The 72,089-nt window shown below is 44.3% G+C and overlaps 2 protein-coding genes across 2 annotated transcripts; both read right to left on the reverse strand.

The window, feature by feature from the left end:
• Positions 1-21,773: 21,773 nt before the first annotated feature.
• tmem102 (transmembrane protein 102) lies at positions 21,774-48,321 on the reverse strand. The gene is made up of 6 exons (XM_079757953.1): positions 48,196-48,321; positions 46,962-47,174; positions 33,876-34,217; positions 28,625-28,818; positions 26,608-26,820; positions 21,774-25,804 (listed from the first exon to the last, which is right to left on the reverse strand). Exons 2-6 carry the CDS (start codon positions 47,161-47,163, stop codon positions 25,190-25,192), a joined length of 1,566 nt encoding a protein of 521 aa, XP_079614079.1. The 5' UTR covers positions 47,164-47,174; positions 48,196-48,321; the 3' UTR covers positions 21,774-25,189.
• A 5,968-nt stretch (positions 48,322-54,289) lies between these two features.
• Positions 54,290-56,803, reverse strand: tmem256 (transmembrane protein 256). The gene is made up of 4 exons (XM_079757762.1): positions 56,690-56,803; positions 56,454-56,491; positions 56,044-56,124; positions 54,290-54,748 (listed from the first exon to the last, which is right to left on the reverse strand). Exons 1-4 carry the CDS (start codon positions 56,769-56,771, stop codon positions 54,605-54,607), a joined length of 345 nt encoding a protein of 114 aa, XP_079613888.1. The 5' UTR covers positions 56,772-56,803; the 3' UTR covers positions 54,290-54,604.
• Positions 56,804-72,089: the final 15,286 nt, after the last annotated feature.

Raw genomic sequence — 72,089 nt, forward strand, 5'->3', positions numbered from 1 at the left:
AGGGTCTGATTTATCTCAGACCCGTAAACCTTGAGAATTGGTGTTGTCTTGACCACTCTATGTGTAGAGGAAGAAACTAGTCAGACCTGGTGTGTGGTCCATTGAGGTATATGCTGTTTAACTTCAATATTGCGTGGTCTAATGAGGTAATAGAGGAAATTAATTCACATAAGTAGACCCTGAAACGTCGGTTGAAATCTGTGTGTAAAGTCGGCATTACTGAGCACATACATAGAATTACTGTAGTGCACATACATACACATGCATGACACACTCACACCGAAATGTTTTAAACCCTTCATTGTCAGAAAAGGGTAATAAGGCGGATATACACAACCAATCACAAGAGTCTCAGTCAAATGTAAATGGACTACATTTATATAGCACTTCTCTAACTATTGGCCACCCACTCAAAGCGCTGTACAATATTGCCTTACATTCATGCACGCATTCACACACCGACGGCAGTTAGCCATGCAAGGCGACAGCCAGTTCATCGGGAGCAGTTAGGGTTAGGTGCCTTGCTCAAGGACACCTCGACACTCAGATAGGAGGAGCCGTAGATCGAACCAGCAACCTTTAGGTTACCAGCCAACCCGCTCTACCTCCTGAGCTACTGCCTCCCCGTCAACACTTCTGTGTCTGGCCTTGGACAGATGTCTTAACTCCTTAAGACATCATTAATCACTAATGCAAACCCTTGAGGTTTTTACACCCACCTGGTTCGCTCACGTGCAGTGCGAGAAGTTTGGTGTGCACACACACACACACACACATACCTACACACACACACACACACACACTGGTTAGGAAGCCGTTTGTCCTGCACGTGTGACGGGTTTCCCCAAGGTCAGACTGGCTTATGACAGCAGATAACTGTGTGTGTGTGTGTTTGTGTGCATGTGTGTGTGTGACCCAACACCCATCTGGTGGGGGCATCGAATACACTGGTGGGATAAGGGTGTTGGGGGGGGGGGATAAAAAATAACAACAATGACAGTGTGAAACAAAAAGCAGCAGAGAAAAGCCAAAGGCAGAGTGGAAGCAGCAAGCGAGAGGAGTGAGAGGTAAACACACGCATACACACTCAAATACACAAGAGTATGGCATTATGAGTGTATTGAGAGAATATTGAATGAAGGTATACAATGCAGGGTTCAGAAACTGAAAAACACACCCACAACACAAACACACACACACACACACACACACACACACACACATACACACACACACACACACACACACACACACACACACAGAAACACAAATGCACACACACACACACACACATAATTCACATAAAAGCTGAAGTCAACTGGGGACACAATATACACCTTAGGGGCCCATTTGAACGGTCTGAAACTGAAGTATGAAACGCAAAACGCAAGTAGCTTTGTGGGCAGATATCTAGCGCTGTTGCTATTATAACGGCGGATAAATGACTCTTGCGCCCGATTGCAAATCTGAAATGGGTTGGTATGATTACCCGTAGGGGTGTTTTGGGCGTAACATGCAATAAACCAATGACAGAGCCATCTTCCATCTCCTTTAAGAGCCAGCGCATTTGAACTTGACAAGTTGATATTTTGACAGCGCGTTTGCAGTCTCCGCTATGACAGATGCTTGACCACATGAATTTCAAACTTCAAATGGCTCAGTTTATGGCCAAATAATAGGCCTAATTCACACATGGAAAAGCGTTTTCTTCCACAACTTCAGAAACACTGAGTCGTCAATGAACATTTTGGCAAAGAGACCTTAACACATATATGATATGTGGCCATGTGGCCGCAACTGTGGGTCTATTTAATGATATGCGGCAATACATAAACAAATATTATTTGTTACCAGTATTGTATAGATCAACGTTATCGACTTGTGTTCATAATATGCATGTGTTCCCCCGTTAATATACATTGACATGGACTGTATTATGCGTTACGTGTTTAGTTTACGTGTGTTTTAACAGATGGATGCACATATATTGTTGAACTGTGCACCAAACATCACCCACATGCATTAATTATTTTAAACACTCACTCGCGGTAAAACTAGGTTTACTCACAATAAAAGTACTCTAAAAGTTATTGGCTTGTACACGATGTCTGTGTCAAGTAAATATGTGTTTGATAATTTAACCAATGTTAACATTTACCGTAAAACGAGATTGTGTTTTTGAATTCTGGGATATAGTTTGCTCGAGTTTATTATTGTTATTATTAACGCATGGCATTAGCCTACTACAGAGTTCATTCATGCAGCCCCTATGAATTTTTTTCGACAATTCACATGCTATTTCTATGCAGCTTCACTTATATGAACAATCTTTGACATCATAATATTTAAATGAGGCTAATCGTTTTCTTGTTTGTGCTTTGCATAGCCTACGTGTGTGTAAGCCTATGTTGCAGTTCCGTCCTGCCATGGCACGTCAAATAGCAATACCAACTGTGCTCTCCGCTAGTGCAATTAGAGTGCTGCGGGGGAAAATGCTGCTTTGCGCCTGTTCAATCTAGCAACGATACATGCGTCGGTGTACAAAGTAAATTGCGCTGGGTGCAAGATAGGGCCCTAGGACACACATCCGCACACGCACTGATCCACACACTGTCTGCGCAAATATCTGTGACACATGTTGACAGAACATGCTAGATAAAAACAAAAGTAGATCTGGAAACTTCCCCGGTGTCGGGACAGAGGGGGGAGGGGCATTTTAGGGCTTATCATCAGTCATCCTCGGCCAGGGGGAAATCAAACGTGCTGATTGGTGCACAGCGACCGCGGCTGATGGATTGATTCGTCCTGTAATGATATGGTGGGACGTAAAGATTAAAGCTCTTTGATGTATATTGATGTGATGTATATTCCAAAGCCCAACCTGGTTTTAGATACATAGGGATACATGAGGTGAACATTGGTGTTCACTGGCATCGTGGTTGTCCCGGTAACTCTGGTCCCAGTAAATAGTAAATGGACTGCATTTATAATAATAATAATAATAATAATAATAATAATAATAATAATAATAATAATAATAAATAATAACAATTGATCAGTTTTTTATAGCGCTTTTCTAAATGCTCAAAGACACTTTACAAATAAGAAATGAATACATACAGACAGTACAGACAATCAAACAAAAGGGAAAAAATAAACAACACCACAACAATAGGCAACACATTAAGAGAGTGGGAGAGAGTGGAAGATGGCAGAGGATGATTTGTCAAATGTTGTAGGTGGTCCTGAAGAGATAGGTTTTAAGTTGACTTTTGAATGAACAGAGTGTATCAGAGTTTCGGATGGCCAAAGGGAGGGAGTTCCAGAGGGTAGGACCGGCGATGGCGAAGGCTCTGTTCTCCAGGGTGCGATACTTGGTCTTGGTGATGGAGGTGATACTTTATACAGCGCTTTTCTAACCAGTGGCCACTCAAAGTACTTTCAATATCGCCTAACATTCACCCATTCATAAACACACTCACACACCGACGGCGGTGTCAGCCATGTAGGGCGACACCCAGCTCATCAGGAGCAGTCCGGGTGGGGCGTCTTGCTCAGGGACACCTCGACACTCAGTGAGGAGGAGCCAGGGATCGAACTAGCAACCTTCCAGTTACCAGCCAACCCGCTCTACCTTCTGAGGCTACCCGGTCACTCTGGCCCCCTCCCTCACTCACTCACTCCCCCCAGGCGGTATTGGCATCGAATGAGTCTGCAAGCCTCTGATAGACGGCCCGATGTATTGGCAAGTGGCTTGATTGATGTGGTAAATTGGCCCCTCATTAAAAAACACAGCCGACACACCCTGGAAGTTGAGGAACAACGTAAGAAAATAAAAGACTCAAAACTTCCACACAGGAGTAATAAACTAAATAAGATATATGCTGTACAAAAAGTTACAAACAGTATACAATATGGTGTTTACAGAGTATGCGTGTATTGCAAGGCCTAATATATGATGTATGATGTATAATATATTATGTGTACAGAGTATGAATGCATTTCTTGGCTTCATTCTCTTAAAACGAGATACAGCCCAAAAGCTACAACTACAGAACACCAGCAGTGGGAGAGACCAACGACAGAATCACCAGTCCATCTGTCAATGTTGCTTTTATACAACGGTTTGACTGTCCTGTTTTGTGAGTATATCTGAGAGGAGGAGTCCAACTCCCGAACCTCCCTGATTCAAAGAGACCGCATTTCAGAGAGGGGGCGACAGTAGCTCAGGAGGCAGAGCAGGTTGACTGGTAGCTGGAAGGTTGCTATTCGATGCCCGGCTCCTCCTAACGAGTGTCGAGGTGTCCCTGAGAAACGCCTTACCCTAACGGCTCCTGAAGAGCTGGCTGTCCCCCTGCGTGGTTGACTCCGCTGTCGGTGTGTGTATGTGTGAATGAATGGTTGTAAGTCGCTTCGGATAAAAGCGTCAGCAAAATCCCCTAAATGTAATGTAAAGAAGATCCTACCACTCTGCAGCGGCGTTTTCAGCCGGGCCAACCGTATTGACAGGATAAAACATCCCCCCGCCCTCTGCAGGTGCCCCCCACCCCACCTCTCCCCGTTTGCTTGTTACACTCACAAACCGCATGCAGGCTGAGATGACTCATCCCACCGGAGGAGGAGGAGAGGGCCGTCGACAATACGCCCCTCCGTCCAAGGACTCCCCTCCGTTTCTCCTTTCCCCCAGTGGTGCCTTCACAGGCATGCTTACAACGCGCAGATGTATACACACACACACACGCAGACGCACACACACTCAGACACACACACACACACACACACACACGCATACACACACAGACGCACACACGCGCATGCAAGCGGCTTCCTTCTCCTCAATACATCCTTTCTCCGATGCATTAATGTACACATTTTTCTATAATTCTTCTTCGTCTTTGTTTCCTTGAGTCCTATTACGGTCATTCACTTCCTGCGGTGACACGCGTCATCTCACCTCTGAGTCCTTGAGGTACCAAACTCGATGGGCAGGAGGGGTATGCAGCCATGACAATAAAGCCCAATATATAGACATATATACATATAACTATTCATACACACACACACACACACACACACACACACACACACACACACACACACACACACACACACACACACACACACACACACACACACACAGATAATATTGCAGCTGTAATATTATTTGCCAATCGACGCTCAACGCTCGACGATCGACTGAGGCATAAAAACAATCAACAACATTTCTGTCAGTTTCTTCATTATTAACTTTTAGGGAGGAAAGGAAAAAAAATCATAAAAACAGTTAGGCCTAAAAGGAGGATTTACCGTATGAAAACTCCCGTTTTGAGTGGATGGTGGAGAGATAAAAACAACAGTGGTCGTACATTCTGGGGAAATTAAGATCCGTTTATAAGTTTAGAACATATTTTCTGGTTATCAATGCAAATAAACAAAGGAATGCTTAGTAAGGCGTTTGTGCAGGTTTCAACGATTCTCAGTTGAGTAAAAAGCCATAAATTGGTATCGACCTCTATACCATAGTTTGGTTCATAATATATAGCCTAACCAGGGTAATGAAATAACTCATTTTTTGAAACTCAAAGAAATTGCTTCATTGGTTTGGAAATAACCGTAAAATAAATAAAGAAAGTTGGGTACGAATCGATAATGGAACTTTAATTTTAGCTAAATTTCCTCTTCCTTTCAATCTAAAGGCTGTACAATTGCCAACTGCAAACAAACACACTCTCTATGAATACATAGTACCATGTCTTTAGATACCATTGCATGTATGTACACACCATGTTCTGTCTGTTCAGAAGTGAATTTTTATTTAATGTGAATGAACGCAGTAGGCTATTGATGCATAGCCTAGCACCATCAGCCTCAATCAATGCACCCTCTTTAGCAAACTTTGTTTTCAACTGATTTGGGCTTTTTCACACTTAACATGCCAGTGAAATGGATGAGGAAGTCTGTCGACTACAGTCGCTCGATGAAAATTTAGGATTTTGGACTTTAAGGGTTTAGGTTGTCATTCGCAGCAGGATGAGTGACACTGAGAATGATCAGAGAAACACTTTGCTAGTTTAAAAAATAACAAATATGTCAGGCTTTCTTGCAGAGACTTGACCTCAGTGCCAATCCATCAATCACCCGGTGACTTGACAATGTCACATGTGAGAATATATATCTGTCTTTATCCTGATGAACTAAAAATGTGGATCCCCTCCTTAGTAAACAGTGTGCAGGCCCAAGCCTCGGCGGTCTGATCAGACGCAACAGGGAAGCGAAATTTGCACAACCGACATTGAATCCAACCAGGGGCGCTGCCTGGCGGGGAAAAGTGGTACTGATTCTAAGGGCCCAGCCCAACGCAGCACGGCCCACGGCCCGCGGATGGCAATTAATAATATAACATATTATTGCCTTTTTTTTTTTTTTTTGAAATGTCTTGAAATGTTTTTTGTTTTGAAAAAACAGTCGATAGATGTTGGGGGGCCCAAAATTAGAATCTTTCATAGGGCCCAAAATTCCTGGCAGCGCCCCTGAATCCAACTACAAACCACAGCGACATTTATGCAAGTGAACGCAATATTAAAGTGGAAGTAAGAGGGACTGCAGTGGGTAAAGTTACTGATCCTACATGTTAAAGCTCACATATGACACTGGTGGCTGTCATACGTCCAGGCACAGCTGGTGAGAACACCACTAGGCACCCCCCCCACCCCCCCTGCGCCACACACACACACACACACACACACACACACACACACACACACACACACACACACACACACACGTGCGTGTCCATACTGGAACTTCTGTAAACTTTCATGTGCATGGGCACATATCTGAACATTTGTGTGTTTGTTTGTTTGTGTGTGGGTATGTGTGTCCAACCACGTGCTTCTGTTGGGGAGAATTTCTGTTTGTTTCTTTCATAGAATCTGGTGTGTGTTTCCCTAGGCATATGTGTCTGTGTGTACTTGGGTTAGCCAAGCATGTGCCAGGCCTATGTACACACACATGCACACACATCCTACACACACCTCTCCTCCACTCCCAGCCTTCCCTCTGCGTCTCCCTTGTTCCTGCTTTAATAACACACATCGACCTGGATGTTCAGATAGAAAGTAATACTTGATTCAGAGAGCATTACTCCTCTCCACATGTCCCTGATGCCTCCTCTCTTCCTCACCCCCTCCCTCTTCTCACCCGTTTCCATTATCTCGTATGACCCCCCTCCCCCAGCCGAACCAAAAAGACTGTTGTGTGTGTGTGTGTGTGTGTGTGTGTGCAGTTGTGCGTGTAAAAAAACGGATTGCCTGACCTTTGTATTTTTTCATTCCTAAAATGGCATATTGTTTTCGTACGGAAAAGCTCCTGAATAGAAGTACCGTGAATCAATTTGCGTATGTGCGTCTGTGTACACACACATTTACAGACACATGCAAACACACACACTCCCATTAGCTTGAAGTCACTTAACAAAATAAAAAGTCACACACATGTATTCATACATTTACAGACACACACACAATACAACACTCGTCATCACAAAACAATGAAAATCTCACACACATGCACACAATCACCGACCCGCCACACACAGACACACAGCCATTAGCTCAATGTCACTCAACAAAAGAAAGCCTGGGCCCTTCTGCATGGATTGGGGTCGTTGTCATTGTGCATTCCATTAGGTAATCCACTTCACTGCATAATGTGCCTTAGTCAAATTCATTGGGTTTTGCTTATCTGTGTGTGAATGCGTGGGGAGGGGGGGGGGGGGTGATAGGTTGGGGGACTTCTTTGTGTACAAGTGGGCCATGGGGTACATTTCCAGTCTCGTCAATCAGCATGTATCTCTCAGTGTACACACACACACACACACGCACGCACGCACGCACGCACGCACACACACACACACACACACACACACACACACACACACACACACACACACACACACACACACACACACACACACACACACACACACACACACACACACACACACACACACACACACACACACACACACACGCCATACTGTTTTGAAGGGTCGAGGGACATACCCATGAACCACATGCGTCCGGGGAGGACATTTGACGGAGGTGGTCGTACCTGGACCACACCAATAAAGAACCTGGTCAGAACACCTCATAGAGCAACGGGAGGTGCATAACAGCAGCGATCCCCAACCACCGGTCCCCGGGTTCAAACGGGTCCACGGACCTGAGTCGGTCCGTGGACCCGTTTGAACCAGGCCTTGAAATATTTCCAGGAAAAGCAAAGTCTCAGGTGACTTTTCTTTTGTTTCCCTCATAAATTGTATTATTTTGTATGATTGCATTGTTGAATGGAGTCAGGCATTTCATTGCTGTTGATTTAATTGTTGTGTATACGACAAATAAACCATCTTGAAAAACAGCCACATCCTTTGTTCAAAAATTAGGTATCTTAAAATGAAGGCACTCAACTGCCGATCCTCCAACTTTTTTTATGAATATACCGGTCCTTGGAACAAAAAAGGTTGGGAACCCCTGCAATAGAGCAATTGGATTCCTACTGCAGCCGTGGTTCACCATGCAAGTCTCCCTATAGACCACATACATAGTGTGCATGGTGACCAGGACACCATCAACATGTTGATGGTTCAGCAAAACATGCACTAGGGCTGTCAAGGGATAATCAAAATTCTAATCTGAATTCTGAAAAAATAAATAAAGCCATTTATCGCGAGCATCCTGGGCCAGCGTAAGCCTCTGCTGCATGACGGACAGGATGGACAGAACAAGAGGAAACAAACTCAATAATTAAACAACAGTGTTTGAAAGCTGGAGAGTTCACAACCTAACTGTAACACAGAGAGATTTGGTCTCCGAGCGGTTTGAAAAGGCTGGCAACAGTTTGGATTTTGGCCAGTGGACAGCAACATTGTGGAACCTCGTGGCAAAGTGGTGTGCAAGCTATCAAGCCATTATTATGACATTGTCTCATGTCCAGGAAAAGGTATTTGTTGTCCAATGGTTCACAGCATAGCTGGCTTGGAGAGTTCAATATCCTTCAACTGAAAAGGAGCTGTCTCTCGGAGCGGGATTAAATTAATAATTGATCATTCATGTTATTCTATAAACTCATTCTTAAGTTACTACCTAGGTATGGTAATATTCATATCGGTTTAATTAAACGATTTGATAGTATTGCCGATAACAACTCAACAAAGAATCAACAAAAAATTCCTTTCGCATAATACTCATTGTGCAATACTCATTATCAAATCGCCCTCTTATGGTAATTGCGCAATCATAGATATTCAAATCGGGTTCGAACCTCCGTTTTCCTCAGAAGGAATTTTCAAACGTCAACTTTGGCCATATTTGACAGCCATAACCTGCACATGCAACTTGAGAAAGTTGCGTGTGCAGGTGAGAAACTGCATACAGTTTTGCTTGCTCACTCATTGGTGAATATATGAGGAGTAGTGTACTTGTTGAATAAAGATTACATAAAGATAAGTTTTACAAAGTCATCATCAAACTGCACCAATATCCCACAGGCTAGCTTTTGCTTTTGTAAGGGAAAAAATGAAATTCGCTTACAGAGTCTAACCAGAAATGTAAACTTTAGAGAAAATAGGGTTTAAAAATTGTATGTAGTTAGAAGAAAAAGTGCCAGTGGGTGATGTAAAGCTACAAAAACAAACTACTGATTTTCAAGAAGTAGATGTCCATCAATGAGGCCATTGGAGAAACAACTGGCTAGACATTTTTGCAACTGCCGCTGGCGCAAGCGCTAGCTCAGCATCTCCAAGGTTATTGGTGGCTTAAAAGATTTCTACCAGTCATTAGAACGTTAATGGGGGAATTTGTGTTTTCTCAATCCTTTCATGTGTGTGTGTGCGCCCGCGTATTGAAAGATTAAGGACAAGGAATACATTTCCATAACTGTGTATGTTAGCGCAATAAAGCTTTATTAACATTAATGTTACGGAAATCGAGGCAGCCTTAAAGTCAATCAGGAGAGGAGAATGTCCAACTCGTATAATGTTCCCCACGCCCAAAGCCGAGCATGAGGTATTGGATTGGAGGAATCGTAAAAAAGAAAGTGTTGTTTCAGCAACTCCTCATTAAATAGATCCATGGACATAGAAACCACAAGGCCTTATTCAGGAAGAGTTGGTCTCCTGAGATTTCCTTCTTGTTGGCAATAATATCTTAATGAAACAAGCCAAAGCGACAGTTTGATTGGTATAACAAATAAAAAGCCATTAAAACTATCGCTAGTTCAAAAAGTGTTCAGCGAGACCAGAAGGGTTTTCTACATTAGGGGTTCCTAGGTAAGGGGTTCCTAGGTAAGGGTTTCCTACGTAAGGGGTTCCTACGTAAGGGGTTCTTACATAAGGGTTTCCTAGGTAAGGGGTTCCTACATAAGGGGTTCCTAGGTAAGGGGTTCCTACGTAAGGGGTTCCTACGTAAGGGGTTCCTACGTAAGGGGTTCCAATGTAAGGGGTTCCTAGGTAAGGGGTTCCTACGTAAGGGGTTCCTACGTAAGGGGTTCCTACGTAAGGGGTTCCTACGTAAGGGGTTCTAATGTAAGGGGTTCCTAGGTAAGGGGTTCCTACATGAGCAGGGGAGTCAAGGTCATGTCTAATCCAGGACCATCTTGAGCGAGACCAGGAGAGACATGTATGACTTCATTGTGGATTCCGGCCGTGACGCATCGATGGAATTACGACAGCGTGATCAAATCATTAAAAATATATAGCGGAAGAGAAAAAAAACCTGGAGAAACGCGTGGCCACATCCCTCGGCTCTCACCACGGTTCGTTATGTAGGTCGTGTACCTGGGAGAGGAAACACTGTCTAGGTAAATTTCATTTCAGAGATTCAGAGGCCATGACCAATTCCCTTGTTGGCCTCAGATTCCCTGTAATTACACCCCTGTTTAATTAGTCTGGGAAGAGGAGGGGAGGGAGAGAGCCTGCTTTGAACGGCTCTCACTGAGTAGAGAGAGAGAGAGAGAGAGAGAGAGAGAGAGAGAGAGAGAGAGGGAGAGAGAGAGAGAGAGAGAGAGAGAAAGAGAGAGAGAGAGAGAGAGAGAGAGAGAGAGAGACAGAGAGAGAGAGAGGAGGAAATGAGTGGGACAAATGCAGCGATAAAGCATGAGTAAGGGAAATATACCACAGGGCTAAACTACAGTGAGATAAAGCAGAAACCAGAAAGAGACTTGGAAGAAAGATTGAGTAAAAAGAAAACACCAGAGCGAGATAGAAAAATTGAGGAAAGAATAAAAGCAACTGCGAGGAAGAGAAACACCAAGAAAGCGGACGGAAAGGAAGGAAAGAAAACAGAAATAAGTCCAAAATGAAGACCTCAACTTTTCAAAGCTTCACCAGTGAACCGATGATAACCGGGGCAGGATGCAGAATGTCACCGACCCCTCCCACCGCTGACTCACTCCCTCCCTCCTCCTCTTCATCCTCTTTCTCCTTCAACTCCGTCACTCCTTGCATTGGTCGTCTGTGAGGCCGGGGGCAGGTGGGCGGGTGGGCTGGGTCGGGTGGGTGAGGTTTCTCCACCTTCATTAAAGGACACATGGTCACTCTGGGCCACTGTGGGGGGAGGACCAGCGATGGATTACGGAGAAGAAGGAAGACCTCAGTGCTGTGTCAGCATCCATCCCACCCACCCCTCCCCCCCAGAGTATAATGAGCCTAAACAAAAAGGGAAGGATAATTCAGCAGCTAAGGGGAGCTAATGGGGGGGGAAGAGGAGGAGGAGGGAGGGTGGGGTAGGCGATGGGTAAGAGATGGCCGTGTGTGTGGAGGTGAACTGTATCGAGGGGATGGGGACAGCTTGTGAAGAGATTTAATGATCGTTTTAACCATCTTGATGAGTTTAGCTTTTTGTAATCGCATGCCAACCGAGCTAAACAGAGTTCTGCTGTTACACTCAACTGTGGTGTGTAAGTCAACCCGGCTGCTATTAGGGGTGTACATCATATTTACACAATATATTTGTGTATATCATTTTTGGTACCAAAAATGTATACCATCACGAACCAAACACCCATAAACTTTGGGAATGTGTTGTTGCTAGCAGCTGTGTTTATAATAATTAATTAGTTAATTAGTTACTAGTAAGTGTCAACAAAATTCTGAATTTGTATTATACTCTGGTTCACATTGTAATTGTTATTGAGCAAACAACTCATTTAGAATAGAACTGACTCCTGTACAGTCCATTCACACACCACAGGAGTTTACCAGCTGGAAGGAACACAAAGAGTAGGAATGACAGAGTCAAGATGGGGTAGTAACACACTGGAGTACTAACACACTGGGGTAATGAAACACTGGGGTAGTAACACGCTGGGGTAGTAAGTAACACACTGGGGTAATAACACACTGGGGTAGTATCACACTGCAGTGTGATACTACCCCAGTGTGTTATTACCCCAGTGTGTTACTAGTACCCATGGGTACTAGTAACACACTGGAGTACTAAAACGCTGGGGTAGTAAGTAACACACTAGGGTGTAACATACTGGGGTAGTTACACACTGGGGTACTAACACACTGGGGTAGTAACACACTGGGGTAATAAGTAACACACTTGGGTAGTAACACACTGGGATAGTAACACACTAGGGTAGTAAGTAACACACTTGGGTAGTAACACACTGGGGTAGTAACACACTAGGGTAGTAAGTAACACACTGGGGTGAGTGCAGAGGCGCTCACCAGCTTCCGCAAAGAACTCAAAACTCACCTGTTCAGAGTTCACCTCGACTCTGCATAGCCATTGACTCCCTTCCGGCCACCATTGTATGTTGTACGTCCTGGCAGTTAATGTACGCACTTATTGTACGCACTTAATCTACGTTGTACTTATTGATAGTACTTAATTGTGTAGCATCTGCAGTAGCAACTATCACTGATGAACACGGGGAATGGGTTAGTTTAGCGATTGTTAATGCTTGCACTTGGTTCTATGAACATCTTTACTGTACTGACAGCGATATATTGTTTTACTTCTTATGACAAATGTACTTCCTGTATGTCTCTTTGGATAAAAGCGTCTGCTAAATGCCCTAAATGTAAATGTAAATGTAAATAACACACTGGGGTAGTAAGTAACACACTGGGGTAGTAAGTAACACACTGGGGTAGTAACACACTGGGGTAGTAACACACCGGGGTAGTAACACACTGCGGTAATAACACTCTGGAGTAGTAACACTCTGTGGAAGTAACAATCTGGGGTAGTAACACAGAGTGACTTTTGGTGTAGCATCAGAAAGGGGCGGCCTGGATGACGCTGCTGTGAACCAGAGAGTCGCGATGACTAAATGCGACACACAACAAGACATCAGAGCTCAGCACTACATGCTGATTTGCAACCTGGTTAGAGAGCTGTATAAATAAAGTCCATATACCATTCAGCACCAACCAAGGTGCTGTCACAGAGAACCCATATGGTGATGCCAGTTCCCTCCGCAGACCTGTAGCTACAGTCACGTCTTCAAACACAACAACGTGTTAGTGAGAAGGTATCAGTCATACAGTGCATACATTAAACTAGTTTTCAAACGCACATCACAATACTTTTTGGATAAATGAATGCACTATGTCATGTAGAGTACATAGGAAGTATGCCACGCACACACAGTACACTTTATACTATGTATCTCAAGTCGCTTAACCAACTCAGACAACCACTTACCACACACACCTTCACACACACACACCGTGGTGTGATGCTATTAGTGTCATAGAGGCTTAACCGTCTCTCTGACACGGAAATCCACATCAACCGCTGACCAGACAGAGCTCAACACATCCACACACATACACCATTGTGTTTTTTTTTTTTTTACAACACTATGGCGGTTTAAAAAATATTTAATAAAAAATCCTAGAAGCGGGAATATACATCAACCGCTGGCAAGACCGAGCTCCACACACCCACACAAGCCTTGTCGAGAAGTATGGAGAGGATCAGATAATAATGGAATGAGGAGGATTATGATGAATGGGTTGCATTCTTTAATGTATTCATGTATTGGCAACGTTAGTTTTTTCAGATTGTTTCCCTGTTCAATAACTCAAACTAGGCTGTCAATCTGTCAGAGAAAGTTGGTTTCGAAAACCGTACCGCACTGCAATTAAACATTGGCTTGTAGACATATAACAGATTATTATATAATTATAGTTCTGTGGATGTAGTTCACCACTATGGAAGTAATGAGAGGACTTTGTGGGAGAAGCATCAATAGGCTGCTACCTCGGCCATGTCCTTAAACATATGACTATGGTGACCATACCGATGGTGATTGGTTGACACATTCGCTGGTAAGAGCTGACAGCTCTTACCAGCGAATGTGTCAACCAATGTGTCAACCAAAAACAACAACCTTGGATCAATTCAAATAAATGTTGCTTTTTGGCAAAACCAAAAACAAACACTGGCACCTTACACAAGATAGGCCAGTACAGGCCACCGTATTGTAGGAGAGGGAGGGGCTGAGGGGCGTCGTGCAGTGGGTTCAAATCTGAAACCCCACCGCTAGTTGCTACTACATTTTACACACCGGAACTTTAAATGTATATATATATAATATAAAATAAAATATATATATGAAAATGAACACCAACAATGGTGAAAGCCCTGTTCACACCAAAGCCAAGCGACTTTTCAACTCGCGTTACAGGCTCAGGTTTATTTGTGCGAGTAAAGAAATGTCACAACCCACTTATATTCGCCCTTCTCTAGAAGGGCTCACCTCTTGTGAAAGAAAAATAGTTAATTTCCGCCACACTTGTTTTTCAATCAGGACTTTTCAAATTCATGTAGAAGTTCAAATAGTTCATCTTGAGTAAACATGTGATGTAGCGAAATGGTGACCTTCGCAGGAGACTAAGGTGACAGTAGCTCAGAAGGTAGAGCAGGTTGACTGGTTACCAGAAGGTTGCTAGTTCAATCCCCGGAGTGTTGAGGTGTCCCTAAGTGAGACGCCTCACCCTGACCGCTGCTGGCTGTCGCCCTGTGTGGTTGACTCCACCGTTGGTGTACGAATGTGGAAATTAATGGTTGTTAGTCGCTGTGGGTAAAATCGTCTGCATAAATGTAAATGCGTAGAATAATGCAAAATTTGTGTCATTTTCATGTTTTGCGCTGTGACATTCGCATGGGGCCACCAGCAATGCATGGCAAAAGATGTGTGTCTATTCGTGTCTGTGCGTTGACTTTGTATGTTCTCGACCCACGCCAAAATTTAGTTTTGCTTGCAATCACACTGTTGTAGTTTGATTATCAAATGTCATGTTTTCTAATCAACACAGGTGACACACATTTCAATAGTGACACAGTAAAGACTACTAGTGAAGTAGTGGCAATAAATAGATTCAATCTGGTGTGTGCATTAGAGATGGATTTATTGATTCGTTTCCGCGAACCAGTTCGCGTGATTCAGTTCGCCAAGGGGAGTCGTTCGCGAATCGTTCGTTCGTTCGTTCGTTCAGTCGAGTTTCCGGTAGCGGTGAATCGAATCATACACGGTTCTCTGAGTCAGTCAGACTCAGCCCCTCGTTCGTTAGTTAGTTCGTTCGTTCAGTCGAGTTTCCGGTTCAGTCGAGTTTCCGGTAGAATCATGGAATGAACGGCTCAGACTCAGCGCCTCCCTCGTTGTCATTCTCATACGTCAACATTACAACTTTAACCAAACGCAGCGGGATGGGGGGTGTAGTTGATTATTGGATGTTTGACATATCAGCAAAATAATAGACTTGATTTAGCAATGATGGTGGGTGTCCCGGGTGATTTAGGCTCCCATAAACAGAACCCTGTGCAGCCAAAGACTAAATCTAGCTGCCAAAATTAACACTGCCTTCAAAACGAGAGCTGGTTAATTGTGAAAAATGCATTAAACTGTCATCAGACAACGCAGTTATACGCTATTGTAATGACCTCGCCGGTGACAAACCAGGTCACTGAAAACCCGTAACCAACGGCAAAAAGCCACATTAACAACAACCAGTTACCCGGGCAACCCCCCAACCCGGTCCCTTCAACGTGCAAGCCCCCACCCTCCTGTTCTCCCAAGGCCCTCCCCCAGCTGACCTGATGATTCGCCCCCCACACTGATTGACAAGAAGAACATCCAATGCATGCACAGAAAACAACTGGCATAACGGACAACGAAATACAATGCAACACATAACACACAAACTCTTTAAATGTCCCAGGGTCGCTACACTATAGACTCTAGAGTTTCTGGTATGGCTGGGACAAATTTCAAATGATAAATATGTACACTTTATGTTGAAAGTATACTGTCGCGATTTCCATTGAAACGAATTGCGTGGTGAGCAGTCTTCACAACGAGAGCTGGTAGGTTGTGAAAAATGTGGTATAAAGGCTGGGACGAATTTCGAATTATAAATATGTACAATGCATCCTTTAAATACGTCCAACCAACAGATGGCCAATGTGAATAATAGATAGCTCGCTCACTAAGCCCATTTGTTTTTTCCCCATTAAACCTGTTGATTTCTGTCTCTCATTGACTAAAATTCAACGAGAGCGTCCTAGACTCAGTCCTAGAACAGCATACGATTGGCTGGCTCTCGTGAGTCGTGACGTCTCTCAGTCGGTCCCTCCTCACCACTCACACAGTGAGTGAACGAACTGTCAGCGAGTCAGCGACTAGTGGGTCTGGGAGGAGTCGACTCTGAGAACGAACGAGGCGAACGAGACGAACGAGGCGAACGAGAGAGAGGAACCAGTTCAGTTCGTTCGTCTTAACGATTCGTTCATTCGAACTGATTCGTTCGCGAACGAGTCAACACTAGTGTGCATAATTCTCTAGTTTCATGTTCATCTTTCGAGAGAGAATGTTACCAGTGTACAACTATCTGAACCAGATTTAAATAACATTGAATAATTACATAAATGCATTCCAATATTGACAGAATAGGCCAATAGCAACAGAAAATGTCCTCATTTCTACCAGGTCATCAGACTGCTAACCTCACAAAATATAAAGAACATGCGGCTTATGTCAGCAGGGGAGAGCAAAGTCAAGTTTATACGGGAGCAAAGGAGTGTGGGAATGTTTTCCGGTCACCGTGGGGATCCCAAACGAAAGTCCATCTTCTGCTTTCTCTTACTCATACACGAACACACACGTGTAAATAAAAACACACATACATGCACTCGCACACACACATACACACACGCAATTGCATGCGTACAGACCGACACACAACTTCGCACACGCATAAACACACGCCATTTTCATAAACACATGCACCCGACATAGCCACCTTTGATATGATAACAGAGTCAGGTGTGAGAGAGAGTGAGACAGCTAGAGAGTGAGACAGACAGAGAGCACGAGAGAGGGGACCGACGAGGCAGATCAATAAAAGTAATTGTGTTCAATGATGGACAAGACTGCCCGCATCCCAATCAAAGCCAGCACCATGCAGGATGTCCTCCACTACCTGCCCCTGCAAGCACACTTATGGAGGGGTTTATACACACACACAAACCCACACACACACCGACACCGTCACACACACACCGACACACACCGACACACACACCGACACACACACCGACACACACACACACGTGGGAGTGCCTTCAGTGAATAGAGATGGTGGTGATAAGAGGAGGAGAGAGTGAGTGATGCTCGGCTGGTGTTAATAAAAAGGGGAGACCAGACAGTGATTCATTCTTTTCGCGTTACTCTTTACAAACACAAAAGAAAAGGGCTGAAAATACACACACACACACACACACACACACACACACACACACACACACACACACACACACACACACACACACACACACACACACACACACACACACACACACACACACACACACACACACACACACACACACACACACACACACACACACACAGTGAGAGATAGCATGCAGGGCCAGGCTTTGCAGGGGCGGCTAGCTTGATGACAGCCTCAAACTGAAAGGATCCCGAGTTAACAAAAGACGACAGAAAATAGCTTATATCCAAAACAGCCGTGGAGGGAAGGGAGGAGCAGGCTGGGAGGGAGTTGGGGGGAGGGGGGCTTGAGGTGGTGGGGAGGTGGTACTGCTGTCAGCAGGACATTAGCTCACAGGGGACTCCCAAGGTGTGCATTTTTCCCTCTCCTTGTAGGGAAATAAATATTTATGAGGGCCGCATTTCAACTCGGGCCAAAAAGTTTAAATAAATAAATAAATAAAAGCCTGTTTGAGGATTCATGTGAAGTTGGCGCCGGGAGGATAAAGAGTGCTCTTTGGTTTGATTTAACAGTTTGACTAAGTGGTTAGCTCTATGCTAAAAAGACAAACAATACTGATTAATTTAATGACACTTTGTTTATGACGTTATATATATAGACAGACCGACATACATAAATACATCTATATAGATCTATACCCACATTGATATGACCTTTTTTTGATTGCTATATTTGTGTGAAGCGGAGTAAAGAGGGTCATGTTACTGGCTGGTTGTCCTGCGCTGGCCATAACACACTAAGATATATATACAGTCTATACATCTATACATTATATATATGTAAAATCTTGTGGCTATCACAACGATATTCATTATATATAATATTCTTGGTAATGAATAACACAAAATATAAAAAGTGGTATTCACCAGCGTTTGAATAAGAAACTGTTGAAGATGGAAAGGGTGAGGTTAAGGTGACACTGATTTTCACTGCATAAGTTCAAATTAAGATCAGACACAAGGTAGAAAACAAAGTGCACCGGCAAGAGTAGTGATCTGGGTGGGTTGGGGGGTTAGGAATACCCCCTTTAAAAAAAAAGTGTGTTGTATGAATGAAAATGCTGGAGACAATCTCCCTTCCTCTCTCCCATATCCTCCACCTCCATCCCTCTCTCTACCCACTACACCCTCTCCCCTCTATCTCCTTCTCACTCCCTCATCCCAAGAAACCTTTGAACACACCAGACTAGGATGGAACAAACATGGATGGACAACCCCTCTTACGTTCAATAAAACACCAAGGGCACCATGCACTAACATGGTGTGTGTGTGAAACCAAACTAGCTAATCATCAACTGCCATGTAATTCTGTAGTGGTATGAGTATTGTAACAGGGACACACATGTAGGACACCAAAAGGATGACAAAATAAATCTGAATTCATTAATTACCAACGGCAACTTCCGGCGCTGGCAGGCATACACACTCTTATACACACTCTCACACACACTCACCTTTGGAGCCAAGGCCATGCTACTAGTTATACACTAGTGTGTGTGTGTGTGTGTGTGTGTGTGTGTGTGTGTGTGTGTGTGTGTGTGTGTGTGTGTATGTGTGTGTGTTTGTGTGTGAACACATGGCATGTCCTGCTTTTCAGCTCCAGTTTCGCACTGACAGAAGAGACCGCCGCAGGGCTATTGAGTAGCAGCCTGGCCTCGTTGACGCAACACACACACACACACACACACACACATACACACACACACACACACACACAAACACACACACACACAGACAGGTCTGAGTTTACACTGGCCTATTTACATGGTAGATTGGGTCAGAGTCGTCTACGTAGGATTCCTGTGGGGAAGGAACCCTCAGGCAGGTACAGTGTGGTTGGTCAAGACAGGCTGAGTGACAGGATCAACAGCCAACACGCTGAATGTAGATTTATTTAGGGCGGTGCTTTGACTTGAACTTGAACCAATGGACTTTAACTCACAGCAGAACATAGACAGGAGCTGCAGCGTCTGGGATCATACGCTCATATTCTTCCTTTAACTCTTCCTTTAACTTTAACTTAAATTGAAAGGAGACCTCAAAGCATTACATTTAAAGGAGACCTTAAAGCATTACATTTAAAGGAGATCTTAAAGCATTACATTTAAGGGCAGGGTTCAACGGACTTCGCTCTTCATCGAAACAGGATTTGTGTGTGATCAACATTATTGATAGTTTGAATGATTATTCCCGCCAGCTTGAACTTCATGACACACTCAATAATAAACAGTAAATAGTTTTAGGCAAACAAGTTGACAAAGGGAACTTGAATATCTAATTAAATTTCCTTGTTGTGTTTTCTTCAAAGTGCCGGCCATCTGTGCTCTCTGTGCAGCGGGTTGAGACTAGCTGAGCGCATATGGACGGGGGTCACACAACTGGGAAGTCACGCAGCAAAACTCCACCGCCTCGTAATCATCTTTAATAGCCATCAACAGATTGCAGCTGTCGCTAGGTGTGTGTGTTTGTGTGTGTGTGTGTGTGTGTGTGTGTGTCACACTCAGTATTAATGGGAAATGATGCCATTACTGTTTGTGCCTGAAACATCTGCCCCCTCATTCAGATAACGAAAAAGTGAACCACTTCCAAATATATATATAATGCTGGGGACTCTACCCTGGGGTCAGAAACAAAAGACAACAAAACATTCTCAATGTTTTAGATTAGGACCCCAGGCATAGATTCTGGGCATTACGTTCAGGGGAAAATAACACGTAAATGGGTTAGTAAATGGACTGCATTTACACAGTGCTTTTCTAACCAGTGGCCACTCAAAGCGCGTTACAATATTGGCTAACATTCGCCAATTCATGCACATGTTCACACACCAATGGCGGTGTCAGTAATGCAGGGCGACAGCCAGCTCGTGAGAAGCAGTTAGGGTGAGGTGTCTTGTTCTAGGACACCTCGACACTTGAACTAGCAGCCGGTTTCCAGCTAACCCGCTCTAGTAAATGCCGCCAAGTAAATTGGTTACACTTTACATTTACAGTCCATAAATTAACCATTAAACATTATTTTATATATAGCATTAGCCTAGTGGTTATGGTTAGGGAGTTAGGTTTACAATAACACTATTAAATAACGTATACATCAATACCTTAGTAAACATGAACACCCTTACCTTGGAAAACATGTGCGCACCATTCATAAATGATTCCTACACCACTACACCATTTAACTCTTAATTTGTGCTTATTACTGCATTAACTATGAAGTATTGTTAATTAATGGTTAATCAAAATACCCTCATGTATATATACAAGGCAAAAGTGGACCAGAATTAAACGATTTATAGAGAAAGATTCCCTTGAGTCTGGGATGGGTCCATTTTATTCTAACAAACCTTCTCCTTCTGGTATTATGAATGCAGTAACTAGTCTCAGCAGTAAGGTAGCGTAGTGGTAAAACAAGTAGGCCTATATTTGAATCAAATAACAGCAATTATTTCAGAAAGTTTGTTCATGTTACATGACTTGAGGAGCTCCCTTTTTAAGGGCACTACTTAATTGGTGTTTAGGTGATGCAACATGAAGTCAGCGAGGGGGGGAAATTAAGGAATCACATTTCAAAATAAAAATAAATAAATAAAAGCCAAATAGAACGTTTTATATTACACGATATCTACCTCACTATAGAAACACAAAAGTATCAGTAGTAGTATACCTAATTATAAGCTGCCAAAGATCCTTTTCACATTCTTCAAATTAAAAGTCCCTGGCTGTCACCATTCTCAACAACTGATTGAAGGCCTCGTCTTGGACGGTTCTGGTTTTAAACCACTAATCCTACCAGTGTCACGTACACTGTCCTAGAGCACCCTCTGTTGGTAATAAGGTATATTACATGCCAATTCAAACTACCATTATCTCACATCATGTCAACAAGAAAATGGAATTACTTTGACCATGCAAGAGAAAAACACAGCATATAATTTTAAATGTAGTGATTTATTTCATGCTACTGCTGTACCATTCAGAATTAAAAAATATCAAACACAGCGCACCCCTCCGTCACACCATTACAAAAAAATGTTTGTAATACAGAAAAGAAAAACTACGTTCATAATCAATTCCAAAAAGGAAGAACAGAATTCATAAAATGGATAGAAATATAGTACACAAGAAACTGGAGTGATTCAATACAACGTGAGCATAATTTCAACACACATTTTCCAAATAGCAGTTCTATTGGAAAAGTCAGTATAGGCCTCTTGTTCTCAGACAGATTCAGATCTTTACATTAAGGAAGCTGATTCAGTAGCAGGGTTTTGATTCAGTAGACAATTTCCTGATATACATTCATTGTATTTTCTGTCACTTTTGAAAGATATCTTTAAACAATCATCAGTAGTTTGAGCAAACAGCAAAGATCACAACATCACCAATCAAGGTTGGCTTTCATAACGATATGATTTGTAAATAATATCAATAACTATGATAATAAAAATGATAAAAAATTTAATTGTAGCACTTTTTTAATGCCTTTGGGGATGTAAACCCAGTATTTCTCAGTTTTTCTTTCCTTGCATGAGTCTATCAATCCGATGAGGCAATAGACGTTTGCATATTTAGAAATCAACGACAATAAAATTGTTAGCTTAACACATGAATACATAGATTGTGGTAGCGTTTTATGTTTATAATGTCTGAAGCTAGTGAGAGCTGTCTATTAGCATCAGAGGAGGGACATCTCTCTCTCTCCCTCTATATATATATATATATATATCATATATATTTATTTTATACATAGTTTGTGTATATATAAGCTAAATGGTGCAAAATGTTTTCTCATCAGCGATTCAACTAGGCTGTGGTGCATCCATATTTAAAAAGTTCTGAAGACACACTCACATTTCAAATTCTGTCCAGCTAAAACAACTTGCTTTGGAAATGTTTTTTTTGCATTTTTTTTAACACACTCACTCACACACACACACACAAAGTGCCAGTAGCCTTCAGAGATAACGTCGACCACCTGATTAAAAATTCTCAGTAGTAAAACACGCACACGCTTTTAAAAACCATTTTGAAAAAGTACCGACATTACAGAAGCAGTCTGATCCAGCCACTGATCAGCAGAACTCATCGTAGCGTCCCAGGAGAAATACAACCTGGCTACAAGCTAGCTTACACCCAGCATGGTTGCAACTAAACACACTAAAACACAGTAGCCAACGGTCCATTCAGTCAGTTACAATAAGTTGATCAACATAAGCCAACAACATCCTTCTTTATGTGTCTGTATGTGTCAGTATGTATTGGTCAACATCGCTGACCTAGAAAGGGGGTTCTCAACACTAGCGAGCAAGGCAGAAACGACACTCTACCACTGGATAGTACGGTAATAGGCTGGTCAAGAGAGCGACTAGCAGATCAAGACGAAAGCCAAATAATGACAGCGCAGGGGAAAAGCTTAGGCCAATTTGAGGTGAGAAAAGTAGAGTGAGAGAGTGAGAAAGAGGGAGGGAGTAAAGGAAGGGACACAGAAATAAGATGACGACTGGAAGGGAAAAGAGGTCAGAACGAGAGAAGGAGTAAAATACATAACGAGCAGACAGAAAAGACACAGAACGACAGGCAGGTGGGGGGGGGGAAGAGAGAGCAGGGGGAGGGTAAGAGAGAGCGGGATGAGGGGGAGAAACTGAAGATGCTTGCCCCCTAGAGGCACACGACGTCCGCCAAACTCTCTCTTGTTGCTTTCTACAAATCAGCTCAGTCCATCGCCCACCCAGCTACCCTACACTCCCTCTCTCCCTCCGTCCTCCCTACCTCCCTGTGACTCACATCTGGGGAGACGAGATAGCAACCAGAGCCCAAAAGTCCCTCACCACGGGGGGATGATATTTCGTGTGAGGCGTCCGTCCGTGTCGCACCCTGCTGTGGGTTTCCCTACACACACACACACACACACACACACACACACACACACACACACACACACACACACACACACACACACACACACACACACACACACACACACACACACAAACGTTACACACGCACACGCAGCCTGTAAGAAAGCCCAACCGGGCCGACGAGATATAGGGCAATTATCAGCAGGACTGATCTCCCCTGCAATTACACATGAAACTAGGCCAAAAAAATAAGAATAAGTAAGGTAAGAAAATGAAACACAAAAAAAGAATACCTCAAGAGCAAGTGCGTTTTCTTTACTGCGCATGAGTCTAGATTCACGAATGACCGAATAATTCTACACTAAAACACTCGGGCAGCAACTCCTACCAGCAGGCACAGGGCCCTAGCTATGTGGAGTTCCTAACCCCTCGCTCTCGCTCTCCCACTCTCTCTCCCCGGGCTAAGGGATGGGATTGCGACCGGGGTCGACTGAGCTGGACGGAGGGCAGAAGCTGTTAAGACTTTAAGACTCTGGGGAGCAGTGGAGTTCTTCTCCTTCCCCTGACGTTGCTCTTTGGTGCGCTCCGCTGTACAATGCAATGAGGACACAAGGGAGAGGAGGGGGGCCGAGAAGATAAAAGAGACAACGGGTCAGGGAGGAAATCACGGCCGAGGCGATAGGACGCGTGGTGTCACTCACACCAGGAGACGGCGACGTGAGATATACCTGAGAAAGAAAAGGAAAGAAAAAAGGAAGGACGAGGGGAAGAGGGAGAATGGGAGAGTGGAACTAGAGCAGGGCAGAAAGAGAGAAGCCTTTGTTGGCCTGTTTAAGACAAATAATTAGCCAACGTTACAGTGGGTTGCATCAGCCACACCTCCGTTTAGCCTGGCTTCTCTCCATCTTTCTTTTTTACATTCACAATCTTCTATCGAGTGGGCCCAAATAAAATAAAATACAAAGGAGATTCAGACACTTTGCGTTGTCCATCGTCCTTTTCATCTTGAGAACAGTTCATCAAAACCCAGACAACAAACACACACACACAAACAACGTTTCTTCTCCATCGTTTCCCATTACCCCTGCTGGCACCCCGGTCTCAAAGCACCGTCTGAAAGGTCTCGTTAAGGCCGGCTTGTTACCGTGGTCTGAGCGTACGCCGTCTTTGTGGCGGGTGCTCTAAATTGGGTGTCTGGGGCGAGAGATGTGCTCCGTTGTGAGCGGGGTTTGGTACGTCTTCTCGTTTGTTATTTCTTTAAAGGGTCCACTCAAAGGACACACACACCAACGCTTTTGGTTTAAAAAGAAGAATTCTGGCAAGCAGCAGTGTTCGGTTGCGTCAGCAAAGTTCGATATGAGCATTGTTTGTCGTCGGACAGGGTTGACGAGCTGATGGCGATCAAACGGGTCGGGACGGAAGAGTCGTTAGCCGTCAGCCACCACGCTCCGAGAGAGACACGCGGGGAAGAGTGGGGGGGGGTGTTGTAGGGGGTTGGGGGGACCCTCCGAGCGGGGCGCCTCAGTAGAACTTGTCGTCGATGCGGAAGTGCGGCCGCGTCACGTCGTCGGGGTTGAGGAACACCGAGATGGACTTGCCCGGGTTCTCCGTCACCAGCTGCTGCAGCCGCTGGGCCAGCTTGTCCTCGCACGGCGAGATGATGCCGTTGGCGGGCCCGTGTCCCGGCGACCCCGCCTGCCCGTTGGCGCCGCCCCCGCCGGCGGCCAGCGCTTCCTTCTTCAGCTGCCCCGCCTGCCGCGCCTGGTCCAGGGCTGCGCGCAGGTGCTCGGCCGGGTCAGAGCGCACGTGGCCCAGCTTGCGGGCCAGCAGCAGGGCCTGGCCGTCCGACAGGTGCTCCAGCATGTTGCACTGGGGCAGGAAGTAGTTGGGGCAGTTCTTGCCCAGGATGCAGTGTGCCAGGTCGTCCAGAAGGCCAAGCAGCAGGCGCCCGGGCGTGTCGGTCTCGGGGCAGGACAGGTAGGAGGCTGGCAGGCGGTCGCAGGCCCAGAAGAGGAGCGTGCGCAGGTGGTAGGGGCTGAGGCCAGTGCGGGGCCGCGACAGCAGGCGAGACAGCACGGCCTTGGCCGCCTGGAAGGCCTGCGCCATGGGGAAGGGGATGCACTTCTTCAGCTGCACCTGGAGGGCGGGGGAGAGAAAGGGAGAGAGAGGGGTGGGAGACAGAGAGAGAGGCAGGGAGAGGGGTGGGAGACGGAGAGAGTGACAGGCAGGGAGAGGGGTGGGAGACAGAGAGAGAGAGAGAGGCAGGGAGAGGGGTGGGAGATGGAGAGAGTGACAGGCAGGGAGAGGGGTGGGAGACAGAGAGAGAGACAGGCAGGGAGGGAGAGGGTTGGGAGACGGAGAGAGAGACAGGGAGAGGGGTGGGAGATGGAGAGAGTGACAGGCAGGGAGAGGGGTGGGAGACAGAGAGAGAGACAGGCAGGGAGTGAGAGGGTTGGGAGACGGAGAGAGAGACAGGGAGAGAGGGGTGGGAGACAGAGAGAGTAACAGGCAGGTAGAGGGGTGGGAGACAGAGAGAGAGAGGCAGGGAGAGGGGTGGGAGACAGAGAGAGAGACAGGGAGGGAGAGGGTTGGGAGACGGAGAGAGACACAGGGAGGGAGAGGGGTGGGAGACGGAGAGAGAGACAGGCAGGGAGAGTGGTGGGAGAGAGAGAAAGACATGACAAATAGAAGGAAAGAGAGGGACAAGAGCATGTAAAATAATGTGAAACACTGTATTACACCAGATATAAAAAACTGCTGAAAAGCTGCTGAATAAATGACCGTAAATGAATTAAAACCCAAGAAATAAACGACAACAAATGAATACAAATCAATTAAAATGAAAGAATAAAACCCATTCAATATTACATTAAAAAAATAATAATAAATAAAAAAATTCAATTTCAAAATGTCAAAATGCAATTGAGCGTCGCCGGTACCTCGCTGCGGGAGAAGGCCAGCCTCCACTCCCGGTCGGGCCTCCCGGCCAGCGGCGAGCAGCAGGGCAGCAGGTAGAAGCCCGAGATGGCCTCCTCCTCTGTGATCTTGCCGTCCCAGAAGTGGTTTGCCGTCAGCCAGCCCTGGGCCACGGCGGGCCAGCCCCGGAATGACACCACAGGCACCAGGTCGTACAGCACCCGACTGGAGCCCGCCTGGGGAGGAGAGGGGGTGAGAGGTGGGGGGGGGGGGGGGGGGGGAGATCCGGTAAGTGGTGGTAGGTGGGGGAACATAAACTATCTCAATGGGATTGTTTTTTTACTGCGCTGCTCGATTTGAATACTTCATTTTAATGAAGTGAAGAGAAGAGAAACAACATTATATCGCTGTCGGTACAGTAAGGATGTTCATAGAACCAAGTGCCAAGCACTAATAGCTGCTAGGTTAACTTATTCCCCGTATACAACAAAGATGCAGATAAGACGCTACACAATGCCATCTACTATTTTCTTTTAAAATTTCTATATAAATGCTTCTGAAGGGGTATCAGCCAATCAGTGTTCACTCCCTGAGGGATGTAACATAACAGCCAATCAGCGTTCACTCACAGAGTGAATCGCAGCAGGAGGAGAAAGTGATTGTTGCCGTTTGCGGACTCCGGGAGCTCTATATCCAAATAATATAATATATAGGTATCTATAAAATATAATAAATAATATCACGGCCAACAGCTGTTTGCGCCTCCGGCTGATTTTATGAATTAAAGACTGCGTCCGGAAGTACCAGAGAGGTCTTGGACCTCTCTGGTACTTCCACAACAAGTAAAGACTCGTAGTGGGGGTTATTCCGGCCATGGTTGGGAAAGAATTGGGGGAAAGAAACTTTGGCTTTGACTCTCTGAAGTCCAGATTGAAGCGTGACTTCAGATTGATGTGGAAGGACCAGAGATGTCGGAGAACCCGATGCAGTCTTTAAGATTCATAATATCATCGGGAGGCGCACACAGCTTTTGGCCGTGATATTATATATTATATTATAGATGTTTATATTATATTATTTAGATATAGAGCTCCAGGACTCCTGTCGGAGCTCATGGAGTGTTCTAGAATATCTTATAGAACACGGCCAAAAGCTGTGTGTGCCTCCGGAGGATATTATGAATAAACAACTGCATCTCTGATGCTACTTCATTGCTTCTTTAGAGCTCCATAAGAAAACTAAGAAAAAGAAAGTGCTCATCTACCGCTAGGGCAAATTCACACCGGTGTACTCTCTATACCGTTTATACCGTACCCCCCTAATTGCTGTCCTTTGTTTTTCTCAACCAACATTCACCCGACTCCATACTGGCCGGGTGTGTTGCCGAGGGCCAAGCAACTCCGGTTCCGAGCGAACCCGTTTTTTTACGGGCGCTGCACTAAGAAAATACTAAAAAATATCCTTTCGAAACAGAAGTAAAGAAAAGACTGAGTCGTTGCTTACAGATTATGGATTAGAGTTGCATGATATTAGACTTGTTCAATTCTTTCATTTATTTATTTTTTACAGATATTTTGCTGAAGCAACCGACTATTTCATTGATTGTCGTCATTTCATCAACGGCGTCACTCCTTTTATTCCATCTGAAACATCCAAACACTTTGTTTCTGCTATCATTCTTTTCCGGGGACAAATACATTCTATTGAATTATTTCTGTTTTGGTATCCCCGTTTGTCTGGTGCTTAGAAAGCAGTCAGTTGAGGTGGTTCGGGCATCTGGTGAGGATGCCCACTGGGCGCCTCCCTAGGGAGCTGTTCCAGGCGCGTCCAGTGGGGAGGAGACCTCGGAGTAGACCCAGGACTAGGTGGAGAGATTATATCTCAACACTGGCCTGGGAACGCCTCGGGATCCGAGCTCAGTCAGAGCTGGTCAATGTGGCCCCGGGAAAGGGAAGTCTGGGGCCGACTGCTGGAGCTGCTGCCCCGCGACCCGACCCCGGATAAGTGGTTGAAAATTAAATGAGAGATGAGAGTGCCCACCTGGAGGATGATGGTGGTGAGGGGCCCGTTGCGCTCCAGTCTCTCCGGGACGGGGATGCCCCTCTTGGGGTTGCGCCGCAGCTCCTCCACCGCCTGGCTCACCACGGCCCAGAACCAGTCCGTCACCAGCGCCGGGGAGAAGTAGCAGCCGTCCAGAGACTGAGGGGAGCCGGGCGAGGAGGCGGAGCCTCTGCCTGCAGACCAGAGGGAGGAGTCACAAGGGTGGGCGTGGCCGACCGGAGACTTCCATCAAAAAGTTATCACTTGAGAGATGTTGAACTTTGAAATGGATTTTTGGCATAGAGCAAGCATGTAGCAAGACTGCGAAGCATCAGACATATCAGGACATGTACAGATGCATTTTAATCGCCAAGGATTAACAATTATGAGTGGTAACAAATAAAGCGATTCTGCAAAAATAGATATATTGTAAAACAATCCTATAAAGATAGATAGCGATATATAAGTCTAACGATGAATAGAAAATGACTGTGAAAAGTTCTTGATTTATTCATGGTTTTCAGTTGGTCGTTCAGTTCAAGTTTCCTTCATTAATTTGTTGAGTGCCACCTTGAGGAGCAGGGAAATCAGTTTAGAGCGCCTTATTTTATAATTAAAATGTACTGTCTAACTCGTCAGGAATAGAAATTCTTAAAAAATAGACATACATATTGATATTTGGCGTCAGTGTATCGATTCTCCTATCGCACGAAGGAGGGCGACACTATATCACCGTATTGATATTTTGTACCACCCCTAGTCTCTTCCCTGCAACATTTAAAGCTTTGGGGAAAGCTTCAATTGGACACTAAGGCTGTAGGGAAAGTTGTGAATTGTAGTAGTGAGTTAACAGATTAGATGTCCATCGTTGTTTTATCTCTCTTCTACTCTGGCTTCCTGAGATTTTGAAGTGATACTCATAAATGTTAAAATGTTTTTCAAGGAAGCTTTCAAGTCTTTTATCCTGGTTCTCATTGGCCTGTCTAACCGACAGAGCCCAAAGTACAGGAAGGATGGAGGAGGGTGAAGATATAACCTTAACAACTTTTATGCCAACTTCGACAGGCTGAACACAGACACTCCCTCAAAAGCCCCCTGTTACTCCATGGACACTGCCTTCCAGGTTACTGACGCACAGGTTCTGAGGGCTCTGAAGCAGGTGAACCCCCATAAGGCTATGGGACCAGACAGCGTTCATCCAAAAGTCTTGAAGGCCTGTGGGGAACAACTAGTGGGTGTGTATGCTGACATTTTCAATCTGTCCCTATCCCAGGCAGTAGTCCCCCGAGTATTTAAATCATCCATAATCATACCGGTTCTAAAAAAGCCTAATTCTTCCACGCTGAATGACTTCAGGCCGGTGGCGCTAACCTCAGCCCCCATGAAGTGCCTAGAAAAGCTGGTTCTTACCCACATAAACGACACAGTATCGGACACTGTTGACCCATCCCAGTTTGCCTATTGCCCCAACCGATCAGTGGATGATGCGGTGGCCATAGCCCTACATCACACTTTACAACACCTGGACAACAGCAGAACATATGTCAGAATGCTTTTCCTGGATTATAGCTCTGCCTTCAATACGATCCGCCCAGGCAAGCTGATTGGTAAACTGACTGACCTTGGTGTCCCGACTCCCACCTGTAACTGGATACTAGATTTCCTGATTGAAAAACCACAGGTGGTGAGAGTGGGAGGGCGGGTGTCTGCTGAGCTCATAGTCAGCACAGGTTCACCACAGGGCTGCTGCCTCAGTCCCAAACTCTTCACCCTGTACACACATGATTGTGCCTCCACACAAGATAACACCATTGTCATCAAATACGCTGATGACACCACCATCCTGGGCCTCATCAAGGGGGGTGACGAGTGTGATAGAGGAAATTCTCGTCTATGGAGAGGAGAATGACCTCATCCTCAACGTAGCCAAAACTAGAGAGGTAATAGAAGACTTCAGGAGGAGTCCTGCCCCCCTACAGCCTCTTACCATCCAAGGGACTGAGGTGGAGAGGGCGGACAGCCACCGATTCCTGGGACTGCAGGTGATGTCTGACCTGAGCTGGTCTCTAAACACTGCTGCCACAGTGAAAAAAGCTCAGCAGCGGCTGTATTTCATCAGACTGCTAAGGAAATCGGGACTAAACCAGCGTCCTCTCACCCTGGCCTACAGTGGACTTGCAGAGAGCATTCTCACTTCAGGTATCACTGTCTGGTACGGGAATACCACACAGGCAGAGAGGTGGTCACTGCAAAGGGTCATAAAGACTGCAGAAAGGATATCTGGGACCACACTTCCCTCCATGGACTTTATTTACAGTAAGCGCTGTCGGAAAAGGGCAGTGAGAATCATTAAAGACTCCCTCCACCCAGCTCACCCTCTACTCAGTAACAAACAATGCAAATACAGCCTCAGACACAGTAGAGCGGACAGTGTCATCACACACAACAAGATTCTTCAACAGCTTCTTCCCTGCCACAGTGCGACTGATGGAATTAACAGAGAACATCTGAAAAAAATACAATGTGCAATATCCCTCACCACTCTACCCCCACTTCCTACGTGCAATAACGCTGCTACATGTGGTTATACAGTATGGTTGCACTGCATAATTCAATTTAATTTAATATGTTTATATATTTTTAATCACGATCTACTGTTGTGCTCTCTAAATGCAATGCACAAAAGGCAATTTGTCCTTATCTCAATTTTTAAAACTTTTTATATTTTTTATTATTACTATTTATTGTGCCCCTCTCTCTCTCTCTCTCTCTCAATACTGTACTTGACTTGGGAAGCCCTGCACAAGAATTCCTATGTGTTTGGACTGTCTGGTTTATGCAGAAATGGCGAATAAAAACCTTTGAACCTTCTTTTTTTTTGATATATTGTAAGAATTGCTTTCACAACTCTAATTCCCCATTAAACAAGATCACATTCAAATAAGTGAGAGTGTATCTGTATGTCTGCCGTAAAACCATACATAAAACATATTGTTGCTTTGCGTTAGGGGGCGTCTGCTCTGCTCTGTACAAATCTTCTCTTCTCTTCTTCACAGCCAGACCTGAGCAACCAGAGGCTTTGGCTGCGAGCACACCATCTTCAACCATCTTTCAGGCTTTGCGTCCAAAACCCACTTGCCTCGAAACGAAATGCCAGGAGCAGAATAACAATCGAGCAACAAAGATGAGAGTAGAACAACGATAGTGGCATGTGTTGTTTAATTCATAACAAGCTTAAAAGTTGTTCGCTTTTTTAAGGACATTTCCGTTCGCAAAGGGAGCTTTGCCTGCCCCCCTCCCCGCCCCCCACCATGGATGGGACACACCCATTCTGGAAAAGGTACGTCACGTTCACATGGGAGGAGCGAGCTTTATCCCAATCCACTACCCTCTATTCTTTAGTCATTTGCATACAGCTTTACCTAGGAGCTTCATGTACTTTACCCACACATTACCTGGATAAACCGAGGGTGTAATTTGGTTACATTTCACACACGGATTATGTAAGGAAGAGTGAGGGAGAAGATTCAAGGCAGATTCATATGGGGAGTGATGTAGCGCATATGGCTTATAAAAATTGTATATGAATCCAATCTATAAGGGATTTATGTTAATGAATGCTAGCATGATATGCATCCATAACTCTCCTGTTCTTTTCCTCCCTATTTCCCCACGGAACTAAGTAATGTAGAGAAGCGAAGTTGAGGTATAATGCGCTTCCAAAGTGCCCACTCATCTACCCTATGGGGGTCTCGAAGATAAATGAACACATTGAACAGAAAGGGATTGCTAGGGGGGAGAAACATTGAATGACGCAAGATTTCAAATTTGCATTAAAAATAAAATTATCATAGGACCCTTATGCTAGCTGAAATGAAGTCTTACAAAGTCCATTGCGACATTTGCAGATTTTATACTAATTGCATGCAGAGACCACTTAGAACAATCATTGGTGGTTATTCCAACTACTATCACTTATGACTAGAATCCTCATTGATAGAGCCAGCCCAGTGACGGACACAGTTCTACTTACATAACCAATGGGTTTAGGTCCCCTTGCTCAAGGTAGACTACATCCGACATTAGGGTTTGAACCTAAAATCTTTCAGTCGGTATACTAACCCTTACAACTAGTAGAATATCTAATGTGGACCATTGAAACCTTTTAAAATTGGATCTGTGATTTGGGCTTAAAGCTGCAGTACGTATGATTCAAGAGTTAAAAACTTCCCATCACTATCGGCCTAATCCCATAGTTTCGCTGCCTTGAGAAGTGTAGCAATTGCACTCAGGTGATTGACAGGCACCATGAAATCCCTGGATCAATCAGGGGAGAGCTGACCTGATTGCTCAATAAGGAGCAGGGAGATGTCCAAAATATATACTGGCTCATAAGGAGGCAGGTGCCGTCAACTACAAAGAGCTATTCTCCCTCACTAATAGCTGCCCAACCACCCACACACTTAAATCTTACCTACAGCACCTTTATTTAAATATTCATTTTTGTTATAAAATAAATATAAAAAAATAAAGAATGATGACTCAAAACAAACTAACACTGTTCTTATCTGTCTGTGGGGGTTTGTGTTAGGTTGAATGGTCTTTTTGTTGAAATGGCTTTTGGGAGATTAGGCTGGAGGACTACATGCTTTACGCCTAAAAGTGAAACATCTTTAGGTCTACGATCAATTGGGCCATATAATTTGTTGGACCAACGACACAATTAAATGGGTCCAATCAGTCATTTTCGACGTATATGACGTATGTATACATGCTCTACGTTTGCTAAAATAGAAAAATCGAAGGCTGAGCCAGGGCGAGTATTTGCGCCCACCGAGAGCGCCCCTCAATAAGTGTGTGTAACACCTTGTTTGCACTCAAACTTTACTTCTGTAATAGTGTGATGTCAGACTGCAGTGGGCGGGGCTGCAGTGCCAAAATCCCGCCTCTCGGCAAACCCGCAATGTTTACAACTTCTCGGGATGTGAATTTGCAGACAGACGCGGAAAGCGTTTAACCAACTGCAACAGAGTGGGCGTGCTGACCAATCACAGCAGACTGTGCTACTCGGGAGGAGGTCCTTAAAGCGACACGCTAAACAACAGAACGTTTTTTGAAAGACGCTGAAATTGGTTTCGCAGAAATGAACAATGTGAGAATAATAAGCAGAATTTCTAACATACAGGCATATAACCCTATTAACCCTAAAAAAAGGATGACACTACCACTTTGAGAGCGCCCCCGGACCTACCCAGCTCCTCCTCGTAGTCCTCCTCGTCCTCCGCCGGGTGCAGCAGGTTCTCCTCCTGGCAGCAGACGCTCCAGCGGGACAGCGTGGCCGAGTCGCAGAGCCTCAGGCTGAGCCACGAGTGGCAGGGCGGCGAGCGCCTCATGTCCAGCGTCACCGGCTGGTTGCGGTCGTGGAGCTTCAGCGCCGGCACCAGCAGGGTGAAGTCCAGGTCGAAGTCGGCGCCCTTGGCGTAGTCGCCCAGGTCCTCGGGGTTCAGGTCCAGCACGCCCTCCCGGGCGCCACCCGACAGCAGCAGGTACTCGTTGGCCACCGGGAGGCGCTGGTCCACCTTCTGGACCAGACCTGTGGGAGAGAGGCCGTGCACGTTAGGCACATCCTTTTGCATGCATGCATGTATGTTTGTAATATGTATGTTTGCATGTCAATTATGGCAACCATTACACTCCTGACCATCCCTGAAGGAGGGATCCCCCACTCTGCGTTGCTCCTCTAGATTTATTCCTTGCTAATTAAGGGATTTTTTCCTTGCCCTCTGGGGGCAAGGGTCAGGGAGGGGGTGTCATAAAGATATGGCCTGTTAAGCCCTTTGAGACTGTACCAGTGATTAAGGGCTATAAAAATAAAATGTAGTTAAATTGAATTTAACCTCCTTTTAGGGTTTTTAGTGGATATCGCTCTTCGAGACAGATATTTTGGCAAGGGGAGCGGGGGAACAGGGGTCTTTGGGATTTGGATGTCTTAAAAACACAGGGAGATGACGCATGTACTTTTTGACCTGGTTAGCTTGTTTCCTCAGCAAAGAGTTTGAGTTGGAAACTCGTACGCACGTGAAAATGTACGACACACGTCGTATGCCAGTGGACTTGTTTCCAAAGAGCTGCCCTGATCCACCGAACCGTGACAACAGCACCATCACACAATAAATGCCTACTTATGCCCAGTGACATCACATATTCTAAGCAATCAGGTGACAGAACTTGCCAAAACTGAAACAGCCACCCCCTCCAAATCATTCTTCTTTTCTAAGTTTAGGAAGAAAAGTCCACATTAAACCAAATTTATAAGTCGCCATGCGTACACTGTGCAAACTGTCAACCAACCAAACATGGCGTAATCACAGCCCCACGTGCAGGGATAATGGGGCATTTTGACGCATGTTGGGCACTTCTGAAATGTTGGAGCTCAGCAAGTAGAGTGCATGTCCACGCCGATGGTAAACTGCCACCTCATGAACGGCAACTATGAATTGCACTTTTGTCCCCACTACACAGTGGGGATCAGAAACAGGGACTTTCAATGGCAACTTTTGATTTGCAATACCAAAAAAGGAGAGCTGAATCCCGGAGAAGTAAACAGTAAGCTGTGTGTATACGATATGGATCAAACTGGCCTGGGTTAGTCTGATGTTCAAAAGGTCCCAGTTGTGAGACCACTTACAGCCAATGTAATGAAGACATTTAACTGCTTTTTCTATTAGCATTTGGCCTTAAAAGTAGGCCAGGAAAGGCTGAAACACCTTCCTCATTAGTTGACTTGCGGGGAACACTTCTAGAGGGAGCAACTGGGAAACACAAAATCAGAAGAAAACTTGGAGATGGTTAAAACAGAAAATAAGAAATTGGAGCCACTGACACTTATTTTCCACACATATCGCAACCATGTCAGGCTAAGCTTTAATCTCTCCAGAGTAAATAGAGAAAATAGAGGTCTCTGTACAACTCCCCCGTTCTAGAAACTGTTCAGAAGAGGAGAGCCCCCGAGCCCAATCCTTTTTACGGCTACTTAGCTGTTGTTGTACACTTGCCGCCATTGGGAATCCCGTGGGAACCTTGTTGTTGCTCACCAGTAGATTGTGTGTTGCCAGTTTAAAAGAACCACTGCTGGCCAACTACCCAAATCCGCTTCTCCTCTGAACAAGCTCTCGTAGCGGTGAGCATGGGTAAGGGAATGTCGGTGATAGAGTTGATGCATATGTTGGGTGTATGTGTCTGCACACACACACACACACACACACACACACACACACAAAAAAAAATCTGTGAAAGATGTGTTTGACTGGAGGAAGATCCCAAGGTCAGACAAGGGAAGTGCTGATGTACTAAATACATGAACAACCATGAACTTTGACACAATGATTAAAGGAAATACATGACAAGCGAATTAATGCAGTGTATAATTTAAGGGAATTAGATAAAGAAAACATTTTTTACACAAAAAGTGTAGGTAATATTTATTTCACCCTGGCACAGGAAGACAATTATCTACCAATATGGTAGCAACCACGGTTGTTCCAAAAAAGAAAAGTGTGTGAGTGTATGTGTGTGTGGATGGCATGTACACACAAGAGTGAATCATTGGCGCAGAGTCAGACTCGTCACCCCTTTCCACTCAAATTGATTAAAAATTGCCTTTAAGTAGTGCATCCACGCGTCCTCCATTTTGGCCTCTTTTCAACTGAACGCTCAACACACCGAGCCAATAGCAGGCAGAACTCAAGGCACCGCAGCGTGCACTATCCTCCCCTCACCGTTACTCACAGCCGAGCCACTGGCGCACCTGACTGCAGATGGGCCTCTGTCTTCCATCACGGAGTGGGATCACTTCTGTTCTTGCAGGGGACACGTTTCCCCCTCCCAGAACCCACGGAGGAACCCTGCCGAGTGAGGACGACTGATCTTCTTTCTACCTAACGTCAGAAAAGACAGCGGCGTTCAGCAGGGGAAACGCCGTGAAGACAGCGAGTCGGAAAGTGGAAATCGCTCTCCGAGACAGATATCGGGCGAGGGGAGCGGAGGAAGCTTGGTGTTTGGGATTTGGCTGTCTTAAAATCACAGGGAGATGAAGTATGTACTTTTTGACCTGGTTAGCTCATTTCCTCAGCAAAGAGTTTGAGTTGGAAACTCGTATACGGGAAGAAGTACGACACACATCAGATGCCATTTTACTTATTTCCAAAGAGCAGGCCTGATCAACCGAACCTTGACAACAGCACCCTCTCTGGTTGAACTCTGGCTACACTAGTCAAACTTCTAAACGGCACAATCACCTGTGTGACACTTTAAATGCCTTCTTATGACCAGTGATCTTATGCACATATTCTAACCAATTAGGTGAAAGAAGTAGTCTAAACTGAAACAGCCACCCCTCCAATTAGTCTTCTACTCCAGCTGAGCAAACAGGACCCCCTAATGACAAGGGATGGGTCCAAGATCCTCTATCTTTACTCACAAGGGGGGAAACATAACACAGGAGTACCCTGGAGAGTGGTTGCCACTTTTCTGCTGCTTTGTGACCTGTCCCCAGAACAGATGTTTGCCTCGAATACACTTTCTGTGTGTGTGTGTTATCTATTCACATCAGTTATGCAGTGCACTCAATTAAACAATACTAATTTAAAATATTCTGCATTAAAGACTAACTTTATGTTTATTTTTTGCATTTTAATGTCTAGGCAAGACAGTGGCTAGGCTAAGTATATTATAAAAGTATATTAAGTATATTATAAAATAAATGAATATATCAATATAGGTTGAATAGGAATCATTGTCGTCAACATTAAATTCCTTTTTAATTACATTTTCAAAGCCCTGTATCCTTCGGTGACCCACTTACACAAACTTCCCAATATTTACGTTGTTTGTGTTTCTGTCAGCACATAGCTTATGGAGGTAAACAACATCAAACATTGTAAAAAAAAAAGTGAAAACAGAAGGGCAGATGGGAATTTAGAGAGCCTCAAATAATGATGAAACCTGGATGAGTGATGGATAACTAAAGCAGAGAGAGCGAGATAGCGAGAAATAGAGAGAGCGAGAGAGAGACAGAAAAAGGGAGACATTTGTATTTTTTATCATTTACTTGTATAATTAAATGTTAACTATCCTATGGTATATTATTGTACTCCATGTGCTTTGGCCACATACATTTTCATGGCCAAAAAATAAAACTTTAAATCTTGAATCTTGGGACTGATTGGAAAAAGAGTGTAGACAAAAAGAGAGTGAACGAGAGAGAGATGAGAGACGGATAGAGATGATATTAGTGAGCTCTTGGGCTCTGCGATGCTGTTCACCCCCTGCCTTGTGATATCCCCATTTGTCTAATCTCCAATGCTCATAAATCGGGTTAATAAAACGAGTGAGAGGGAATAGGACCAGGGAGGTGGAGGAGGGGAGGAAGAGCACATATAAGGAAAAGGAGGGAGAGGATGGGAGTGGGGAGGGGAGAGGGCGCTACTTAAAAGAGAGTGTTATCTCTGCAGTGGCGCCTTCAGTGGGGAAAGTGTTTAGATAAGGAGGGAGGGGTGGGACGGAAGTCAAGTGTGTCAATTTATGAGGCGGCTGCTGCGGTCGGTTTGCTGTGTTTGAGGCCGCTCCAACACAAGACAATATGGGGTTGGATGGTCGCGGTGTTTCTGCTTAATCAAGCCCTTTAAGTCACTAGTTTCCCACTGTGCTCTTAAAACCCTGCCAGTACACTGGTGCACACGTAAGAAAAACGGGGGTGGGGCCGACACACACACACACACACACACACACACACACACGGCTGCTTTCACAGATTAATCTCATAATCCTATAAGAAATGTCTCTTGAATGGTGATTTCAAATAGAGAACTTATTTCTGCATAAAAACCGACTTCGAGTGGCAACCAGACTGTAAAGTTTCTGCACTTAATTTCATGCAGGCTGGGAATCACAGGCAAGAAGAAAAATGTAGGCGCACATCTAAGATATAACCAACAAATGAAGCTTTTGACTATTGGTAACCTGTTGCTGGCCAGGGGTTGATAATGTCCTCCTTTGGACCAGCACAGATAGGGCTCAGGGTTTTACCTCAAAATCCTACCCACTTCTAACATTCACTGCCTCCCTCCTGCCATAGTGCAGTGCAGCAACAAAAACACACTGTTGATTTCCTTTTCGTCCTCCATAAGTTCAGCTATTTATCTGTGTACGTTTGTTTGGGATGCCCCCCTAAATATAGCCACAGAAAGCTCCAGAAAACGGGATTTCACCAGAAGAGCTTGGGACGTACTTCTGAGGTCTATTGCACCAAGGATGTTTTTTCCGTGTATGTGTGTGTGTGTGTGTGTGTGTGTGTGTGTGTGTGTGTGTGTGTGTGTGTGTGTGTGTGTGTGTGTGTGTGTGTGTGTGTGTGTGTGTGTGTGTGTGTGTACCAATCCCAGGGGGGAGTCACTGCATGTTCCCGCTACAGAACACTAATACAGGGCCGGCTGGGAGACTTAACAAGGCACTTCCAACATTGGCAGCAATTTTTCCCACTGAAAAAAAATAAAAAAGTAGGTTGGGGTCCATGAAATGCTCTTTCTCGAAGCACAAAGGGTTAGGTGGGTTGCTCTAGGGGCACCTCGTCAACATCGGATCAGGTAGTTTATTACCCCTTTTTTTCCCATCTCCCTCCGGCTCTCCACTCCTGATAGTCCTGAGCAAGCAGTTGATTAAAAAAAAAGTGATAGTGATTAGTGATAGTGATGGGGTTATTCGAATCCAAGCCAAAAGATAGCCAGTTCGATCCCCTCAGGTCCGCAGCGTACCTATTGGGTGTCCTTGAGCAACATGAGGTCCTGTAATGTTCTGCCATCGTCATAAAACACTTTAATTTAAAAAGTCCTGATGTAAGCGGTAACGCTGCTTTGAAGACCGCTCCTCGCCAACAGCCCACGCTGCCTAATTTCAGGACTAGGCTCCCGAGGCTAGCGGCGGAGAGGTGAACTGTTGCCGCCGCCCGCATGGCGTTCCTGGGCCTTGCATCGAGGCGGGGAGATTAGCCTGAAATAGGCATCTCCAAAAAGAGGCGGATACAGACACGCTCCGATTTAATCCCGTTGGTTCGGTGTCTCACGCCACCGCGCTACGTGTGATGTGTGAGTGTGGTTGTGCTGTGTTGTTATATTTGAGAGGTATTTTGAAGGGGTGTTGTCGTTTCAGCGGGGTCGTTGCGGTCATGGGTGTTGAGCACGGGTTTGCCTCGCTAGCCACTAGCCGTCGTAGGATAGCACAAATTTCAATTTTTTTTCAATTTCATTGTGCACATTAAACACTAGACCAGGGATGGGCATCTTTCATGATAAAGAGGGCCACATGACCGCGTCCTTCAACTAATCGGATATGAGAAAAGCTATAAAATAAGTAAAAATAAGAACAAAATATGAATATATATATATGTCTGTCCATGTATGTCTAACAGTGGCGGCTGGTTATTCAATTTGTGGGTGGGTCGTAGTCATGGCCAGAAAATGTTGAATTTGGTAGATGTGATTTCCTTTTGAAAAAGAAGTGGAAAATGATCGCAAAGGGCTCTTCAAGATGCAGATAAAAACTGCAAAACAATGAACAATTTCTCGAGAAGTGTTACACTGTTTATTAAAAAGGCATCAAATGCTTTTAGAAGTGAAAGTGAAGTAAGTGAAATCAAAATCATGTTTTTTAACTTATGGCCTTGATGCCCTGGCATGTGGCCTTTGTGCCCTCAAAAAAAATTGCACGCTGCAGGCCAAGTGGCCATGCCCCTAAAATCAGGAAATGCCAGACCTGGTGACGAAGCTCGGATAATAAATAATGAGTAACTCCTTATCGTCATTATTTTATTGTGGGTGTGTATACATAGAATAGTTAAACTGATTTACTGGGTGTGCCTTGGTGCGATCGCCAAGGACGCGTGTGCCTCTGCACGCTGCTTATATGCTCCTCCTATACGCTACCGCCATGTTGCCGTGGTGTGAGGATAGGGTGTGCCTGTTTGGGAGTCCATTAGCACAGTAAACAATTACCAGAGTATGGTCAATGGTATCGGTGCATCTCCAACTGGTAGCCATAGCCATCATCTATCATTTTTTAAAAAGGATGCGTTACCGACACAGAACATGGTGAACGTCCAACCAAGCTGGCAGTGCTATTATTACATTTACATTTAGCAGACACTTTTATCCAAAGCAACTTACAATAAGTACATTTGTCAGAGGAAAGAGAAACAACAATTTATCTCAGTCTGTACAGTAAGGATGTTCACAGAACAAAGTGCCAAGCAGCCATTATCCGTAACAAAACAACAAAGATAGCTAGGATAAGATGCTACACAACTAAGTACTATAACTAAGTACGACATACAATAAGTGCGTACATTAAGTGCCCGGATGTACAACATACAATGAGTTGGAGGGGTGGGAGGGGGTGGCTATGCAGAGTGTAGGTGAACTCTGAACAAGTGAGTCTTGAGTCTTTTGCGGAAGCTGGTGAGCGACTCTGCGGTCCTCACATCGGCAGGGAGCTATTTTCCTTTGCACTTCAAAAACCCTATTTACATAATATTTCCCCTTCAGTTGAACTCACTTTGTAAGAAACATACATTGAATATAAAATATAATGCAAGTTTGTGTTTACCCAAATGTAGAAGAACTACACTTTGAAATTGTTTATATGGTCAATATATACAAGAAAAGGGATTAACGCAAGATAAAACCTGGGGGGATGTTATTAAGTAGTATCCAATCGGCTAGGGGCTGTTTACGGTTTTCTGTTTGCACGGGTCAGTGCACTGTCAAGGAGGCAGAGAAACACTGTAATAAAACACCCGAGAAGGTATGAATATTCACAAACAAACAAAGACCTCCGCCCACACAAAGCTTGTGTTGGGCAACACATGTCGTCTTTGTACTTCAAGGCAAACTTTTGCAGAACTTGACTTTTGATTGTCCCCCCCACACACACACACACATACACTCTGACAGACACACACACACACACACACAAAAGAGCTACCTCAGACACACCAAACATAAGGGGATTCGAGGGGGATGCAGCATACAAACAATACCCCATGTGTGGCACACAGCAGGACGCAGAAGAAGAAGAAGGGGAGGATGAGGGAGAGGAGGCAGAAGAGGAGGAACAGAGGGGCGAGGGGTGGATGGGCTGGCTCCAATATGCCGATGCATGTCTGCGCGCCTCCCTGCTGTGTCGACTGCCGCACAGAGGCCTAGCGCGCGGCGCCAGACACGAGTGTCGAGCAGTGACACCGGGAGTTCACGGGCATGGTCTCCATGCTTACCTCACACATGTATCCAATAGCAAGCGCCACGGCAACAAATAATATACTAAACAGGGTGAATGAAAGCTCCCGATTGGCTCTGTCTGATTACAAGTTGCCTGGTTTTGTGTGTTTGTGTGTGTGTGAGTGTATATGTGTGTGCCCAAGACTGCATACGTGAGTCTTTATTTTTCCCTCAGTTCCCTGACATTGTGAGTGCTCCAGAGCAACTCCAAAACTACAGAAGGGTGGCAAAATAATCTTTCAAAGCGCATGCACAAGCATACACACACATACTCACACACAAAGGTATAATGAACTGCCAAGCGAGGGTCCGGCGTACCTAACAAGGCCACAGGGGGGAAGAGGGAGGTGTTTTGGTTCTCTGGCGGTCTCCACCGCATCCTTTACCCCATGAAACACTAGCCGTGGACGGACATAGAGTGAAACTCATCTACAACAAACAGGCTATTCATGGCCTTGATAGAGAGAGAAAGAGAGGACAGGAGGAGGAGGGTAGGGTAGGGGAAGGAGGCGTGATGAGAAGGGAAGGAGAGAAGAAAGGATGAATACTGTCCTGCACTTCTACTGCTATGACTCCCGAATTTCCCATCTGGGATTCATAAAGTGCATCTCATTCTCATCTTCAAATGCAAGCGCAAGAGAAAGAAATAGGGAAACACTCTATAGTTTGAAGTCACAAAGGAAGAAAAAAAATGCATACATTTGGGGTAAAGCATTAATTGGATGTGGCTGCTTCTGTTCGGATCGAGACCTCTTCAGTTGAAAGAGAGACAACCACACTGTCTAGTGGGCGATCGAATGATCAAACTGAATTAACTCAAACCCTGCACAGGCTTTTTTACACGCATCAATAATAGATTCAATACTCATTCTAAAGGCTGCCATATGCATGGTATAAAGAGCTTCTCTATCCCTGTCAGTATTGTAATACGTTGGAGGATGGGGACAAATGAAAAAGCAGAACCCCAAGTCCATCAGTTACATTTTACCAGAGGAAATGGAGGGAGAGATTGAGATGAAGGAAGAGAGATGGAGAGAGAGTAAGATTAGGTCATCGAACGGTAATAAATCCTCATCCGCTGCTACCAGTCAGAACTTGAGTGGAAAATAATAGCTCAGCCATTGATAGAGCCAATGGTTGTTTATTCTGCCTTATTTTAACAGTAAGACTGACTTGCATACTAAACACACATAAAGAAGACACTAAAATTATCTTAACATTATAATTATCTGCCAGTCACTACAGGAGCATCAACATCTACTGTGTGTGTGTGTGTGTGTGTGTGTGTGTGTGTGTGTGTGTGTGTGTGTGTGTGTGTGTGTGTGTGTGTGTGTGTGTGTGTGTGTGTGTGTGTGTGTGTGTGTGTGTCAATTGGCACTGAGCCAGACCAAACACTACCTGCCTGATGTGTACCAAAAAAGACATGATGAATCTCTTTGTGGTGTATGGCGGTGGGAGTGTGGGAAGAGAGGGAGCTGTGAACCTGCCTCACCTTGCATCAGATGACTAGCTGATAGAAACGAAGGTCCAAGCCATCAGGCCTAGAGCCCCCTCCCCCCAATGTTTCTATTATGATAATTAACATATGAAAATGACAGACAAATGGGACTCAACATTTCAATGCTAATGGATACTTAGCTCAAAGTTTGCATAATATGCAGAAACAATTTGCTTTCATATCATTTCTACTTTTCCCAAATCTGAGTGGCTAGATTATTTTCCCTGGTGTTGGAGGATTGTTTGCTACAAACATATTGTTGACGCTTTCAACAGCATATATAATTACACTAATTTGAGCCCCTCTGTCTCGAAGGACAATGGGGTCAGTTTGCCTTCAGACTTTGCATATTTTTAGGACAAAAGGGAGGGAGGCCCATCGTCCTCTACACAGAAGTTTTTGTTCAAAGAGTTTCTGGTAAGAAAATGTTTAAGAAAAATCATTTCACTTCTGTAATAGACAGAAGTGGTAAACCCTGCACGATATTGACGATTACAACAATTGAATACATTTCGTCATGTACAGTATCAAGTCAAGCGAGTCAAGTTTAGAGATGTTTTCACTCACAGCGACTTATAGTTATTACAGAAAGTAGGGATGCACCGATTGTGAAATTCTGGGCCGATACCGATGTTTAAAATAACAGTTTGGCCGATAGCCGATAGATGCTTTTTTGTTGATGTTATTTATTCCCCCTTTTGTGCCAGGGAAACAAACCCTAACCCCCCCCAGGCACGCACACAGACACGCACCTCGTATACACGCACACAATGACACAGGGAGAGGCTTTTATGATCTGTTGTCAATCTGTTTATTTAGACAACTGCGCCATCAACATTCAACATCAAAATTATTTCAACGTGGGCTTAGGCAGATAGGCCTACATGCATCGAAAACAGATTGCTATTTATTTTACTGAACACAGCCTGCATGACGGTGAACTAGACACGTCTTTAGCATATGGAAACTATGGCCATAAAAATAGCTTCACACGGGGTGTCTTTTTACAATTTATTTGTTACCAGCATTCGAAGTGTTGATCAGCTGAGAAATAGTCCGCCAAAGACATTGACGTCTCTTAGCAACCGAGGACGCTTGCGGAGTGAAAAAAAGCAGCCCACGTGCATGTGTGGTTTGTTTACAAATAAAAGTGAAAGAAAATGTTGGTTGTGTGGGAGTATTTCACTGTCTCGGAGAAAGATCAGCGATATGCAGTTTGTAAGACATGTTCCAGTGACATTTCAAGAGGAGAAAGCATTAAACATGTAAACATCGGCCACTGCCATCAGTGAATGTCATCTTATTTTCCGATAGGCCGACGGCAGTCAGGAACGCGAATATCGGCCGTTACCGATGTTCGTCTGATACATCGGTGTATCCCTAACAGAAAGCATAGGGCATGGAGAAGGACTAGGGGCTAAGCATCTCCTTGAAGGTTGGGTCAACATTGGGGACCAAACCCGGAACATTTGGGGTGGGAATTTCAGTGCAGAAAAAAAATACGAAAGTACTGAATTGTTGAATTGCAGAAGGGGGGGAGAGAGGGGAAGAGAGAGGGAGGTCAAGAGGTGGGAGGTAGGTAATGGAGAGAGGTTAGAGAGGGAGAGAGAGCAGGAGGGAGGGTGGGAGGGTGCAGAGTGCCACCTATTGGACAAACATACACACTTCACTTGCAAGTGGTATGGGAGTGCATGACCCTACCATGACAGGGTGCTCGAGGGCATTGGGTACACATTTTTACAACACACCTTTGTACTTCTTGGTTGTACTGTATTTACTTTTTGTCACATGGAAAGTGTTATGGATACACACACACACACACTACAAATGAAGGTATGTACTGATAGTCAATGATGCAATCATATTAACCCATTTGTGCCGGCTGCTGCGCAACAGCCGGCACAAATGGGTTAACACAACTTTGTGTATGAATGAAGATGCAGATTCCTTGTGAGGCAAAGACACACACTGCAATAAAATGCAGTAAAGCCCAAACCTCTGAAAGGTTATGACGAAACTCCAACTCACTCGCTATCATTCGTTTTCAATACTTGCATGCTTGGCTCTGAGAGAAAGCTGGATAATATGTGTAGCAAGGTTAAACAAGGCCATTCGCATTAATCCATACACCCCCCTCCACTTTCTACAATAGTACATCCCAGAATGTCTGACTTCCATATTAACATCAAAGTACTCGACTATCCCAAACAGAATTTCTACTGGACCGGAGAGAGTGGGGAGAGAGTTTAAAAAAAAGAATGGGCCTACATTAAAACAAGCTAGACACACATTATCAAAACACATCAGCCAATTATAAATTAATGTGCTCTTACTTTAGATTGTGTGCAATTTCCAAAATGTCTAGCAACAGGAACAGTTGATGTATTAGGTACACACAAGTTCATCCTTATGGTGTTTGTAGTCACAGCCCAAAACACACCAACAGATGACCCTGCACTGTTCTTTGGAGTTCACGGTGGGTACCACTAGTGACTCATTGTCAATTGTAACCCTGCGCATCCAGCAGCCATTAGTAGAACAGCATCTTAAAGCCACTCTCCACTTTGCCTCAGAGCCAAGCCCTGATAGTCAGCCACTGTTTGGTGTTTCTGATGCAAGCTCCATGAGTTCATGAAACCATGTGTTTGTTTTCAGCCGTAATGGAGCGGTGGCAGTGGTGTTGGCAGGGAGACGGGTGTTTTGTGTGCAATGTTTTCTGAAGTGTCTGAACAGCACCTTCTGAATATTGTTGCCAATCCCGACCAAAATAAGCAATTCTGAGCTACAGTTCATCCACGCACTTGGATGGGTACTTCCAGCTTTGGTACTGCACCATGTCACTTAATACACATTTGAGGGAGCAGGATCAATGGAATACCAGTTGAAAGTTACTGGGTTCGATCCCCCACCATTAAACAGCCTATGCACTTGAGCAACCTGCTCCTTAGTGACTTGTACCTGAAATCGTCTGTAAGACTGTTTGGTTATTTAAATAGTAAAACGCATATCTATTTCATACTTCAATGGTTAAGAAGCATGATGGTGGTTATTGCTTTGTGAAGCTTGCAGCCACAGTTGTCCTCTCTGAACTGTCAAGCTGTTATTGCCAAAGAAAGTGGAAGAGAGATTTGAAGAGTTCTCTCCAGTGTATCATAACTAATCAACCGTTATTTCATCCACTATTTCACGACTTCTTCTGAGCCCTGACTATTTTTCGATGCTGGGCTGGTGATACCTTTCATTTCATATTTCATCGACACATTGCCAAAATAGCCTTTCAAATTCTTACTGGGCTTCTTTGCATTCGTCTTCCCACGATTGAAATAGATCTTAAAAACCTGACAAGGAGACATTGAATAGTGAGCATCAAGTCATTTTTAACTCGTTCACTCCATGAACTAGCAACACATTCAAGGCATACCTATCCATCATCTCCTCAACACTGTGTGCCTTTCCCCCCCCCTCACCAAGCAGTCCCCATGTTGGGGACAACACAGCTCATCCTGGTGCCTACCTAGCATGTTGAAGATGAAGTCTTTGGCCGTGTGGACCTCCAGGGCCGTCTGGTCCCCAAAGTCTCCCTGCTCCAGCAGCACCAGCTCAGACGCCTGCAGGGACAGCTGCTCCAGCGTGGCCCCCGACCGGAAGTCCACCTCAGAGGGCCTCTTGACGATGGCTGGGGAGCGCGGCGCCACCGCGCTGATCAACGACTCCATGGGTCAGCACCCTGACCAACGGAGAAGAGTGACAGAGCTCGGGTTAAGCCACTGAAGGCAAGATAAGGCAAGGCCTAAATGGGGTGACTGTTTTAAAAACTGTTTGTTTATTAGAGTAGGTACGCATAATAAATGGTTAATAAGTGGATTGTGGCCATCCGGTCATGATCTAATGCTGATTAGATGGATGGGTGGTTGGATTTGCGATTTAGTTTAATCTTTGCCTAAGTCCTCAACGGGAATGCCTAACTTAGCTAACGCCTAACTTAGCTAACGCCTAACTTAGTAACTATAGTATAGAAGCCATGCCCAAGGTTATCACAAAGTGACTTTGGAAGCATTGCAAACTTCAAAGACATTGGCCTAAAATCCTACTTTCTACAGGCCACAAGACAGGCCAGTGTATTGACAAGAGTTAAATGCATCACTGTTACTGTCACACTGATTAAAACCGACAGAGTCCATCTTTAACAGTGAAACCTATATGAAAACCAAATCTACCTACTTTGAGAAGTGACACGGGTCGTGCCCTCACTTTACCAATTAACCAGGGCAATTAACCAGCCAGCTCTCGCGAGACTAGAAACCAGGCTACCAGTATGGCTAATCACCCTGCCCTCCTGTTCAATAGGAAACCATTTCCACCAGGAAATCATAAACTCAACATATAACAGCGTTATTGGTTCTTTCAGCTCACTCCTCAACAAATAATAAATCAATAAATCAAATGAATCGATAAAGAGCAGAAGAAGTTTACACCTGATTTATTAGCCGGCTAGCTGCATCATGATAGCTCTCCTTGGCTAACATGACAGGTGGGAGGGCAGGGATTAGGACATAACACAAACACACACATAGTTGCACAAACGCGTCTATACGCACATGCGCGCAGGTACACACACATACACGCACACACCAACGCGGGTGCATGTGTCCGACTAGCTTGGTGACACCTGGTCTCAGTAACAACTAATCATTAGCTATATTAGCTTAGCATTACATCGGTCACGTTGCGCGATCACACACACACACCCTTTTTCTTCCACAGTGTTGCGAGAGAAGGTTCCTTCGCTATCTGCGGGGTTTATTGTTTAATCCGCTTTCTTCAGCTGTCATCTCCAACAGGTCCCCGACGAGGCCACCTCTCCCCCGGCAACACTGGACCCGGAAGCAACGGAGCCAGAGAGCATCCTGGGAGTAGTAGTACCTGCAGAGTACTACCTCTCACGAATACAAAGAGGATTGGTTTGAATGGTGAGGGCCACTGGGGGTCATCAGGCTAGTGTGTGTGTGTGTGTGTGTGTGTGTGTGTGTGTGTGTGTGTGTGTGTGTGTGTGTGTGTGTGTGTGTGTGTGTGTGTGTGTGTGTGTGTGTGTGTGTGTGTGTGTGTGTGTGTGTGTGTGTGTGTGTGTGTGTGTGTGTGTGTGTGTGTGTGTGTGTGTGTGTGTGTGTGTGTGTGTGTGCAGCCCAGCAGAGAGGTGTGCCTATATCCAAGAGGATGAGTGCAAAGTTTATGATTCTAAACATTCCTTATTAATCAGGTTTAGCGTTGACACCTGAGGTGACAATTCAAAACACCTTCCCAAGTCCACTTATCATTTTATTTTTATTATTTTTTATGCATTAAATTTTCCGTTATAGAGTTTTATACAATTTTTGTAAACAAAACAGAGCTGAAAGAATATAATGAACAATAATATGTCACTACAATTATTTATTTTTGAAATGGTCAGCGAATGGGCCCCATATGTTATGTAGTTTGGCGCTTTATTTTTGTAGAAGCGTATTCTCTCCATCTGTATGATGATCGTATGTTGAGCCATTTCTGAAAGGAGGGGGTTGTAGGCAATTTACAATCTAATAGAATACATGTTTTTGCCGCTACCATAACAAGCATCAATGACATCTGTTCCTCAGATAGCTTAAAGCAGACTCTGAGCATCCAAAGAGTGCAAGCTCTGGGTCAGGAGGAATGTCCTTACCATAGACTCCGGAAAGCCAGTGGTATGTTCCAAAAATGTTTTTGGAACATACCACATCTGTCAAACAATGGGGAGACCAATGGATAAATTCAGATAGTGTAGTTTGGGTTTTGAATAGTGGAGTATATGAATGACTTTGAATTGAATCAGTTTGTACCAGGCATTAATTTAGCAAGTTTGGATTCTAGTCAGGCTGTCATTCCAAGTGTCGTCAGACACCTCAAGATTCAGCTCAGTGGACCAGGCTTCTTTCAGATGGTTAATGGATACGGAGTTCGCAAATAGACGCACAAAGTGAGCTATCAGGTGCTTAGAGTCTGGAGGAAGCTTTAGCAGCTGGTAGGGTGGTGGGTGAATCTCTGGCATTGTTACAAAGTTTTAATTTTGTCTTTGACAAAATCAATTTGGTTTTCAGCTGATTAAATGAAGCAAACTGTTTCTCTACATATAAATCTCCAAGGGTCACAAATCCCCTCTGTCACAGCAAAACACTACATCTGTCTGAGATGGCAAAAAGTAATGGTGATGACATATGGGAGTGTGTATAGAAACACCATCCTAGAAAAAAGCTAAGTGCAAAGGGAGGAACCATTTGCTAATGCGGTTTCAATGTTTAGCCACAAGGGAGGATTGTTAAATGACGTCTCATCTGGAAATCAAAGCCCTAGCATTGGCTGCCCAATAATAACTCCTTAATACAGGAAGGCCTAACCCTCCTTCATTTGTTGGCTTTTGCAGGTGCACTTTTTATATGTGATGGGCTTTATATCCCCAAACAAATGGAAATGGAATCTAAATTCCAAAAATCTAGGAATAGACACCATCTTGATTGCAGTGACGAAAGCATATGTTTTCGGTTTTTAGGTGTGTTTTTTATAGGTTTCAACATAAAAATGTTACTATACAGAGTAGCTATCAATAAATATAGTATTTTACATTCACATAACTTTATGACCTAAAGCCATTTGATTAGTATAATATAGAATGTCACCACTTAAATGTTCTACGTATATCATATGATAGTAAAGAAGCCTTCTCTATAGTGACAAACTTATTCTGATTTATCTGTCTAGTATGTGGTAACTCTATAAGCATTTAATATGACGAGGAGGCAACGAAGACCACTTAATATGTTGCTCCTATGTGGTGTATTGGGCACCTGCTCAGCCAAATGAGAGGTGACTGCATACTCGAAAGGACTTCCAAAGTTATTACAATGGTTCAGAAAAAAGAATTACAAAGCGAAGAAAATCTCACAATTTAAACTCATTCCCCATTTCTTATCCCCCTTTTTATTCATGAGCAGCTGGGGGACATGATTAAACACACTGTGTGGCCCCGGGAGATGTAGGTGCAGGAATAAAATTGAGTCCTAGTTTGCAAGTTTTCAGGAACCTGGACTCGTATACCGGCGCTTGGATATTTCCCTCGGCCTGGCAGCTTAAATCAAAACCTAATACCTGGATTTAACCATCAGGACAGCAGGGAACCCATATATCGTGCAATTGCTGATTGGTTCAAATCGGTGCCAAGTGATGTCACTTGTCAAAGAGCACGAATTTGATCCAATCACAAACAAGAAAAAGAGAATGTAATAACCGGTGTTTCACCAGGGGACTGTGAATGCATCAGCGAAGTGATGCTCACATGAAGGGGTTGAAGTTAGTTTGGCCTGAACTCGTGTTTACAAATGTGTTGTGGATTTTAAGGTAAAAAAAAAATGTAATTGTTCAATACCTATTTAAATTGGGTCCTTTTCCTATACCTCCTGCTGTTTATTGTGCTATATACGACAGAGCATGTTAATGCTCTTGTTTTGCTTGTTTTCTTGTGACAGGAAAGACAGTACAGGAAATATAAAATACCGTTCTACAGGTTTGTTGTGTAGACCATTTGCTATTGGATGCTTTCATTGGGGATATTTGTGAAGGATTTCTTCCAAAATCAACTCGGGTAACCTATCATTGGCAGAAATTAATACGATCCTTCGAAAAGAAAAATACATTTTGAAATCCCAAAATTTAGAGGGAAATAAAAAAAAAGTTTTTTCTCTCCTCACTGGAAAATAGAAGTTTAAAAAAGATCCTTCTTAGACTAAATATGATCAAAACCTTATAAATCCAAACATACTGTATGATAGGGGGTAGGATGATGAAGCTGCTAGTGAGAGAGCTGCCAGCCAAAAAGGGCTACTGGGTGAGCAACCCCATGTCCACGAGATAGCAGGAACAGTGGGTGTGATCACACATCGTTGTGTCTCCACAGCTGGGGGAAGAGAGCTCTTGTTATCGCCATGGCGATGTTGCACGACGAACCCACCCAGCTTGCCAATTTTTTTTTACTTACCTCCACGCTTCGTTGACGCATGAAAATTCTCAACAGGGGCCCAGATGGGGGACTAAATGATCAGAGACACATCGCTCTGTCATCCATCATGCGTCTATTGTGAGGCTTCAGTCTCTGCTGAAGTGAGGGAGTAATCTAGATTGTGTGTGTGTGTGTGTGTGTGTGTGTGTGTGTGTGTGTGTGTGTGTGTGTGTGTGTGTGTGTGTGTGTGTGTGTTGTGTCTTTGATAGCGGTAACCATCCTTTAAGTAGCTTGAAAGGTCAACAGTAGGGGAAGTGGGCTGTGGCAACACTCCAAATGGCAATTACGGCCGTTGTGTGAGCTGCCAGAACGTGACGGATGCCTGGGAAAGAAGGGAGCGATTTTGCGTCTCTTCTCGTGTATTTGTGTGAGCGTGTGTATGCGTGGTTAGTCTTTTAATAGCATCGCTTCAACACAATGTTTGTGTCTGTGATTAATACTTTTCGCCGCTCTCGTGTGCGTTCTGGATCCTTCTCGGTAAGCGCAAGGTCTAGGTTGATGGCGGCTTCTGAATAGGCATCAGGCAATGGGTTTATATTCCCCACATCATCGTAAGACAGCCAATTCAAGTTTCATGTTTATTGTAATATGCACATTTCATAATGAGCAGCAGGCAGAAACAATAATGGAAATGAAATGCTTGAGCTTCAACAGTGTTTGATTAAATATCTATAAATATGGCTGAAGTCTTATGAAGTACTATTTCCGAGTTTCTCTTGTGGGAAGTACAACTTATCTTATTTGAAGTGTGAAGAAGAAACCTGTTCCAGCCTGTTTTGCCCAGTAGCTAGCTAGCAGCCATCATCCTCCTCCTCCCAGTTAGCCCCTCTGTATCTCTGGTCGGTGAATGACTGATGGCTCTCGGGCTACCAGTTCTTCACAAGTTCAATTTGAGCCCAAATACCAATCTAACCGAGTGGCTCCACGACTGGCTGCCGATGTAATTATAGTCCGTCTGCCTGATTTCGGAAGGAGCCAAGAGGGAGGTGTTTGCCTAAATAATGTATTCATGAATAGAGAAATAAAAGAGCGGAGAAGCTTGTGAAGTTAAGAGAAGAGTTCCCCCGAGGTACAATTAACAATATCTGCCCTTGGTTTATGTATGTGTTTCTTTCCCTATTTCACAGACGCCCACAACAGCGAAAGACACTCTTGTCTGTGGAGTTCATTTAGAACGTAAACCTACTTCACGGCCTGTGTGTTTGCAAAGCAGCATCTTCCTCACTTTCGAACAACAAAAACATGACGCTCTCGCTTTCGCTTTTTTTCTTTCACACATGATGGAACCAACACACAACCACATCATTTGATGAGCCAAGGACAGTTGGATATATATAAACAAGAGCAGCCGAGAACGACTCTGCATTAAAGACTCCCCCAGACATTTGGAGAAAATAGGACGAGAATAAAGACTGCGGTGTGAAACCGTGGCTTCATTTAAATGCTCCATTCCATAAGTGGGAATTCGCTCAGTGCTTGTGTCAGTGACGTTGAACGCACAACATGTCCACGTCACCACTGGTTAACCTGTGACTCAGAGTCAGGAGTCTTTTAGCAAACGCCACACGCCATTTCTTACACCTCTATATTAGGATGCCAATTAGGCCTCGAAAGTGTGTTTGAGGCATCACCTGGTTCTCCCACCACTTCATGTGTAGCGATCAGGTCTATGGCACCTTGTATAAGATGGGGGAGATTCTCACTTTCTACAGGTTAAGTCCCCGTCCACAAGGGCGAAAAAAAATCTTTTCCCCTCCGCTTTCCTTGGCTGCGTTTCAGGAATATCTCTGTTAAATTGGACTCATTGCGAAAACGCATCGAGCTGTAGAAACGCTGTAGTACACATTAAAGGCCTCTGTGTGGCGCTGGTTTGCCACCAACAAAAGAAGAAGACGAGGCGGAGCATGTGCATCAAGCCTGCAAATTGTTACAAACATACAGTCGAGGAGGAGAAAGCAGTTGTAAAACCTTTTAGATTGAGCAGAAAATACTTTTGAATGTACAGTTAATAATTCAATTATATAATTTTCTATTATAATAATTTACCAAGGTGCTGTATTTAAAGCTACAAAAATAATAAAAATCAAATCAAAAAAACAAATTTGACGGAACTCTAACGTCGCCCAGCTGGTTGGGGGGCAATTACGTCATCATTTGCGCATCAGGCGTCCACACGAATGCCAACACGAAAATGCATAGGGAAGTTTTTATCTTATCAATCCTGCGTTTTCACCAAAAAAATGGTTTCCGTGTTGACAGGGCCTAAGAGCCTAAGCCATACAAACCAAGCTTCCTTTGGAAATTGACATGAGATTGCCATTTAAAAAATATGACAAAAGAGCATCAAAAGATAGGGGATCAGGCCCACGGCTGATCTTCAGTTGTCAAGAGAGCCAACATGGTACATAGCTATAGCAAGGCCACCAGTAATTGACTCCTTTTGTGTTTCGCCACTCGGAGCATCAAATGATGTAGGTCACAAAGACAAAGAGGAACAACGGCCTTTACACCCCGGACCGAATCGTCTCAGTGAAGGAAGTCAAACTCTTGATTAATATAAATAGGTAAGCCTGAGCAGAATTATATTGAATATACAAATTATGCTTGCCTGTGTTTATTTATAAAATTCAAGTTAAACAATTTTATGCATCTGTTGAGTGGGCACAGCAGAGTAACTATACTCTAGGAGTATAGTTATAGTATACATAGTCGAGGAGTAGAGTTCACAGCCAATGACACCAAATAAGGGTCAGTAGAAGTCCATCACGACAAATGTGTTTATTTATTTAATCAAACTTTATTTAGTTTTGTCACAAAACACACACATACGTTCACCCCGTCCACTTCAGATGGGCTGAGATAAGGTTGCGAACCCGGCAAGTCGGGCAGAAATCCAGCGATGGTTTGAATTTTTAAATAAAGATAATCCCTCCAAACAGCCTTATCTCGTGGTGACACGTGGGGGAAGGGCGGCGGTTCAACCCGAACCCCGAACCCCCTGTGCTTCTTATCTGACATTACATTTTCAAAAGCTCAACTTTTGACAGTTTTAACGTGACATTGCATCCCACCCAGGGGTGACCTGACAGACTTCAGAAGACCAAGGCCAGCCACCCGGCGATGAGCGCCATGCCCCCGAAGGGGGCTGCCTTTCGCAGTTCGGAGCTTTCCGTCAGAGCCTGGTGATACAGGGGCCCGCAGAACAGGCCAATGCCCGCCGCCAGGAGGGCCCCCGCCTGGAAGGAAACCAACTATCAATTAGCAGGATTACTTTGGTTTGATGCAACATAAAGGCCAAATCAATGATAATGTCCTTATTAATGGGATTTTAGCAACAGTGTGTTCAGGTATGTCATTCAGGAGCAGGTTTGGGGTTAGGTGATTTGCTCATGGATGCTTAAAGGGATGCCACAGACATTGGGGATCTAACTCAGAACATTTAAGAGTCCAACACTAACTTACACAACTAACCAGGTACTCACTATCTGGTCCCAACCAGCACAGAACTAAAGAGTGTGACAATACTCAGTAAAGCTGTTCAGATGGTTTATTTATTGAGCTACATATCGGTCAAGAGGTGGCAGGGACATGGATGCTATTTATCTATTCTAGTTCTTATGACTTATGCCTATTTATCCAATACATCATTCAGAATTAACAAGTAGGTTCAAGTAGAAGGGGTTCCTTGTAAAGCTGGAATGGTTTTTAAAAAATACCATGAACAAAATTGTTTGACATTGTGGTTCGAAGTCTTCTTTGCTCTTTTTTAAATAAGCATGCCATTAAAGGAAATCAACGTTTTTACAGCAACCCTGTACCAAGATTGAATCCGAAGACACACGGATTCACTTTATTTTTCAAATTCCTCCACAGAGCAATAAGGCCGGTTCAACCCACACATATTTATGTACTCAAACACACATATATATAAATGAAAATATTCTGCTTTACCAAGCGCACTGTACCGTACCGAAAACTGTGAGCCCGAATCTTGTTATGAACCAAACCGTGAATTATGCAGGGGTGGAACATTATAACAATTCCACCCCTAATATTTACTATTTTATCTTGATGTCATTAACGAGCAGGAAGGAGTTTGATAACATTCTCAGGAACACCGACAAGTAGACTGTGGAGATTAAATTCAGTACCTTTCATCTGGGAATCCAACACCCTAGCCACTACAATATCCTGGCCCTGTCAATCACTGAAATCTATTGTTGGTGCTCCCTGATTAGTTAGCAAATTACCCACCGTAAACATGTAACAAATAACCACTTATATTCCTGGTCTCAGGAGAGCGTGATCTTTGACGCCTTGCTCAAATATACACTCATCCATGTACACTCATACAGCTAGTGATGGCAGCTGTAATGCTGTAATTGCATTGGTAATGGTATGGATTCTAATACATACAAAAGTAAGAGGCGGGGTGAGAAGGCTACACTGCCAGGGTACTTAGATGTGAAAAGGACCCTGGAGAGAGCAATGCCCAAGGCAATTGAGGTATCAGACCCACTAATGCACTTACCAAGGCGGGCTTTCCACAGCGAGAAGCTCCCAGCAGAGCGAGACTGTGGTAGAAGTGGTACTTGTTGGCCGTTTCATACAGCTGGGGGGCATGGAGGGATTGAGAGAGATAGACAGACAAAGAGATGCATTTCCAGGATTTACTTATTGAAATGTCCAGTAAATACAAAACAGAAATGTAATGTATCATAGAACATGCGTCCTACCAAATCATTCTTGGATTTTTGTAAGACGCAATGGATGATCAAATTTACAAAGCTTTGTAGACTAATACGTTTGTTTTAGTCATTCAATTAACTCAATGAGGCCTCTATCCTTATGGAGTTAGTTTGGAAATATTACAATTAATACGTCAATCAAAAGTATTTCTGACTGAATAAAATGCAATTTAATCCAATCACTTGCACGTACATTTCTCTGGTAATCTTCGGGGTCTTTGTTTTTGAAACCTAAAGTGGAGTAGAGGCAGTTATGGTAAAAGGACTGCATTCATACAGCGCTTTTCTAACCAGTGGCCAGCCTAACCTTGGCCTTGCATAACGTTTACCGTCAAAAAAACCGTATGAGGAAAGTGCCACACGGGTCTCTCCGAGTGCTTTTTGAAGCATTATTATAAAATGTAATAATAAATTGATATTAAGTAATACCGTGAGCTCCATAAGCCCCAGCGGCCACGGCAGAAGCCCCCGCCAGGGCAGCGACCCTCTGGACGATGATAGACGCGGTCATGACTGCTGTTATGGTCGAGCTGCTTGCGGAAGAGAGACGGAAAAGCAAAGGAGGTGACTACGTTCGTTCCGGAAGTCAAAGTAGAGAAGTACATCCGGTTAGCGCGGTTCACAATGCGTTTTAGAGCGCAATAATGGTTTATTTATCAACAGTTTGGGAAATGGTGAGTTAGTATAGTCATGGTTTGTCGATTTTTTTCGACAAACGGATTCATTATGTGTTTGAATTAAATTAAATAAAATTAAATACCAGTGTTTTAAATTATTATTTATGAATAATTCAGAATATCATACATAAATCCTTTTGCATAGTCTTTAAAATGTGCGTAATAATTATTAGATATGTCAGATTCGAAGTTAAAGAAGCTGTATGTAACAGATCCTACTGTTAAATTGACCAGATCCTACTGTCAAATTGACCACGATGTTATCAGAGATAAGAGCGATTAACTTAATTAACAAGGTTGATTCCCATTGTAAAAATAAAAAAAACTGTGTGTGTGTGTGTGTGTGTGTGTGTGTGTGTGTGTGTTTTTGTGTGTGTGTGTTTTTGTGTGTGTGTGTGTGTGTGTGTGTGTGTGTGTGTGTGTGTGTTTGTGTGTGTGTGTGTGTGTGTGTCTGTGCGTGAGTGTGTGAGAAGAGGAGGAAGGCGGGGTCACTTTAATCAATGGTGGTATTGGGTTATAGCATGTGAGATTAGTCAATCGGTGGAGTTGCCCCCTTCTCCTCTACTAATACATCCTGGATGCTTTTTGTTTGTATTTTGTTTTAAAAACAAGTGTATTGTATACAGCCTCTGACACTGGCCTTCTGCTAGTATAAAGTGGCAGGTCCAGGTTTAGCAAGTATGCCCAAAAGTCAGCTCCAGAAGTATTTTATAGTATGTATACTATATCTTTAATAGCCTCAAAAAAAGATAAATGGCCCATGCTGCAAAACTAATTATCAGTGGTATTAGCATTACAATAGACAGCAGTATGATTTTACTTTTTGGATTAATTTGGAGCCAATTTCTGAGCCTAAAACATATCTAACAGGAATGGAGAGAGAAAAGCAGGGGGGAGGATTAACTAACCCTTACTTTACCGTAAGCCCATTTTCTCTAATTCCATAGGACAGGCAAACATGCATGCATCTGTTTAATAGAAGCAGCTGCAGGAGCAACAGCAGCAGTATGACCGAGAGCGACATCAGTGTTGAGGAGCAGCAAATGTGTAGTCAAGCCACCAACCCTAAGGAAAAGTGGATTTGGACTACAGATTTAGACAGAATGCAATGGCCATAACTACACCTGGGACTCATTTTCCCAGAGGAATGATGGAGTTCAACGTTTCCTTCACTGCAGCTAATTTTGCCACTGGCAACGAGTGCAGTCCATCTCTGGTGGATACATGGCATTCTTGATGTGTTCCAGTCTGGTTTAAAAACCCTTCAGAGCACTGAATCTGCCCCTTTTATAAGTTTTTAACAATGTTTTATTATCTACTGACTCCAGGGACTTTGCCCTTCATTTGCTTTCAGATCTGACAGCTGCATTCGAGAAAGTAGACCACTGTATCCTCATCTCACGCCTGGAGAATTGTGTTGGCATTAAAGGCACTGCGCTGGAGTGGTTCAGGTCTCACTATTTGCTTCCCTTAGGGACAATGCTAAGAAGATATAGGGGTCTCTTTCCAATGACATGGATGACACACAAATTTACCTGCCGTTGAAGCGGAATGATGCAAATTATTTTCAACAATTGTTGGATTGTCTGAAGGACATCAAAGCTTAGTTGGCCTTAGTTTTTCTAAACTTTGATGAAAGTGTGAAGGGATGAACTTTGCAAAGATTTCCAATTTTTTCCAAATAGCAGTCAAAATGAGTGCCAGTAAAAACACAACAAAATGTCGTTGTTTGTCTACAACGCTTTCCATCGTAGTTTGTCAACAAACCTACAGATAATTCTGCAACCTCCTCAGGGGGATCAAATGTGAGAAACAGGGGAGGCCGGGCTCACACCAACTTAAAGGGCATTACAGTTGTCATGTCGGGATGAGACAAAGCATGTATAACCCTTTCCAAATCATAAAGCGATAAAATTAACTTGCCCTTGGACAAGAGCCTCAGCTGGAAAAAGTTTGACTGAATTATTGATTTTATCTGTTTTTCCAACATAAAATGTCCAATATCACACCCAGATTGGGTCCAAATACCAGGAGAGAAGTTTTACAAAGTCCCAAACAGGAGCTAGGATTTTGCCATTCTGAAAGTCTCTGTCTCGGGCAACAATCCTTGCCGAAAAGAAAAGCTTGCCACGTTGGTGTCAGAAGTGCGACTTAAAGAATGGAGAGAGTGAGATCCAGTAATTGGAAGAAGCCATTAGGCAAGTCCAAAGGCAGCTATAGAGGCATTACAGGCTAGGGGGAAACTTGGTGAGGCAAGAAGCGGCGCACAAACATTTGTGAAGAATCAGCATGGAGTGAGGGGAGCAGAGGGAACAAATAGACGCAACAACATAAACACAGGTGTGAATAATCAGTCCATTAGTGTATGGTGTCCGGTAAGGATTCCACTGTGCAAGGCCGATAGAGTGCCTAGCTGCGCTGAAGCTCCGCTGTGTAACGATTCCCCACCTCCGACGAATGGATCCTGCCGTTTCACTGAGGTGCCTCGGAGTGATCCCTTTGGAATGTGGTGATGAGGGACGAGTCCATGATGTGGCGCCTATGGACCCATGATCGCTCCTCCAGACCATACCCCTACCAATCCACTAGAAACTGCAAACCCTGTCCGACCGTCGACAGAATCCGATACACTGCAGACACCGGGTGTCCATCAAGGAGTCGCAGTGGGGGAATAGGGGAGGGGCCAACGGACTAGACCCGAATGGAACAGGGACACTGTAGACCGTAGGTACCTGGGTTGATCTAGTGGACCGTTGAAGCATGGGGATAGTTTCCTGGACTCTGTCCGAAGAGGAATATCCCTGGTAGAGAGCCAGGCTACTTCCTGGCCCGGACTGTAGGCGGGAGCGTGCTGACGTCTGCAGTTTGCCTGGTGCTGGGCAAAGCCCGAAGCCCGTTGCGCACCTGCATTGGCCAAACTGAGGGCACCTCCGCCTCCTTCTCCATCCCTGGGAACAGGGGGGGGAGACATTGGCTCCAGGATGCCGGGTTGTTTGACGTGTAGCAACTTACCTCTCTAGATTCTGGTTAACGTGCTGTTTGGCTGTTCGACTGGGGATGAAAGCCAGAAGGCAGGTGGCGAAGGCCTTCCAGTACGAATTTCGATCCAACACAACGTCCTGGGCAAGGCCGTGGATATGGAACACATGTTGCACCACCAGCCTGGCGGTCTCCTGGGCCGACAGATGTTTGGGGAGGGTTATGAAGTGTGCCACTTTGGAAAACTGGTCACCATCAACCAGAATGTCACATAATCCGTCCTGCTACCAGCACACACTATCCCCTGTGCTACACCATCACGGCTTCCCAGCAATGGTCCAGACCAACCACCATCATCACCGGGACGCCCAAGAAACAGCGCTGCATCAACACGGCCAGCACTTACCTCAGCTATGACCACTTAACCCGCCATTCCCCTTTCTACCGAGACGACCGAGGCCATCTGCAACCTATGGCAGAGCAGCAGTTACAGACTTGACCCACAGGAAGTAGCACAATTCGAAACACCTTCTAGACAACTTCGCAGACACCTTCGCTGCTCATGACGAGGACTGACCACCACACCGTCGAGATTCTGCCCAGCTCCTCCGCACACACATCGGCTGGCACTCATCGGCATAACAACATTTAGTTGAAGATGCGATTTGTGAGATGGGCACTGCTGGAGAGATCCAGCCCTCCGACAGACAATGGGTAGCTCTAGCATTCGAGGGGAAGAATTGGGTCTCTGGCTGTCTTTTCTATGACGACAACCAATGCCGAAATGCAGTCTCTAAAAATGACTTACCTTGAATCGACGATGCCCACGACCACCTCACCGGGTAGAGCTGGTTCAGCTCCCCTGGCTTGCATAGCGGCTTCTGGCAGATGGCGCCAACCCCCAATGTAAAGCAGTGAGCTGGTTCAGTTCCCTACTGAGCATGGTCTGTGGCAATTACGTCACCTTGTCGGCTGAGGGATGGTCTCCAGGTGGTCCATGGCAAACTCTGGGATGCGGCAGAAGAGGGGTTACGACACCCGGTGCTGGATGCAGGCCTTCCTGCCAGTGGTGGAATGATGCCTCTCGGGCATCATTCTTTTCCAAAAAGCCAAACTTTCCTTATTTGGAAGGACAATCTCATCAAGACTGTGACCCATATAGGCTACACAAAACGTTATTTTTCATGGGACTTTACTTAAGACCTTTTATTTAAATTAATTATTCATGAGTGAAACCAATTATCAGTTGCGGTGTATTTTGTATGAATAATTAAGTTGCTCCCATTTCCAATGAGAAACACGACGGTCAACACCAATTTGCCAAATAATAGCTTAATTAGATAGCTGTACAATTTGCCATTTCAATAATTTTTGATATCAATTGTGGGTGAGCATTTCTTGCATTTTCTAGGAAAAACACAAAAAATAATTCATCTCTGAACAAAAAATAAAACATCATTCAAAGTGAACCTCACCAAGAGAGGGCGCTGTTTGCAACTGTTTTGGAGTTCAGCGAACAAGATCGATTGCAGGGCTCGCTTTACGTTCTCTCCAATCAACATATTGGAATTACACGGGTCACGCTACCTTACCCAAGAACACTTTGTCCCTGTCCTTGGCTGACATAGACAAAGCATTAACACAATGTTTGCTGTTCACAAGCTTTAGTGATCATGTAAGTAATTAAAACAAGTTCACACTACCCTATAGACCATCATCATCACCATCGTGCTGAGATAAACCCCTCCTGTATTTGTGTGTGTGTGTGTGTGTGTGTGTGTGTGTGTGTGTGTGTGTGTGTGTGTGTGTGTGTGTGTGTGCGTGTGTGTGTGTGTATGTGTGTTTGTGTCTAAATTATACACATTTTTCATCTTACAGAGCTATGTGGGTCAAGTTAGATAGCACACTCAGACTATTCTATCTGTTTCTTTAAGGGACATAAATCCTCAATGTTGTTATGTTCTTACCCAGATATTTGCTTTGTTTATATGTGTGTGTGTGTGTGTGTGTGTGTGTGTGTGTGTGTGTGTGTGTGTGTGTGTGTGTGTGTGTGTTTGTGTGTCAGTCAGTGCATAACGGATGGGTGTGCAAATGCGCATCGAAATGGACACAGATATGTTGCCTCCATAAGTTTTTTTTTATGGGAATCCATCTTCATGGCACTGGGCGCTTTAACCTGTCCTACATATCTCCTGGTTGCACATGTGCACAAGTCACGCTTCACTGGCCTCCAGACAGGCTACATCCAGGATGATGTTCCCTTCTTACCCTCTTTACCAACACACCACATTACACCATCACATAACCACTAGACACACAGGCAACATATTGCATCACAAGCACACGCACATACACACACAAGTACACACACATACCACAAACATACTGAATACACACGCCACACACGAAGGGATCAACTGTAACAAACACACGCACACACAAATCACACACAGACAGTAATTGCACACTCACGCATGTACACACACACACAACCACACACGCACACAGGAACTTCTGTAACAAACTCGTACCCATTCACACATGCAATCACACAAAAATACCATCATAACACACATATGCATCACGCACACATAAACAATCACAAACTGTCGGACAGGTGATGTTCCGTCTGGACCTGACCAAGGACAACAGGGAAGTACAGCTTTACATCTTGTTTTCCCAGACAAGCGGCAATATTATATAAGTCCCAGCAGCAGCACCAGCAGTCTGCCCTGAGCCCTCTCCTCGGAGGAGAGACCATCAATCTCTCTCCCCCATCTGTCTCCCCCCTCCTCCCTTTCAGCCACAGGATCCCTGCCCACTAAATCTACAGCCGTACCTGTGTGTATGTGTGGGTGTTTGCTTGTGTGTGTGTGTGTGTGTGTGTGTCTTTGTGTCTGTGTCTGTTAGCATGTATGTCTGTGTGTTTTGTGTTCACATATATGCTTGTACGCTTGTGGGTGTGTGTGTGGGTGTGTGAGCCTGTGTACACATATTTGCTCGCCTGTGTGTATTTCTGCGCCTTGACCTTTTTTTTTTTATTGTGATTGAGCTCCCGTTCAAGAAAACCTATTCAACGCTCGGGTACAAAAAATAACAAGAAAAAAAAGCTGAAACAAAAAAAGAGAAAATCAAGCAGGACAAGCAGAACATTGGTTATTTTAAGCCGCTCTGGTGCAAAGTGAGTGTGACGAAGTGACAGCACGACAGCCTAGCCCCGCATCCATAGCATGCATTCCTGTTTTCCCCCTCTGCCTAGGGTTTTACCTTTTACCATGTGCCAGCTCTGAGACAATCACATGGCAAGACAATTAACAATGAGATGTCCCATTTTTTCCCTTCTCCAGAGCCGGGATGGAAGGCATAATTCCCCTTTTTCCATGGGAAACCAAAATCCAAATGCCAAGCTGTCCTGAAATCTATATACACTGTGCCAAAACCTTTTTGTTTTTAAACCACACAGCCCTGTAAGGAGATCAAAACAACCCATTAAAGCTACATTTCAGTTAAAACCTTTATTTCTTCCTCATTGTTATATGGTCACACTATATCTTACATAAATAAGGACTGAATGTTTCAGAATGCGCCATCCGTGGTGACTTAACCGCCACGTTCTTTTTTACTTCCCATATTTCTGAAATATATAGTCCCCAGAGCAGAGCTTGTGTTGGTCGAGCCAAAGAGCGACTACACACTCCGACACTGTGTATTTCAGCACAAACATCCTGGTGCCAGATTTTATTTTACCTGACAGAACCCGGGCCCCAGTACACCCTTCAATGCTAAAATGAAGTGTGTAAAACTTGGAAACGCACCCAGTATTACAGAAAAAACCTACCACCACCTACTGTTTGCTCTGCCCAGAAAACAATGTAACTTATACCAATGACCTCATCCGTAGCTCCCATTGATGGGAGCTACATCCGTAGCTTTATTGATGTCAAACTCTCTATGCACAGCTCTATGCACACCAAATTTGTACCGGGTGCCAAATTTGTACCGGGTACGTAATCCATACGTAATCCATTCCAAACCTGCCTGGCAACAGATGATCGCGGACGATCGCGTCGATTGACGTAGGAAGGTTCAAGAACATTCGCGGTTAAACACTCTGTTTACTACACATTAAACACAGAGGTTACTAGCTAAATTCGATTAAACAATTAAATGCAATACAAATATAAAGTTAGGAACGCTAATAAATGTAATTTGTAAAGTTAGGGCTATCTGTCTTGTCGCGCTCAATGAACGACTTCGCGAATGTTCTTGAACTCAATGAACGACTTCGCGCATGTTCTTGAACTCAATGAACGACTTCGCGAATGTTCTTGAACCTTCCTACGTCAATCGACGAGATCGTCCGCGATCATCTGTTGCCAGGCAGGTTTGGAATGGATTACGTATGGATTACGTACCCGGTACAAATTTGGCACCCGGTACAAATTTGGTGTGACAAATTACATTTATTAGCGTTCCTAACTTTATATTTGTATTGCATTTAATTGTTTAATCGAATTTAGCTAGTAACCTCTGTGTTTAATGTGTAGTAAACCGAGTGTTTAACCGCGAATGTTCTTGAACCTTCCTAGTCAATCGACGCGATTGTCCGCGATCATCTGTTGCCAGGCAGGTTTGGAATGGATTACGTATGGATTACGTACCTGGTACAAATTTGTCACCCGGTACAAATTTGGTGTGACAGCTGCCTTTTACATTTTATGACATCACAGAATATTCTGCATTGAAAGGTCCGTTTTCTCTACAGCAGCTTTCACACCGCCGCGCGGCAACTCGCCACTGTTGACCAGGAAGCGGTTGCCGCCCACGTGAACGCGCCCAGATTTTGCCGTACCGCTCAGCTTTCCCTGTGTTAAAACTTTCGGCGGCAGCCGCCGCTTTTGAAAACGCCAGGCCCTTTACACCGCCGCGCTGAACCCTCAGGCAGCGAGGCAGTTATCAGGGTGGTTGCCGCGCGGTGGTGTGCAAGCACCTTAATGGTCAACCTTTTCAGATCGGTTCTGGAGCAGAACGCATCACTTTGTTTATCGTAAAAGCCCATTTTTACGATCTGTCATGTCTCTACGTGGCCACTAGGGACGCCGAACCTACCACTGCCTTTGACACGCCAACCTTATCAGTGGAAATGTATCTCACTTATCTTCAATAACGTTGACCAGAGAATCCTCTCGGTGTGACTTGCTCAGTCGATAGCGTGTAAGGAATCTATTTGTGTCAGTTAACAGCCGGTGGATTTCCCTTTTATTCATTTTCTCCTCTGAGTGCAGAGATTCATTTACCACCAAATATCTGTCACCAACTAAATGTATTTTCTTTTGTCACAGTTTCAGATAAGTCTCGGGATTGTGTTCAATGTTCACATCAGTGACTAACAGAAAATGTGTACAAAGAAGGGACACATGGAGAACACAAGAGTTCACCATGGCTGGGGAATACTTTTCAGCGCAAATCGTATCGCAAACAAAACCAGGAGAAGGCTTTTATAAATACAGCTGTTAACACAATGTGAAACTAAATGTGTAAATAGTGGCACAACATGAGAGAGAGGATTTACAGTTTGGTCATTAAAGAACAGGTGCTGGTGGGGGGCCTCACTAGACTATCCCATCGGTAACATGAACATAATGTCACCCATTACATTGAAGATTGGTGGAATCAACATTTAATGGAATCGATCCCTGATTCCAACGCCACCACTGCCACACCAGCCGACTCCAGTCTTGAGAGTGGTGGGTGTTGCTCTCTGTACAAAGTGAAGGGCTGCAATTAGCCCAGTTGTTAAGCTCATCTGCATCTCTCTTCAAAGTGGATCAATGTAAATTGGTGGGGGATTTAGCCACTGGCAGCAATTAGGGATGGGGGGAGGAAAAATCACAGCTTGCTAGAGACACTTGGTTGTGGCGTTTTTTTTTTTTGCAGTGAAAACAAGTTTGGTTTTTATTCATTCTCGCATCTAATCAAATTCAGTTTAATTAGCTCTGAGTGTGGTATCTCCAGTTTCACTCTTCTTCTTTTTCCCTTCTTGGCATACATAAAGTATTCTAGAATAATGAATCCACATGTCATTAGGAACACACACACTCACATTAGCACTCGTGTTAATACACACACACACACTCACCCAAAGACTCCAATGGACATATTCAATCACATGCATAGAAATGTACACACACACACACCCACACACACACACACACACACACACACACACACACACACACAGGTAATTTACGCAATTTAAGTATTTTCCTGAAATGACCGTAGGACATTTTCGACTTAGACAGGTTTGTGATAGGACACAACATGCTTACCATTGGAAAGTCTAACAATGGCCTGTCTGTAACAATGGGATTTGTAGTTCCTGAGTCCTGTTAGAAATCATGAGGAACTGTCTGATGTCGGCTGAGATGGCCCAACCTTCAACCCCAGCCATAAACACTACATCCAAACATCAGCTGTTTCCCTTCTGCTCTGTGGTGTGTGTGTGTGTGTGTGTGTGTGTGTGTGTGTGTGTGTGTGTGTGTGTGTGTGTGTGTGTGTGCGTGTGTGTGTGTGTGTGTGTGTGAGCGGGAGAGGGATATAGAGAGAAGAGGGATAGAGAGAGAGAAAAAGAGAGAGAGCGAGGGAGAGCTTAGGAGACAGAATGAGGATTACCAGTGGAGCATGGGGTATATTAATCAGAGTTGTCACATGCCGTGTGTACCGGACAATTGATGATCCAATCACAGCTCGGCGTCGTCCCAGAGGCCCGCCGTGACGTTGCGTCATCTGTCTCATTCACTTTGCCTTGCTTAACACACTCTCTCTCTCTCTCTCTCTCTCTCTCTCTCTCTCTCTCTCTCTCTCTCTCTCTCTCTCTCTCTCTATTTCTCTCGCTCCACCTTTCTCTCTCACGCTCTCTATCTCTCTCTCTCTCTTTACCTCTCTCTCTGTCTCTCTCACTCTGTTTCCCCATCTCTCTCCCTCTCTCTCTCAGTCAATCGTATGCTGTCTTTCAAACTCACGCTTTCAGAGTCAAATGCTCTGCTGTTGTCTCTCGCCTCTGACTCCCACTCATACCATCTCACAGTAACTCCACCTATTACATGAACACTCCGTCTGTCTCTCTGTCTGTTTACATCCATCACATCCTCTCCATCTGAGTTGTGCTTGCTCCGACAACAGCAACAACGCCTGCTTGACCCTCCAATAATCCATTTGTTGTCTTGGATGCTGCTGTTGTTGTTGATGATCAACACATCCCATACAATGGATTGAAAGGCATGCTAGTAAAGGTAGAGCGATTCATCCATACAGTGACATAGACGGAGGGGCTGAGCGTATATAATCCACAAGGCTGACCGCCATTCATACAACGATCGCCGTCCCTCAGGGCGAGGGGAAATACTGGATATGGATGAATGTTGTTGTGTACCCTTGCGGTGTAGTATTCTTACAAATAGCTTAGGTGACTTGCCCCGAAGAAGGTGTTAGGGGCATTGTTTAAGGCCTGGCCGTCGGAGTGCCTGCTGGTCAACGGGGGTGGCGGAGAGGCCTGATAAGATGGGAGTCAGAGATTGGTGACTGCCGGTGTTCACTCAGGCCCTGTAGCGCTAAATAAAGCCAAGGTTGCAGAACAGGGCGCCCCAGGGCCAGCAGACCAGCAAGCTGTCAATTTGTTTGTTTTAGACGCCGTCCGACCGCATTCCCATGCTGATCGTCAATTCCCAATTATATGTCTTGGAAAGCAGGTGCCAGATAGTCTTTCTAACCAGATACCACTCTGGGTGTCGCTGTCAGCCATCAGTCCAGGATGTACATGACGTCAAAAAGATGACAAGGACAAAAAAGTGCCAAAACCTCAAAAATGTTATTATAGAAGCGCATGACCAAAACCCCACGATAACAGCTAACGGTAAACACAAACAGTTCAGCGCGCCACAATTAAAAGCTAATGTATTGGTTTGATTGGATGTCATGCAGGGCTCTATCAGATAAGGTATGTTCATTGACATGTGTCGAGATGTCCCTGAGCAAGGCACCTCACCCTAACTGCTCCTGACGAGCTGGCTGTCACCTTGCATGGTTGACCGTCGGTGTGTGAAAGTGTGCATGAATCATTTATTTTAGGTAACATAGTAAAGAGCTTTGAGTGGCCACTGGTTAGAATAGAGCTATATAAATCAATTTACCATTTACATGTGTTCCTAAAAAGGAAACACCCATACTACTATGAAATGCTACCTTTGCTGAAAAATGACAACTGCTTGCTAGCTTGGCGCACAGTGTCCTCAGACGACGTCAGCCTGATGTTAGTATGCCTAGTATGACTACTAGTATGACTTCAGTAGTCATTGGTATGATTGCTGGGTTCATCAAAGCTCCTTTCCGTGTCATTGTGTACGTATATGCTAAAGCAATGCACTTTACAGAATTGCATTAGCATTTAGCCTTAAGGCAAACGAGAGTCATCAGTGGATTATATATTCCATTAATTCATGACGACCACACACAGAGACGGCAGTAACCTCGCAGATGATCATGACGACGAGGGAGTACATTTCCAGTATTTTTCAGTTTCAGGTTTCGCAGTGGTCGAAGCAATGAATGGAGAAATATGTTGCCGGCTTCAAGGATGATGTTCGTATATTTCTCAGATGGGATTGGTAGACATTGATTTTCTTCAATATAATCTCCTGCTTGTTAGGTGGAAATCGTGTATGAATTTGGAGGTCAGAACAAGGCATTAAAATAAAATCAGCAGGATCAATCTACAGATAATTTGTTACGTTTCGACAATATTAATCACCGCTGTGGTTGTATTTAACACGAACAGACAGCCTTCACTTCACCCTACGATGTTATCATTTGCTTTCGATTAACGGCCCCTACTTTACCGTCAGTTGTGATGGTGATAACCATTACAAGCCATTTAACAATGTGCCTAGTTTGTGACCTCACACATGGAAGTACAGCAGAGATCAGTGATTGATGGCTCCACCCATTAGTTTAATCAGTTGGTACTTTTCACTGGATGGGCATGTAGGTGGATCTCCGAAGCAGTTACCTTTTAGAAAGAAGTTGGGAGGGGGTGCACCAAACATGTGCAGGTAACGTGTGAAGGGCTTTAGGTGGCCTCCTCGTGATTTCTCTTTAATCCACTAATGGGCTTTAAGAGATTTGTTATTTTTGGAACACATTTGCAATTTTCTGCAAGCGTCGTATTTAGATAGGAGCCCAACACTGCACCGTCAATCTATATACTTTACTAATTGCAATCTGCTATGACCCCTTTACAAACTGAATTTTCTATGTCACTAACCAGCCAAATCTTTTGGCTAAGGAGTTGTAATTAGTTGTGTCAGATTAGTTGTTCAGAGGAAAAACAACAGGAATGCTTTAGAGGAAAGACAATTACATGACGAAAACTGAATTCCATTTACATTGCACTTCTGATTAAGTACTCATCGTTTTTTCCTCATCTACTATGTGTGTCGTTGTGTTTTGTTCAAACGTTATATGTAATATTGTAATTGCGGCCATTCCCCTCCCTTCCACCTCTCTCTCTTTCTCTCCTTTGTTAAATATTTTTTTAATGATGATAAACCATCATCATCATCAGCTCTATCAACACTGTTTTTTGTGTCATCCGGAATCGAATCGTTCTATGAAGCAAAAGGTGAGAAACTCAAATGTAAACACGTGAGAGAAAGTCCCTCCGAAAGTGTCCATGGTGGCAGCCTTGTACTGAAAGGCCCAGGGACAGTGTTGGATCCACAGTAGTCTACTGTTATAATGACCATTCATTTCTCTAAGCGCCAAATCTGCTCTCCCTGCCCATCTGCCTGAACTCTGGGTTGAACTGCTTAACTCCATAAATTCCAGGATATTAAATATGTAACTGCACAGCAGGAAAAAACAACTCTGCCCAGTTGTTGTGGAATTAGGCCGACCCACTGTGTTCCCGGATGAATCGCAGGAATTAGTTTCCACAACTGGTTTAACGGTTAATAGAACCGATGGCCGTACACGGACCAAAGAGCCATTTATTTGACCGATTTTCATCCCCGCTTGTCTCAAAATTAGATCTCCGTTAACGACGGCTGGAAAAACCATTAAACAATAATTGCCTCAAAACAATTTAGATAGGAAACGGTTGCCGGACGATTTGGGCCAAAATGACGGGAGGCGGCGGATGGCAATGGTGTCGTTCCTGCCATTAACTTTCTGACAAAGTCGCACAACGAGCGGAGAGCGAGGAGATAAGAAAGTCATTTGATGGAGGTAAATTATTTTTATTTATTTTTCTAGTTTCTGAGAGAAACATGTCCTGACAAAAACACATTAAGTGAATGAATATCAATGTTCAATTAAACCCGGCACGACGGCTAAGCACAACACATAAAATGTACAATAGTAACCTTGTTGTGGTCGTATTTTACAACCTTATTACACGTTACAACGGAAACTCTCCTCCAATTGGCTTGCCCTCGATGCTTATTCAGCTCCATTGTATCTCGAATGGAGTCAAATAAAAATGGGCACGTTCTACTTTATTCTATCTCACTGTGATCCTCATGCATAATGAAATATCTCCCATCAGGGCCCCTTCACCAACACACGCAAACACAGACACACACACACACACATAAACATACACATACACACTCGCGTGCACACACACGCATGCCCATGCAGCCACACAAATGATGTTTCCAAATGCAGTCTACTTTAACAACCTCTCAACTATGTAGAGTGTAACAACATAAATGTAGTACATTTTGTAGTTTTACTGAAAAAAACAAGCATGGCACAGATTCAAAGCTATAGATGAGCAGAGAACGACATGGAGGAAGCAAGGGGGAGAGAGGGGGAGAAAGGGGGGCTAGGTTGGACCGATGACACAACCGAACTGATTGGCACATTGTTTTTCTTAATAGATAATGGGGTGGCCCAATCCCATCTTTAAACCCCTCCCCCATTTTGGCAGTTTTTTTTTTGAAGATGCGCTTTTTAATGAAGGCATGAAGTCCACTCATGCCTTCATTAAAAAGCGCATCTTCAAAAAAAAAAGAGTGTCAAAATGGATGGGGTTTTTAACTTACCTCTTCCGAGTGAACCTTTTATTCCTGTGTTTGGAGACTGTATTTGGTCAAACTGTGGAAACTTGCGTGAATAGGGTGATGTATGAATTGTTAAATAAGTGCTGGCTGTTTTGACCTTGCTCCTCCTTGCAGAGCCTAGTCTAGGTAGGTGTGAAGTAAAGTGAGTCAGATAAATGCAGTGAAGTGCGTTAGGGCTTAAATGGGCCCTACAGCCGCCAGAATACACAGAGAAGGCCAAGGCGGGCGCGGCGCCACCACTTTGCCAGGGCTTTGCATGCAGGCGAAAGATTGTGGTGGGCTGGTCTGGGCCAAAATACAGATTTTCTGTCCCAGTCCAGCCCTTGGAGAGAGAAGGGAGAGAAAGGCAGGAGATGAGCTGTAGTAACGCTCTGTGTGGGTACTACAGACAAAGCTTTAGGTCTGGAAACTCCCCACACCTTACTACAGAGTTCTCTGATTGTTTGAGAGCAGAAGGAAAGATTTTGGTTCAGCCTTGGCTGTATCTTTTGTGGCAAATTCAGTTGAGCATCTCTGGTCTAAAGATGAGGTAAAGTTACGAGCTGGAGAAAGCGGAAAGGATTCTTTGAAATATAGAAGAGAAGAGGAGAATTGTCAGAGAAGGTTTTTTTTCATCTGTCTTCCATGCTTGGACAAGTCTCTGAACCCTATTTTTGCCTTTGTTCTTTTGTATTAAATCTTAAAATATCAGCGTATTATCAGATAAAGCCTGTATACCGGAAACAGTTTCAGAGAGTGTTTGTGTAGGATTGAGTCAACATTTAGTACAACATGAGTTGTATTATTATTATTATTACTGTTAGTATTAATAGTAGTAGAAGTAATAGTAGTAGTAGAAGTATTAATAATAGATGTACCAGAACCCCTATGTACTAGTGGTATTCTTAGTCATATTAAACAAGCAGGTAACAACAAATCAATGGTTTCTGTGCTAATAAACTGACGGCGAAAGCTAATAGGGATTGGGAATAGTGTTCATTTAAAATGGCTGCCACTAGACAGCCTGCTTCTTGTCCAACAGTTTAGTTCTGGTAAACACACGTTTGGAGATCA

This window comes from Pollachius pollachius (assembly GCF_949987615.1).
Source record: "Pollachius pollachius genome assembly, chromosome: 20".
Lineage (NCBI taxonomy): Eukaryota > Metazoa > Chordata > Actinopteri > Gadiformes > Gadidae > Pollachius > Pollachius pollachius.

Bases quoted from the DNA above. Each gene is read 5' to 3' on its own strand.
- tmem102 (XM_079757953.1), bottom strand. From the start codon at position 47,163: ATGGAGTCGTTGATCAGCGCGGTGGCGCCGCGCTCCCCAGCCATCGTC. The intron at 34,218-46,961 runs GTAGGCACCAGG...TCTCTCCCACAG, and splicing joins CTTCATCTTCAACATGCTAG to GTCTGGTCCAGAAGGTGGAC. The intron at 25,805-26,607 runs GTACCGGCGACG...CCCGCCCTCCAG, and splicing joins TGGCCTTCTCCCGCAGCGAG to GTGCAGCTGAAGAAGTGCAT.
- tmem256 (XM_079757762.1), bottom strand. From the start codon at position 56,771: ATGACCGCGTCTATCATCGTCCAGAGGGTCGCTGCCCTGGCGGGGGCT. The intron at 56,492-56,689 runs GTATTACTTAAT...ACTCCACTTTAG, and splicing joins TGGGGCTTATGGAGCTCACG to GTTTCAAAAACAAAGACCCC. The intron at 56,125-56,453 runs GTACGTGCAAGT...CATGCCCCCCAG, and splicing joins CCGAAGATTACCAGAGAAAT to CTGTATGAAACGGCCAACAA.